At 48.5% G+C, this 71,562-nt stretch overlaps 1 long non-coding RNA gene across 1 annotated transcript; it reads left to right on the plus strand.

Moving 5' to 3' along the window:
* The first annotated feature begins 29,496 nt into the window (after positions 1-29,496).
* Positions 29,497-32,820, plus strand: LOC144369619 (uncharacterized). The gene is made up of 2 exons (XR_013429410.1): positions 29,497-29,604; positions 31,557-32,820. It is a non-coding gene; the product is annotated as an uncharacterized LOC144369619 (long non-coding RNA).
* The last annotated feature ends 38,742 nt before the right edge of the window (positions 32,821-71,562 follow it).

Consider the following 71,562-nt stretch of genomic DNA (forward strand, 5'->3'; position numbering starts at 1 on the left):
AAACAGATGGAAATAAGGGACGGCAATCTGAGAAATGGGCCAGATGCTACTTAAAAAAAAAAAAAAAAGGCAAAGAGAAAGGTCAAGGGTGGGGAGAGGCCACGTGAAAAATAATGGTAGACCAGAGTCAGAGCACACACTGGCCACCAGGCGGCTCCGTGTCTTGAAAGTCTTTCTTGATTCTCACTCTTAGCTTTCTTTGTGTGCAGTGAGGAGCTTGGAGACTCCTTCTCTTCCAACTGTTCCGGCTCCCTCGCCCTGACATGGGAGGGGATGGGAGACAGGAGGGAGAGGTAAGCTTTGGAGGCTTGGTGCTGAGCTGCCGGGGCTGTAGTGGACAGGCCAGGCACCTGGTAAGGGACCTCTCAGACCTGTGGGGGAGGGGCTGGTCACCTGGCTTGGGGCTGAGCTGTCACAACCATTTTTGGACACAGCCAAGAAGAGACCCTCTTTGGAGTCCTTCGGTTTCCCTGCTGGGCTTGTGTTGTGTGTTTGGTGCGTCCTGAAGAAAACAGCTGGCTCTTCTGCCCTCCCCTTCCTGACAGATGTTCTGACATGGCTTCCCCGTTTCTCCTAAAGCGGACCTGGGACAGTGGTGTCAGGGTGAGCCATGGGTCGAAAAGTGGGAGTGAGGGCAGGCAGGGCAGGGCAGGCCCCGTCTGGCCTCCTGGGCAGACTAAGAAGGTCTCAGAGGTCTCAGTACGTATTGATGAGGGCCTCTGCGTGGGTCCTTGAAGGCCTGGTCTGGCCTGTAAGCTGTTGGTGGAGAATTTAGAGGGTGCCCCGCTCATTTCTGGTACACAGGTATCTGACAATTCTGAGGGAGATGTCAGGATACGTCTGGTCTCTTGTGACCTTGTGGCTCTCTGTGGTTGTGTGTCCCCAATTTCCTGGTCCGTGCCTCTCTCTCAGGTTCTGACCAATGGCAGCTCCCTCTGGTCCTGGGAGCCTTGAGTGACACCCAGCTGTGGCTCACGCAGCCTCGTGCTGCTCCTCACCCCTGGCCAGATGCCTGGTGGGTGCTTGCTGGTGCCACCAATAACACTGGGCTGAAGTGGAAGCCCAGAGAATTCTTCTTTTGTTAGGTGTAAGTCCCTTTTCTGAGATATCCCTCTAAAAATAGCGGCCTGGAAGAGTTGCTTAATGTGCAGTGCCCACCCCTAACCCACCTCAGGGCCCAGCCTCTGCAGACCAGAGCCCAGGACAGGACTTGGCTAAGTGGAGTCAGACTGTTCTTTTCCCAGTCTCTTCTCATCTTCCTTTTTAAAGACACTTGCAGTTGGTTATGAGGAAGAGCCAACCAACACTGCTGCTTTGGAGAGTCTTCTTGCCCTAACCCTATGCTGTGGAGCAGACAGGCCTGGGCCTTGACCTCCGGGGCTCCTCTGACCTGGTGATGTCCTTGAAGCGGGGAGTGTCACCAAGGCAGGAAGGAGCCTGTTGCCTTCTGGCTGTGGTTGTCCAGCAGGGGAAAGGCCAAGGGCCTGGTGGATAACTGAAGCTGGGCTCAAGCTCTCTGGAGTCTCCGCCTTAGGAGCAGAGGGAGGTGCAGGATGGGCACACTCAGGTGTGGTGGGGGGTGTCAAGGACTTGGGCCTGGGGTCACCGGTCATAGGAAGGACACCAGCAGCGTCTTTTCACTTGTGGGTCTGGCTGGGGGCTGGGGCTGGAACAGTGTCCACTGGAGGGCACTGCGGCACCACCCTGGCCGCCTCCAGCAGCCCCTATGCCCTAGGAGAGCAGCAGGCCCAGGAGCTGCAGCCGCCTCAGCTCCAAGGATACAGAGACCTGCAGGCTTCTGCCTGCCTAGTGACCATCCCGAGGGCTGGAGACTCCAGCAGTGCGCTCTGACATGTGCTCGCCCCTCCCACACCTTCACACCTTTGTTCACATGGCACACACCACCTGCCTGCTCCCTGTCATTTACATCATAACCCAGGCATCTCTACCCTCCCAGGGTCACACTCACTCACAACCCTTGATGGGACTGTCACCCACTTCACTCAATCACAGGCATGTGTATGCATGCATGCAAGCACCTACATGTGCACACACGCACGTGCATGCCCGCACACACACGAGCACACACATGTGCATGCACATACACACACACACACATGCACACATTTGTGCACATGCATGCACACACACGCTGGCGCTGCACTTGTGCATTGTGCGCTGCAATGCGACCCACCCCAGCCATGTGCCTCCCACATGCGGGCTGCCGGGAGCAGCTGTGTGGCGGGGCTGAGGTAATGTCAAGAAATTTCGTGTTATATTTAAAATGACACCTGTAAAAATAATCTGCAATTTGTAATTTAAATACTGTAATACTCAATTATGTGGGCTGACAGGAAGTGTCCCAGTGGTTTTGGAGAGCAGCATTCTTGTGTGCCACCACCCCTCAGTGTGCAGGGAGCGGTGAGGTGGGGATGAGCCCAGCCTCCCTCTGGGTGGCCCTCGGGCGTGCAGAACTGGGCACCCAGGGGCTCCCATGCCCTGAGCGGGTGCTGACCACATGCCCCTGGGCCACCCCTCTCCCAGCTGCTTCTAGTAACAAAGGCAACCAAACCAGTGTCCACCCCGAGAGGTGGGGAGGCCCTGCTGGGGCCGTCCACAGTCATTAACAGCTCACTGCCCCCCTTTAATAGCCCTCAGAATAGTGGCCCCAAGCCACAGGCCCTCGGCCTCACACAACGTTCCACAGCCTGCCATCCCTTCTCCCGACCCCCGCCTGGGTCTGCAGCCAGTGTCCACCTGTACAAGGCCCCAGCCCAGGCCCCAGCCCCAGGGACCCTCTCGCCACAGCTTTCTTCCTCCGGGCACCCAGCCCTCACCCAGGCACAGACAGCAGGTTCACCCCGATCGCTGCTCTGCCTCAGCCTCATCCTGCCATCCCGGCTCTCCTTATGGTCCTCGTCTCAGGCTCCAGCCTCAGCCTGAGCCTGCTGCCCCCAGCAGCCCACGACTCCGCCTGAGCTGCAGACCCATGGACACCCGGGTCTGCGGGTGTCTGCAATGCTGAGGGCGCCAAAGCCGAGCATCTCACCTCTCTCCCTGACCTGCCCCCTCCCTCTTCTGCTCGGTGCCTGTGAGTGGCTGTGGCCCCGCCTGACCACCCTAGAGAGCAGTCCACGGCTCCTGGCTCCCCAGCTGCTTTGCCCTCCCCATCTCCCCGGCCAGTTGGTACCAAGTCTTGCCCTTTCCCCCTCAGCTGTCTCTCCAGCCTGACTCAGCTGTCCCCGTGAGTCCCAGGCCAGGTCTCCTTCCCTCTGATTCACTTTCTTCCCCACAGAAGTAGAGGGACCCTTCCTGAGCACCGCTGTCCAGTGGAGCCTTCTGTGATGATGGGAACGGCCTGTGTCTGTCCTAGGGGCGCCTTGAAGTGTGGCTGATGCCACCAAGAAACATGTTCCAATTTAATTGTTTTTCATTAATCTAGGTAGACACATGGAGCTAGTCGCTATCACATGGGACATTGAGAACAGAGGCTCACCTCTGTGGCACTTCCTGGTGGCCCTGCCGTGCCCTCCTTCTTGTTCTTCCCAGCCTGCCTTCTGCCATTGGTGCACCAACCCAGCGGGTCTCCCAAACTTCCCTGAGTTGAGTGTTCTTGTTTTGCCACGGTTGGGTTGGGGCTCCTGCTGGTTCCTGGACCTGCAGGCATGTTCCCGAGGCCCTCAGGTCTCTGTGGGCCTCTCCCACCCTGGGCACCTCCCCAGTTTCCCCAGGCTCGTAAGGACTGTTAGAGTCTGTAAACAAGTCAAGATGGCGCCTGGCATTTTGCAGAGGGAGTGGTTTGTGAAGTAACGCCAGCCAGCCATTAAATGTGGAGATTCCTTATTGGTTGACTGCTGTATCTAGTTTATGTTAATTAAGATAAGCTGTGTGGAATGTATATATACCCCTCCTGTCCTACAATAAAAGGCTCCCACTCCTGCTGTATCAATGTACACAAGTTGCTCGTCACCCCCCCCCCCCCCCCCCCAGTTATTTTGCTGCAGCCGGACAGCGGCAAGGACTATGCACTTTAGCACCCGGCAGCACAGCACACTCGTCTGTATCTGCCACTCCCTCTGCCCATTCCGGACATCCACCTCCTTGTGGCAAGAACTGTTCGGCCCATGGTGGTGCTGTGCACCCACCTCGGCATCTCACACATAGTAGGTGCTCAGCCAGTGTCTGCTGAATCTAGGTGGGCCAGACGCTGTGGAAATGGAAATGCTGTGGGGCCGGACGCTGTGGCTCTCTCAGCAACAGTGTGGGGGAAGCCCAGTTGAGATGGGTGCAGAACAGAGGTCTGTTTAGATTCTTGGTTCTCTCCTGAAGGCCCCACTTTGCAAAGAAAGGGTGGGGTCATGCCTTTTGATTGACAGCACACGGCTTCCTTGTCCCTTTCTTTGATTTTCTCCTGCCTTCGCTCTGGCCCTGTGGACAGTCACTGTGCCTGGACAGAGGAGGGATGGGTTATGGGAGCACCTTCCTGTTTGCAGGATGCTTAGACAAGTATGGCCCCTGTGTGCGGCTTTGTCTGGCAACCCCAGGCCTCTGCCTCTCTCCTGCTCCAAGGCTGAGGGCAGCAGGGGGCGGGGGGCCTTCTGCACGGGAGGGCAGGTGTCAGCTCCCGTTGACCGAATGCCCTCTGGGTCCCAGGTAGTTCCCTGGAGGCCTTGCAGGTATTTTACCAATCTTCCCTGCAAACGTCAAAGGTGACAGCGATGCTCCCGCTCTACACCTGTGGCAGCTGGTTCAGAGAAATAGGGTCACTGTCCCAAGTTCATAAGTACGTGAAGAGCAGGAATTCTCATCGGGTTTTAGAGGGCCGCCAGACACGCTCCGTGTTGACCGTGGCTAAGTGTGGGGTGTCTCAGAGCTCACCAGGTCCTTGCAGGTTCACGTCCCTTCCCTACAGAGTTCATGTCACCCCTGTGGAGTGGGCGGGGTAGGGGCTGTGAGTCCCATTTCGCGGATGAGGAATGGAAGCTCAGAACTAGGAGGTTTCTTTAGGTTGCGTTTGGCGTGTCGAGAGGGTGGGGCATCCTGGGTCACCGACACTCAGACTCTGTCCAGGAGAATGAGCGGTGGCTGAGGTCACTGTCCCGTGGGCCGTGGGTGCCCTTCCTGTCCACGGCCTTGGGTCCTTTCTTTTCATAGCGCACTCGGCGGGAGAAATGTTTTTTTAGACCTTGCCTTTGGATTTCTGCATTTTTCTTTCTTCGCACCAGACCCGGCATCTCTAGGGCTATTCTTGGAAGGGTTGCTTGGGAGAATGGGCTTTGTTTGGATTTCTCCTCTCCCTGGAGGGGTAGGTGGGGGAGCTGGGAGCCAGGGGGTCAAGGGCCCCCCCTTGGCTCTTCCCGAGGCCTCTCTAGCTCTGCAGACCAGGCCCAAAGCCCAAGAAGGACAGCGGGTGCCTACCCTGGGTGGGAGGAGAGGTGGTTCTTGCTTGTGGACTTTGGGCGTGAAGTCAGAGTTTGGTTGTTTCTGACCCAGAAGACGGGTTCTGGAAGCTTCTTGTCCAGGCTACAAGAACTGCTAGCGCTGTTCCAGTTGGTTCCTTGTGATCCAGATAGTTATGTACGACCATACGTCAGAGGCTCAGGGCATCAAGAGAGGAGCCCCTGTTGTTTCCATGTGTGTGTGTGTGTGTGTGTGTGTGTGTGTGTGCGCGCGCACACACATCTGTGCATGTGTGCAAAGGATGGTTAGCAAAGCAGCTTCAGTCACGGGGACCCTGAGTGTGTGGGAAATGTTGAAGGGGTGTTTTCCCATTCTTCTTGAGAGGCCGCCTATTCATGGCCATATCCCCAGCCCTTAGCCCAAGTTGGGTAAATAGAAAGCATTTTGTAAATAAGTAGTGAATCCCTTAATTCTTAATTATTCCTTTGTAATCAATTGAGGTAAGATTACATACTGTATAATGCACAGAACTGCACAGTCCAGTGAGTTCTACCAAATGCGTGTGCCCTTGTAGCCAGGACCCCAGTGAGAGTTAAAACATTTTCATAACCCAGGAAAGTTCCCTGTGCCTCTCTCCTCCAATTCCTCCTCCCCCACAGAAAAAAAACGTTATTCTGAATACTGTCCTCACAGATTCGTTTTGCCTGTTTTTGAAATTCAGAAGAAAATTAGAGCAAACAACATGAGCTCCTTTACCTCTGTCTCCTTTAGCTTCACACAGAAATTTATTCCTGCTGTGTATGGCAGCTGTCCCTCCCTTTTCATGGCTATATACTGTTCCGCCAGTGAGTCTACCTCTATTCTTTGTCCATTTTCCCCTTGATGTACTTTTGAGTTGTTCCCAGTTTGGAGCGTTTATGAATAATGTTGGAAGTATTCATATAGAGATCTTCCTGTGGACCACATTTTTCTTTCTTTCAGGTTATTACACAGAAATGAAATTGCTGGCACATACTTAAGATGTTTTCCAAAATAGTTATATCACCTTACACTTCTACCAGCAGAGTTGAGAAATCCAGTTATTCTGCTTCCTTTTTGACATTTGACTCTGATGGTGTTTTCAAGTTGGATCATTCTAGTGGGTGTTTAGATGTAAGTCATCGTGGTTTTTTTCGGGGGTGGGGTACCGGGGATTAAACTTGGGGCATTTGACCACCGAGCCACATCCTCAGCCCTATTTTGTATTTTATTTAGAGACAGGGTCTTACTAGCACCTCACTTTTGCTGAGGCTGGCTTCGAACTTGTGATCCTCCTGCCTCAGCCTCTGAAGCCACTGGGATTACAGGAGTGTGCCACTGTGCCTGGCTCAGGGTGGTTTTAATTTGCATTACCCTGATCACTAATGGCGTTGATCATCTTTTTATACATCTATTGGCAATGGGATTTCTTCTTTGTGAAGTGTTTACCTAAATCTTTTCCCATTTTTGTGGTGTATTTTAAAAATGGATTTGTGGGAATTAAAAAAATATATAGCCTGGATTCCAGTTCTTTGTTGAATAATGTATGTGAATGTCTTCTTTCGGCTTATCTTTTCATTTTTTATGTGAGTTTTAATGAGCAGAAGTCCACTTTATCATTTTTTTCTGATAGTACCTTTTGTGCTCTGTCTAGGAAATTGTTGCCTACCCTCTGGTCTTAAATATATCATACTTTTTTTTTTTTTGCTTAATGGTTTTAGCTTTCTAAGTTTAGGTTTGGAAGAAAAATTCTTGATGGAATTCTTGTGTAAGGCATGAGTTGTGGACCGAGGTTCAGTGTTTGGTGGATCACTCTGCAGGAAGCATTTGCTGATCACCCTCTTGCTATAGGAAGCGGCTGGTCATTCGCCTCTTCTCCGAGGACAGCCCAAGATGGCAGTCCTTAGCAGCCTCCAGTGTAAGACCATTTCCATAGGGATAAGTAAGCAGTACTCATAATGGCGTCCTACTTGCTCAGATGGCAACTTGTTGGAATTTAGGGGGAGGGTCATCTCCTTTGAGGCCAAGGAACATTTCTTAGAGGAGGAGATTCATTCAATGTGTGCGTGTCCCTCTGTACACATATCTCTCTGTACACATATCTATATCTCCATCCACTCTAGGTCTGTCCACGTCTAATCTGCATCCAGACTTGGATCTAAATCGAAGCCTGCTGTACGTCCAGGTCTGTGTTTATGTCTTTCTGTGTCTCCAGGAACCTCTGAGCTTAGGAACAGCTAACAGACTCAGGCTGTCCTGAGCTTGGTGGCACCATGTGAGCATCCCAGGAGGGCGGGGCACAGGACAGTTCTTCCAGCCTCCTGGCAGTCGTGCATACTGTCCCTGTGTAAGCCGCGGCCCCCTGGGGAGCAGCACCCACCTGGCCATCAGAACTCACCCAGGCTAAGCGTACCCTCGCACCGAGGGGAACTGGGCCCATCTCTGCCTTCTATAGTGAGCCACTGGCTCAGGTAGATGCACGACTGGTTCTGGGACCTGACCTCTCTCTCTGCTTACTCCTTCCCGTTCTCTTGGAGCTGGCGAGCTCACAGCCTCTCCTTTCTGAGCTCTTGCAGTGCTTTTCCACGCTGTGACCATTTGTGAGTCCTCCGAGGGACCAGAGGCTGGCAGAGTGTCAGCCCTTGCTGACTTCCCTGATAGATTTGGTCATTATTAGGTCACTGAAGATTTACTTCTGATAACTGATGGGACATTTGAGGACATGGGCTGTGTTTTGGTGACCTAGGTATCCCACACGCAGCTTGAACCATGCTCCGTGAGCAGCAGAGCCTCCAGATGGCTGGAGTTCTCGCTCCGCAGGGCCAACCTGTAGTTCTGAGCCCAGTCAATTGCTCTAACCTAAACTTCTCAGGTTAAGTACCTTCTGCTTTTTGAGGGGCCTGGATGCTTTCTGTACTCTCGTTTTCTTTTAGAGAACTCACCTCCTCCCCCAGGACTCTCGGATGCAGGGGTGTGGAGCCATATTGCAGAAGAACGCTGTGGAGGCTCAGACTGCTTTCGTCCTGACAGAATGCTGGGAGTGTCTGCCTACTCCATAGACCCCACCCCAAACCAGGGAACTATTGTCCAAACATGGCTCTCACATTCCAGGCGCAGGGCCGTGTGGGTACAGGTGGAGGTCCGTGGGTGGGGCAGGTCCTGGAGGGACCCAGGACGGCGTTTGTTGGCCTGCGTCCTCAGGTCATGGCGAAGCCGGCGTCCTCTGGTTTCTCTCGTGGGTTTCCATGGACACACCCCTGAGTTCCCAGTGCTGGTGTCCCCAGGGATCTCTGAGTGTGACTCTCTCACCCCATCATTGGCAGCGAGCGCTGCTGATGGGGCTGGACCCGTGGCTGTGAGAGTCCCCACAACCCGGCGTGCCCTGGAGGGGAGGACCCGTTGAGCATGCTGTTCTTCTCCTTGGAGCCTGAGTGTCCCTTGAAATTAGAGTGTCTCTGTTTATTTTCTCAGACCCTTAGTGATGGGTTCCTGCTGACTTAGAGGGAAGCTATGTGTTCCACGGAGGAGGCCGTGAGCAGCTGTTTTTTTAAACCAAATTTGGGGAAGTCTTCATGGCCCCTGAGTTCTCCTGGGGGCCTGGGCAAAGCTCAGCTCCCATCTGTGGCTACCACTTGGGGGGACTTGGGACAGGAGGGTGAGTCCTGAGGTTCTGGCCCAGCCAACCTGGGAGCCTGGGAGCTGAGAGTGAACTTGGGTCTCCGCCATGGCTCCCTGACCTGCCCCCTGGAAGCCAGAGTGACTCATGCACATGTTGACAGCCAGCTCGGCTCTGTTGGTGTGTCTCTGCTTGGTCGGTCCTTTCTATAATTCAAACCTCACTCATGGATGCCTGGCCCATGTGGCTTCTTCCAGAAAGTTCTCCCTGACTACCTCTGTCCAATTCAACAACCGCCCTGCATTGGGATGCGCTGGATGTTGGTTCTCTGCCTGCATTTGGCCTCAGGTAATTTATCTCCCGTTAGTCTCCCAGATGGCTTCTTCCTTTTCTGAGTTTGCATCATCTCTTCAGTGAAAACGGGGGCTCTTCATCCCTGATTTTCTTGAGCGCTTAGCACCCAGTGGGACTCAAAGGCAATTCAAGGATCACTGCCACCGGAAAGGTTTCTGCCGCCTCTAGGTGGGGCCCAGACACCTGTGGTTTGGGAGAATCTTGCCTCCCTGCTTCGTTTGGATCTGGAATAGCCCCCAGTGACTCATGTGGCAAAGATTCAGTTCCAGCAGGGTCCCACGGGGTGACAGGAAACTTGGAGGTGGGCCATAGTGGGCAGCTTCAGGTCACTGCAGGCATGTGCTTGGAGGGGCTAGGGCGACTCTGCCCCTTTCTCTCTCTCTCTGTGTTGTATCCATGAGGTGATGGTTTTGCCCTGTGCTCCCTTCATGAGGTTCTGCCTTGCCATAGAACCCAAAGCAACAAGGTCAATTGACCATGGTCTGAAATCTTCAAGAATGTGAGCCCAAATAAATCTTTCCTCTTTTTTAATTCCATCATCTCGGGTATTTTGTTATAGTAACGGGATTCTGACTAAACATTCCTTCTCCAGGCCTTGAGCTCCTGAGAGCTAAGACCTTGGCTGGTTTTCGCTGGGCCCCAGGCGCAGTGCCTGACTCAGGGTAAGCTTTGCTTGCTGATGATCTGTGTAGAGCTTTTATAGGATGAAGGTCACAGGGGCTGACTTAGTGAACTCTCTGAGATGACCTAGGCTTCCTTTTTGGAGTTTCTATGTGAGTTAGGAGCCCCCAGTGCAGCCTAGTTGAGAGAGATGGAGGTGGATGGAGGTGGATGGAGGTGGATGGAGTTGGGGGACTCTGGGCTCTGTGGGGATGGAGAAGCACTCCCGTCCTTCCACAGGGCAGTGAGCACCTTGGTCAGGCTGAAGACCTTCTGGTTGGCTCCTGCTCATAGCTGAGTTATGGCCAGAGGGCCTCGCCCCTGCGGTTAACAAGGGACTTCCTAACTTCTAAAGGCCGTTGACCTCTGGCCAGCTCTGGGCTGCTGCCCACCTCTCAGACTGTTCTGAGTTTCCTCCAATGTGCTTCCTATCAGTCACCCCGCAGCTCACCCGAGGGTTTCAAGTGGGGAATGAAGTAAGTCGATACCCGCCGTCGCTCAGGGCCTAGTCAAGCCCAGCAGCCCAGCAGCCCAGCCCTGATCACACAGGCCAGGAGGCTCCCCACCCTGCCATGTGACCAGTCGCATGGCTGACGCGCAGTGGGACCGGAGCTGCTTATGATTCCCAGAAGGGGAGCTCTCAGGTCCAGGGCACGGCTCCGACGGACGATTGTTATTGCAACGTGTGTGCAGGGGATGACATCATGCTATGGAGAGCAGGAATTTTTTTTTTTTTTTGTCAGTCTTTTAACACAAGTTTATGTTTTTCAGACCTTAAAACTGCAGGTCATTCTTTACATTTGCTATTGAGAGCAGATGTGACTGATCCCTATCGGGTTCTGCTGAAAACCGGCAGGGCTGCGGAAGGTCAGATGCAGAGCGCCTTTCAATCTCCATTATTATTTCCTCCACTCAGTGGCCTCGGCAGGGAGCTCGTGCTTGGTAATGGTGGCCTTCTGAAGGTCGCAAGCTTCCTAGTCCCAGTCTCCGACCACTGTGATTCCCACCCTGGAAGTCACCCTGAGGCTCAGCAGCCCGCCCCAGGAGAGAGCCTGGGCTGAAAGCTCAGCACTTTCTGAGTCCTGGCTTCGCTGTCTGTAGGACAGGGGTAGGAACAGGGAGGTCTGTAGGTGGACGTGGAGGGGCTCCGAATGGGAAGAGTGTCTTTGGCCACTGCTGGGTCTTCCTCCAGTGATTTGGGGAAGTGCAGATGCTCACTTTCCCCTGCCCTGATACTGGGGAGGTAGAGCTGGTGAGGGGAATAGGTTTGGTGTCTCCTAAAGGAGAATCACAGGGGTGTCTTCTGGGTTCCCATCCATCACTGGGGTCACGTGGTAACTCTTCAGGGCAGTCGTGTTCACAGGCCACTTTTATAGGAAAATTTTCAGCTCAGACTTGAGAAAACATATGCCACCTTCAAAATCAGAGTCTTTTATGTTTGGAAGTCCTGGGGCCTAGGGTGGGGTTGTCGGGAATGGACCCAGTTAAAGATCCCTGTGTGGTGTGCGTGGTTGTTGTGAACACCAACGTTCTGTGAAAAGGGGTGGGAAAATCCTGAAGATGACCTTGGAGGAGACTTTAACTTCCAAATAGAAAGAGCATATTTACTTCTGAGAGTATAGCTAGACCCATTCTGGGCTGATGTGACAGAGGGAACACTAGCTGTCCCCCTCCCTGATTTGATACTGGGGTATTTGTGGCTTTTGATTTAGGGAGGACATAGGGGGGATCAATTTTCCGGCCATCAGGGCTTTGGTACTACCATGGAGATTCTTTCATGCATTCTTTCATTCACCTACAGATTGACTGATTCATCCATCCATTTATCCACCTACCCATTCTTCTGTCCATCCATCCATCTATCCAATCATCCATCCATCCACCCACATATTCATCCATCTACCATCCATTCATCCACCTATCCATTCACCATTCAACCATCCTCTACTATCCATCCATCCATCCATCCATCCATCCATCCATCCATCCAGCCACATATCCATCCATCTAACCATGCATTGATCCCTTTCTTTAGCAAATACTTATGGAACATCTTTCCATGTCTTCCTCTCATTGGAAATATAAAGAATAAGACAGTCCCTGCCCTTGAGCTCAGAGCAGACCTATTAAAGATTGTAACTGGTTGTGGTTTAGGCAAAAAGGGTGACAGGAATAGAATGACACTTCACGATTAGCTCCAGAGGGAAAGTGGAATGCCAAGGAATGCAGGCAGAGTGGGGAAAGAATTGTGACCCAAAGGGGACACTTGAAAGAGGTGCCCACAGGAGGCTGTGACTTTCCAGCACCAAAATATTGACTTTGGGAACCTGAGGCCTTTTCTGCTTTACTTCCTGTGACATCCACTGCATACAGACTGGACCATTGTGTGTCCCTCCAGAAGGACCAGGAGTTGAGGGGTGTGTGTGTGTGTGTGTGTGTGTGTGTGTGTGTGTGTGTGTGTGTGTGTAACAGCAGACAGGAAAGCTTGAGGTTCCAAAGCATCACTTTAGAATTTGGGCACTTGGGAAAGGAAATTTTATATTACTTAAAGGAAATTTTATATTACTTTGGTCGCATATTTTTTTAAAAATAAATTTTTTTTTAAACAAAATCACGCTTTCACTTGGAAGCATCTGTTGGTTGATACACGTGTTCTCATGCAGCGACTTTTCAGGAAGATTTGCTGACTGGTGAGAACAGGAGTGTCATCCACGGCTGCAGGAATCTCAGCCCTGGGGGATGAATGGAAGTCCCAGAGCATGACAGAGCTGGGTCAGATTCAGGAGGAATGGCAACGTGTTCACCTTTCTCCAACTCTGCAGTCCCCACCTGGAAAGCCGGAATGGTGAGAGCTACCTCTGTCTGAGGCCGCAGCTGCTTGGCCTCCTCACAGCCCATGCCAAGGGCGGTTGTTCCAACACCTTGATGGCCGTGATGCAGTGACTCAGGTGCCACAGCTGTCAAATGATCTGTGGAATCTTTTCCTTGCGTTGTGGGGACGGGATGAACTCCCGGGCAGGGGAAGAGCTCTGAGGAGTCACGAGGGCCGCCAGTCGGGCTTGGCCTGGCGGGCACCATGGGAGTGACTGGGAGTTGCAGCTGTGGGCAGAAAGTGGGCTCTTCCCTGGCCAAGGGGACCGTCTCAGAGGGTGCAGGTTGGCTTCCCTTTCAAGAGGAGCCGGCCACAGTCAGCACGAGGCTGTGAGCCCAGGAGGGCCCCACGTAGCCCTCCCTCAGGCCTCTGGGAACCTGGCTGCAGTGTTGATAAAGGCATCCTCTTCTGTCTCGGACGCAAAGTGCCAGGTTACGGTTGGCCCCAGCGCCGCAGCCTTGGAGCCACTTAATCCTCCGAGTCCATACTTTTTACTGGCACTGCGGGAGCCGTCCTGGGTTTCTGTGTTGAGCCACAAGATCTCAGGATTTGCATCCTCTGGTATTCCAGAGAAGAATTCTCCTCTCCTTTGATGTTTCGTGGACATCTTGAGACACTTAGGGGCGCACTCTCAGGGAAGGCCGGGCCGGGCTGTGCGGCTCTCATTATGCTGTTAAAGCAGACCCCGGGAAGGGAGGCGGAGTCTCTGGAGCAGAGAGCTGCTGGCTGGGGGAGCCTGGTGCAGGAGGCCATCCTCGCTGACTTCTTGAACCAAGAGCTGTATTTTATTGCACTTTGGGCAGGAGTCGGAGGCTTTGCTGCCCGTGTCATTGTCTCACAGTTGGAGGTCAACATGGATTATTTTTCCTGACATTTGGAAAATCATACCTTAAAGGAATATAGTTTAGACTTAAAAAAATAATAAAGAATGAAACCCCACTGTCTTTTCATTACCTTGAAATCCACTTAAAAAGCCCCACTCTTACTGGGGGATGGTTGGAGCAGTCGCCCCAAATGGCCCGGCTTCTCCTGGTCTCTGCTCGTCCGCCCAGCCAGCAAAGCCCGGCAGAGGTGATTTTCCCAGGGGCTGGTTCCAGCGCATTGTTCTGGTCACTGCCTCCAAAAGAAAGTGTAATTAGCCAAATTTGTCAGACCCTCCCTTCCTACCAGGGGGGAAGCCTCCTTCCAACCAGTGGGCTTTCTGTGGCCCTGAACATACTGAGTGCTTCTCTGTACTCATGTCTGTTGATGCTCATCCCCATCTCCTCTGCCACTACTCCCCCAAGGTCATCCAGCTCACCTCCTGAAGCCGGAATGAGCCTCTACCCTTTTACAAAGCCTTTTCTGCTCCTCTCAGACCCCAGCGCTTCTCTTCTTCATTCTCCTTTCTCATTTTCCCTCTGACCTTAGAGAGGCAAACAGTTAAGGGAAGTCACACGGACCTGTGTTTGAAGCTTCTTTGTGTGTGAGCTAGCTGTGTGACCTCAGGCAATTTGCTTAACCCCTCTGATTCTCAGTTTCCCCACCCATACAATGGGGATATACATACCTACCTTGAAAAACTGCTGCGTGGGGTCACAGGATCATTGAGATGAACACTTTTAGCCCAACCTCTGGCCCTTCACAGGTACACCGAGAAGAGTAGTTTTATTTCTGCCTGTGGCACTTAATACATTCCAATGATTCTACTAATTTGAGGACTCACCACCCTTCAGTACATAAGCGTGAAGCAATTGGAAGGTGGAAACCCGTCTTGTGTATATCCCATGGTGACTTCCATGGGACAGGATCAAGGGACACTCAGTAGTCCCTGAGCAGAAGGAGGACAGGGTAGAAAGAAGGCCCCTGGGTTTTGTAGGAGGTGCCTGGGAGCCTGGTGCTCACAGCTGTCCTCACGAAGGCCAGGCGTGTGCCTTCAGGGCCAGACGAGTGTCCAAGAGCAGATTGAACTGCTCTGCCCCCCTGTCCCTTGGCACAGAGGGACCTCAGACTCCCCCCAGGACTCCGAGTAGGAAAGAGACTGGCTCTAGAGCATGCCTCGCCCTGGGGACTCAGGACACACGCCGTGGCCACCTTTTAGCCAGTGGGTCCCCCAGGCTTTCCTCTGTCCCAGCAAAGCTCACAGAGTACCCCAGGATTCCCAGAGGGACGTTGGCTACTCTGCAGGGGAGGAGCCAGGAGGAGCACTCCCGAGACGAGGGAGAGGGAAGCTGCCGGCAAGAGGGCAGAGGCCCCTTTCGGTACCCAGGGTGGGTGAGGCTGGGTGTGGGCAGAGGCACTGGGACAGCCATTCACCCTGACCACCTGGGTGGCTCTCAGCAGCTGTCACACTGGCTGGAGGGCCCTGTTTGATCCTACCTACTGGCAGCCTTCCAGAACCTTCCCACTGAGGAGCCTCTCCTCCCGCATCCTCTGAGCCCCTCTCACCCTAGTTTGATGCCCTCCGGGGACAGCCCGATTCTAGACTCCAGGCAGAGGGCCCTTCCCGGTCTCCTGCTGTGTCATCCTCCCACTAATGGCAGTTATGGAGAACTGACTGTGTCCTGGGTACTGGCCTCAGTATTTTACATAGATTTTCTTGTTTAACCTTTACGGGAAATGCCAGAGGCACGTGGTGTTTTTAACCCTGTTCCATAACTGAAAGCCAAGGCTGTGCCATTTGCCTCAGGTCCTTCCTTTCTGCTATGGATGGAAGTTGGCCGTAACCCAGTCCAGCTCTCTCTGGGACTGTGCTGCTAACCTCTTCTAGCTTGTCCCTGCCTGGCCCAGAGGCACTCCACAATCGGCAGTTATTTTACTGTCATTGTCATTGTAATGATCTTGTTGTTGATAGTGATCACATGCTACTAGGGCTATCACTGCTACTACTGCTGCTACTACTCCTATAGCAAGGGCTGTTACTACAGCACTAGAGCTACAATGACTGTGCTACAACAATAGAATACAGCTACAACAGCTGTACTATCATTACAGCATTACAGCTACAACCGCACCTCTATCACTACAGCACTAGAGCTACACCTGGACTGTATTAGCGCAGTCCGACAGCTACAGGTGCTGTAACAACTACCCCACCATGACAACTACTATTATAAAAATGACTGCAGCTCTAACTACTACTGTAATGACTACTGTAAGCATGACTATAGCTGCTAAAACACTACTGTAACTATGTAGAGGACAACTACTATCACTACTAATTACAACATTACTACTACAGTTACAAAATTACAAAAATTACTACTACAAATACAACTGTCACTGCAACTATAACAACAACTGCTACAACTACTGCCACTTACCTGTCATGGTCCAGGACCTTTTGTAGGTTGAAGGTCAGAGTTACGCAGTCCTTCTGCCCACATAGCGTGGTTGTGAGCGTGGGCTCTGGAGCAGGATTGCTCTCCACATCCTGGCTTGGTTGGCTTCTAGCGGGGCAGCCCTGGGCAGGCCACTTAATCTTTCCATGCCTTGGTTTCCTCACTTGTAAATGATGGTAGTAGTGGTCTGCCTGCCTCAGAGGATGCTGGGAGGAGTCCATGAGTTAATGTGCAGACGTGACGGCACCCAGCAGACCGTGTGGGGAGACCTTCAGGTCTACTCCCTTCTTCCCTCCCTGCCCCCACACTTTGGCCTCAGCTGGCTCTCTTATGGCTCTCTTAAGTTCCGGCTGGGAAATAAGGCTCAGAGTGGCTTGCTGATGTGATGAAGGTTGGTTTGGAAACCTGAACACAGAACTGTGAGGACAAGAGCCTTTCAGAAATCTCCATTGGGAAGCGAGTGTGCACTCTGGGCAGGCGGCACTGAGACTGGCTCCGCTGGAGAATCTGGAGTCATTTCTGGGAGACTCTGGGGTGAGGGGGGCTGGATGGGTCCTCAGGGAGCATCTGAGGGAGCCATTTTCTGATCCTTCTGCCTGGGAAGGAGAGGTGCCACTCGGAAGAGTTGGGACGGTAAAGGGGAAGTGGACAGGAATCCCGACTTACCACTGGGCAGGGGTGAACCAGAGGGAGACCAAGAGGTGTTTTCCAGAGCATTCATTGAGTGGATGATAGAGCAGGGCAGGCACAGATCTGGCAAAAGGCACCCCAAAATGCAAGCTGCATGGTGAGGTTGCATAAGGACCTTGTTGTCCCTGGTACCCTGGGGAGAGACACACTCACCAATCTGAACCCTGAGCTCACAGCATGTGTTTTAGCTGAAACTTGTGTTGCTGTGGAAGGGTCGAGGGCTTTGACATCAGACATCAGACAGGCCTGGGCTCTGAATGGTGGCTCCTCCGTCCCGTGTGATCATGCAGTCAGTCAGGGGCCCTTCCTCAGATCCTCAGCATCTTCATCTGTAAAGTGGGTAGAAAACCCCATACTTTATAGGGTGTTTCTGAGATTTAAATTGCATGATTTTTGTAAAGGGCATTAAACGCAGTAGACAATAAATAGAGATATTTTTATCCTGAAACCTGCTTCTCAAGGTGTGGTCCCCAAGCTGTTAGGATCAGCATCATGTGGGAACTTGTTAAGCATGAAACTACTTGGGCACCATCAACCGAATCCACTGATGTTGATTTTACTGAACGTAGAATTTGGGGTGGGCCCTGGCAGCCTGTGCTCTCCCAGGTTCTCTGCTGTCTGCTCAGGGCTGAGCAGCACTGATCTAACACAGGCCCAGGATCCGGCCTGGGAACGTGTGGAGGCTGCTCAGCACAGTTGGGAACACAGTAGGTGCTGAATATCTGACAGCTCCCTCGTCCCTCCTACCTGGGCAAGCCACGGCCCAATGGCTTCCCCGAAGAGGTGAATGCTACCGCAGACCTCCTGGAGGTGAAAGGGCCTTGTTCCCCTGGAGGATAGACACATTATAACGGCTTCATTTGATTAAAAGGGGATGTTGGTCATTAGTTATGACCCAAAATTCTTCTCTCCCCAGCAATCACTCAAAGTGTTCCCAGATGCGCAAGGGGCTGTTGGTTACCTGCGGATACAACCTCCCTTTATAACAAGGATGCCCATGCTAATGAAGACTTGGAGACACAGGTGGCGGGCCTCCCCGCCCCCTCTAGCCTGGCCTGGGTTTGATGGAGTGAATGGTTGAAGGGAAACATATGCATTCCAGATTGGACCCGAGGAGCTGGGCTTGGAGAGGTGGCCTGCTTCCAGCGGCTGCCAGGGGGTGGTGGGGGAACTCTGCAAGTATTTGTTGTTCCCCTGGGGCTAATTATGGATTTTTAGAGGCAAGTAGCCGCCCCAATTTCGGTTAGCACAGTTGTTCGTTACTGCATAATTAAGAGGAAGGGGGAGCGGCTGTGGTGGGGAGCAAGGCGGAGGGAAGGCCAAATGCAAATAGCTTGAATGTTTTTGTCTTAGGAACCTGGGCAACAGTGGCCGGGGTCAAATGTTCAGCTCTTGGAAACAAAGCGGGCAGGTTCGGAGCCACCTGGACAGCTGGAAGGGGGGAGTCAGGGACGGAGGGGAAGGCATCAGAGGGCTCAGGTGTGGTTCACCTCCTGGTAAGGTAAGGTGGACGGGAAGGCAGGATGCTGAGTTGAGCTCTCCCTGAAGCTGATGCGGCAGCAGCCTCAGCAGAGGGAGCCCTGGGGGAAGGGGGACAGGTGCTGAAGGGGGCATGAGAAGTGGACGGGGTGAGCAAGGAAGCTGTTAATCTTGTGAGCTTTTCTAGCTGAGGCCGGGAAGGTTCCAGAACAATCATTTGAATGTGAAGCCGTGGGCTGAGTCAGGAGCCCTGGTTTGTCACTGACTGGCTGTGTGCCCTGGAAGGCATCCTGCCATTCCGAGCCTGGCAGCCTCATCTGTAGAGCCTCAGAAGGTCACGAGTGGATGTTCCTAAGGACCCTTTAGGAAAGTCTGGCTCTTGGTCTGGAGCACTGCTGTAGAGGAAATAGAACGGGTGTCTGCGTTCTCTCTGATCCCGATGCTTTCCTTTCCCTTGGCTCCATAGGTGGGGAGTAAATCTGAAATGGAAGACATGGGAGGAGGCCGTGGCTGTAGCCATGGTAGCCCCGTTAGACACTTCCAACTTTGAACCAAAGCTCCGTCCGAGCAGCTTCCTTCCTGCTCAGACTTTCTTGCTCCTCTTCTGTGGTCTGTTCAAGGGGCAAGCTGAGCCCCTGGGAAGGCTGAGGAGGAAGAACACCGATTAGTTCTGGTTGCTGCTGCAGCAGGTCACTACCAACAACGGTTGAAGATGTCAGAAATTTGTTAACTTCGGGTTCTGGGGGCCAAGGTCAGGTGGCTACCTGCCCTTCTAGAGCTTTGAGGAGAATCTGTCTTCCTCCTTTTCTAGCTTCCTTTCCAGCTCTTCCCCCATCTCCAAGCCAGCAAGGTCTAGACACGCTTGTCTCATGCTGCATCTCTCTGCCCCGGACTCTCCTGCCTCCTTGGTCCATGTTCAGGGTCCTGGTGGTGACATGTGGCCACTCTGATAATTTAGGACACACTCCTTATTTTCAGGGCAGCTGGTTAGCCACCTCAGTTCCATTTGCAGCCCCATATCCCTGGCTGTATCATGCCATGCAGGCGCAGGTCCTAGGCGTAAGGAAGTGGGCATCTTTGGCAAGTCATTATTCTGCTGACTGCACATGCCAAGCCCTGGCTGCTGCCAGCCCAAAGGACTGTAGCTTCATTCCCAAAAGTTGATTCCTGGGCAGCCTTCTGAGACCCCTGTTTTCAGGGTTGGGGTTACTCTTTTCTCCCTGACTTGGACCAGGTGCCCTTGTGGGGATGGCTAATCCTGGAGGAAGGGCTGTCTTTACACTGTTGAACACCTCAGGGGCTGTGGACTCCTGCACAGTGAACTTCTCCAGGCTGAACAGGGATCATTCAGTAAGCCATTACCTTTTAGTGGAGGAGGGGGCTTAGGGGAAGAGGTGAGCCACGTTTGTTCATTCCACCAGGAGCCTTAACTGTCTCTCTGCTGTGGAGTCAAAATGTCAGCAACTCCAAAAAAAGGGGTTATGATGTGCTTTCTGGGGGTTTTCCTCCCACCATGAGAGGTGTGAGGGAGCCTCTTGGTGCTCGGCTTCCTGCTCAGGTCTGGGTGCTACCTCCTAGCCCGGTGCCTCAGGGACAGGAGCGGTGGAGCCTCTGGTGACACTAAAGGGCTGGGACACTTTTCCACTGCCTTTAGATGTTGCTTTTGGGGAAACTGTGCAACTTCCTGGCTGTGAATCTATACTAGATTAACCTGAGCATTTCTTTTAAATAACTCTTCAGCAGGTTGTGTTGCAGTGGGGAAGAAGTGTTCCTTTTAGGAGAAGAAATGGCCTGAAGTTCCACCCTCAGCCCCTCAACCTGCCCAGTTTCTCTCTGTCCCTTGTCTATTGACAGGTTATCATGGCAATAGCAAAGGCACCGAAAAAGTTAACTATTTTCACCGAACAAAGCAGAACAATTTGGACTTTGGGGTTTAGCGTTTCTTAAAACTGTGCTGTCTGTCTCTCTTGGGTCTTGACCCTTCCTGAGCATTGTGTCTTCGGGTTTCCTGCTCAGAGAACAGAAAGCCTTAAAAGCAAAGTCACCCCTCAGCTCCATCTAGAAAAGCTGTGATCCATGAGGGAGAGCCACTGTCCCGGGGATGGGAGTTGGAGGACTGTGCAGTTCAACCGCTGCTCACGCGGGGCCTGGTGGGGAGGGCTGTGCAGATCACATGTTGCCGTCATCGACTTGTTTTTAAAACCCCAATCCAGGCCCTTCAGTGTTCAACATTTCCAGTCGAACGTTCGGAATGTCCCAGAGATTAGGAGGGAGGCCTGGAGAAGAGTTTTTTCCAAGAATTTAATTATGAGTGCGTGTGACACTCAGGACTTTTATTGGGCACCCAGCCAAGCATGAGACCGGGAGGGAAGGCTCCCTGCCAGCCCCAGGCTCTCCCCTGCTGCACATGCAGGGTGAAGATGAGGGTGGGCCTGCGCACACTCCGCAGCTGAAATGCTGGTCTGAGGGGAAAGAGCAGAAACGCTTCATCTCCTATGTGCCAGGACGCCGCTTGTTCATTTGGTCACCTCTTTATTTGCCAAGTGCATGTTTATTAATCCTGCTGTGGTCTGGATGTGTCCTTTTCAAATTTACATGCTGAAATCTTCACCCCCAAGCTGATGGTACTAGTGGGGTGGGGCCTTTGGCAGGTGATCACATCATGAGGGTGGAGCCCTCCTGAACAGGATTAGTGGCCTCCTAAGAAGGGACCTGAGAGATCCTTGATTCTTTACACCACATGAGGTTACAGGAAAAATGGCTGTCTATGAAGAAGCAGCCCTTACCAGAGGGGCACCTCCATTTAGGATTTCCAGCCTCCAGAATGCTGGGAAGTATTTGTTTTAATAACTCTTCCAGGCTACGGTATTTTGTTATAGCAGCTCCAACAGACCCAGACTAATCTGTCTACTCACCAGGCACTGTTTAGGACCTAAAGAGAGAGAAGTAAGAAAGCGACAAAGCTTCCTGTACTCCATGGATCCTGCATGTTACTTGGGAGACAAGTAGGATAATAAGCCAGGGGTATAGTTTATCAGTATTGACAGGGACTGTGTGAAAAATGGAACAAGGTGGTGGTGGGGAGTGTTGGGCATAGGCATCGGGATTAATTTTGGGTAGGATGGCCAGAGACAGCCCAACTGAGAAGAGGATATTTGTGTCAAGGCCCAAAGAGAGGGCAAGAGGGAGCCATGGTGAGCTTCAAGGAGAGAACACTCCAGGAAGAGAAGAGCAGGTGCAGAGGTCTCAGGATAGACCTTGCCTGCGTGTTCAAAGAATTGCAAAGATGTGGCTGTAGCTAGAGAGGTGGGAGAAGGAGGGGATCAGAGAGGGGAGGAGGCAGCGTGGGGACAGATGATCCAGAGTGAGGCAGGGGTGTGAGCTTTGTGTGAAGGAACTGAGGAGCTCTGTTTTGATCTGCCTTAGGTTTTTCAAGTGTTCCTTTGATGGAAGCAGGGAGTCTAGCCAGCAGCTGTGGTAATTGAGGATGGTGGCCCACACTGGGGAGGTCAGCCGGGGTGGTGCAGAGCCATGAGATTCTGGATACAATCTGAAAGTTGAAGTGATAAGCCATTTGCTATTGGGTTTGATGTGGGATGTGGGGGAGAAAGGAGTCAAAGAACTCCAGCACTTTTGGCATGTATATTAGCCAGGGCTCTCTAGAGAAAGAACCCATGGCGTGTGTGTGTGTGTGTGTGTGTGTGTCTAGAGAGCGATATGTTAAGAAATTGGCTCATAGGATTGCAGAGCTGACAAGTCCAATATCTATAGGGTGGGCCACAGGATGAGAGACCCAGGGAAGAGCCAGTGTTGAAGTCCAAGTCTAAAGGCCATCTGTTGGCAAAATTCCCTCTTCTGTGGGGGAAGTCAGTCTTTTGCTCTACTCAGGTCGTCAACTGATGGAATGTGGCCCACTTGCTTATGAAAGACAAGCTATTTTATTCAAAGTCTGATGATTTAAATGTCAATCTGATAAAAAAAAAATATTCCCAGAAACATCCAGAATAATGTTTGAGCAAATATCTAGGCACCGGTGGCCCAGCCAAAGTTGACACACAGTTTATCGTCACAGTTTGGCAACAAGGGGAACGGCACTGCTGTTGCTGAGCTGGCTTGGGAGACAAGCTGGGCCGACTGGGTGACTGGGAGCTTGGTCTGGGAACCCTTAAGTCTGAGATGGCTACTGGACAGCCAGGTTGGAACGCAGGTAGGAACTGAAGAAGAACAGGCAGGGAAGAGATATTTGGAAGTCAGCACCTCCCAGAGATGGCATTTAGCACTATAAAATGGATAAGGTCACCAAGGAAGAAAGCAGGGGAGGAGACGCTCCTGTGGACCACTGAATGGGCACCTGAGGTTGACGTCCACCTGCTGGTGAGGGAGAATGGGGCTGTCTGGGCCTGTGGGCTACCACACTGGGCTGTTCTAGGGAGCTAGCCCTGGAAGAGCTGAGGTCATGCTGTGTGGGGTGGGGACCTCTAAGAACATGAACTTGGGCCTGGTGTGTTTCAGGCCTCAGCTTTGCTGGTCTGGCAGTTCTCGGTGTCATGTGAAAATTCACTCACTCAACACCCTCTTTCTGAGTCCTAACTCTGTCTTGTTTGGTGTCTCCCAGAAACACACACACACACACACACACACACACACACACACACACACACACACACACCCCACTGTGTAGTGAGGCACATTCAGAAATGTGAGTGGAACAGTGTGGCGAATGCATTGGGAGGAAGGAAGGGAGTGCCGAGGGAGGACAGCTTGCTTGGCAGAAGAGGACAGTTCCGCTGAGAGCCAGCTCCTTCCTTGCAGCAGAAGTTTTCCGCAGGCTGCCGTTGTCTTGCATCCGCTGCACGTTGTTGCCTTGTTTCCCAAGTGCTCGTCCACCAGGCACCCTGACCCTTCGGCTTGCTCATTACTTGGCCCTTGACTCACGGGTTCCTATCTGTCCTACCTGGAGGGCCCTGCCTCATCCTCAGGCCACTTCCCTTGTCAGATTTCCATCATCCCATTGCAAGAGTTGCCATCTCCCTTTCTCTTTGCACAGGGATTATTCTGCAATGAAATCCAGGGTCATTGGTGGGCAAAAGGCTTAACTTGGATATGGCCCTAGCCTGGAACAACACCCTTGGAGGCAATTTGGAAAGTTCTTTCCGACTTCAAGAACCTTACAAACTGTACTTCACTGTAGGTAAAGCTTGGGGTGGAGGCAAGGCCCTGGGTAGCAAAGGCTTCAGATTCCTACGGCAGGCACCACCCTCCCTATTAATCAGGTAGTGCCTGCCATAGGAATGTCTCTTTAGAAACAGCCCCTTGCTAACTCTGCAAACCTGGCAAAGATGGGAGCTTTGTCACCACGTTCCAGAGTTCTCCCCATGGCGGGGCTCCAGCACCACACAACCCAGGCATTCACCCCTGAGTGCCTATGCCCTCCCTCCTGGCCTGGACTGTAATCTTGCTCACATTTTAAGGGTAATTTCATCCAGATGGCCCTGATTCGTGCATCCCAAGTGTGCTTGATGGAGACTCAGGTGCCAAGATTTCCCCTCCAACTGGTTCCAAGAAGACCCCATGTGGATGCCAAGCCAGAGGCCCCTCTGCATTTTCTGGGTTAGATGCTTCCTGCATCTAACAGAGCATTCAGTGGCCTCTTTGGGGGGAAATTAAGAACTCTACGAAGGCTGCGGCTGGTAAGTTCCTGGTCACAGAACTAGACTTGGGTGCTGTGCACGAGACCATGGGTCAGAGGGCTGGCTGAGCATGGCATGCGGCATTGAGACCATAGGGTGGGAAAGCATGCTGGCCTGCGTCTTACTGAGCCTTATTTTTGGTGTGGTGTTTGTTCTTTAGGTCCTGCCTGCTGTATTTTAGCACATGGTCCCTTCTGCTGGACCCCTGGGGCAGAGGATATGCATAGAGATAGATACTGTGAGAGGGACCCTGGAAGGGATAAGGGGAGACCCAGCACTGAGGGGCCCACCCAGACTCCAGGAGCTTACCTATTGCTCGAGGCCCTTGATGACGATGGGCCCTTGTTGTGCATGGAGAAGCCCTTGTATCCCAATTCACTCATCAGCTCCAGGGAAGCTCACTTATGACCATGAGCTTGGGGACGCTTTCCTGGACTCACACCTGGAGGTTCTGGTCTGCACTTTCGTTGGCTATGTTGGGCAGGGAGCCTGCTCACACCCACTCACTCCTCCAGAAAGCTGGGTCCCCAAGAAATCCCAGAGCTTAGGGATTAGCCCTAAGTGCTCAGATGACTGTGCCTTCCTGGTCATGTCATGTGAAATGACTGACACAAGGCCATGTTGGCAGGTGGCAGGTGGCAGGTCTTAGATATGTTAGTCATCTTTACATTGCTGGGACCAAAATATATGACAAGAACAATTTAGAGGAGGAATAATTTATTTTTGGCTCATGGTTTCAGAGATTTTGTTCATGGTCGGGCAATTCCATCTTTCTGGGCCCAAGGCGAAGGGCATGGGGAGAGGGGAGGCTGCTATGTTTATGGGGGCCAGGAAGCAGAGAGAGTGTGGAAGAAGCTGGGGGGAGTGGAGATGGACCCTTCCAGGACATGCTCCTAGCAAGCCCGCTCCTCCAGCCAATCCCCACCTGCCTATAGTTACCGCACAGTTAGTCCATTCCATCTAGGAGGGACTGATTAGGCTACTGCTCTCATTATCATTGCACCCCTGAATCTTCCTGCATTAACACAGGAGCTTTGATGGGCATCTCATATCTGAACCTTAACATCAGATGACAGGATGGGACTCAGAAATACTCAAAGGTCTATAAGTAAAAGTTACCAGGACCATTGTGAGGTATGGTCCCTCAGAATCATTGATGAGCATTCTTTTCAAAAGCTGCCATTTGGATACGAATTTGGTGTGAGTCTGAGAGTATCTCCCTAAATATTGGAGTGGGATGATGGAGGGAAAAGCATTATTTTTGTGAATTGAAAATAATTTAAATTATAATTTATGCAGGTCTCCATAGTACTGAAAATGTTGGGTTTTTGTTATTGGATATTGTTTGGTAGCTTGTTTGCACATATTTAAAAATAGCACATTATGTCATTTCTGAGTCCATGGTGTAGAGTTTGAATTCTGATCTAACTTTGGAGGAATACTGATATATTTTGGAAAAATATATGCACACAAACAAAGGATATGCCCATTAGCATGATTCAATCTGCTCAGTACAGATCCTCATTCTTTTCCCTGACTCCAACCCTTAAATGCTACTCACTCATCTCCTTCAAGTTGTGATTACTTAGTTTTAAAACATAAAAGTAGGGGCTTGGGCTGTAGCTCAGTGGCAGAATGCTTGCCTAGCATGTGTGAGAAATTGGGTTTAATCTTTAGCACCACATAAAAATAAAAAAATAAAATAAAGGCATTCTGTCCATCTATAACTACAAAAAACTTAAAAGTAAGAGCTGAGGTTCTTCATATAGCAACTTTAGGCTTGCATATTAATTCTGAGGAGTTTTCTGCTAGATATCCATCATACAGCAACCCTCCCCCATCCTTGGCTTTGCTTTTTATGGTTTCAGTTACATGTGGTCGATTAAATGGAACATTCCAGAAAAACAAAATAAACTTTTCTAAATTTTAAATTGCATGTACTTCTGAGTAGGATGATGAGGTCTCATTCTGTCCTACTCCATTCTGCCCAGATTGTGAATTATCCATTTGTCCAGTGTATCCATGTTGTATATACTCCCTTCCCGTTAGTTACTTAGCAGCAGTCTGGGTTATCAGATTTACAATCACAGTTTCATGGTACTTGTGTTCAAGTAACTCTTACTTAATAATGGTCACAAAATACATGAGTAGCGATGCTGGAAATTTGATATAGTCTATTGTTGTGATTGTTCTATTTTATTACTAGTTATTGTTAATCTCTAACTGCACATGATTTATAAATCAAACTATAAATTTAGGTATGTACATGTAAGAGAAAACCCTATAAGATTTTTTCCTGTTCATGGATTTAGTCATCCTCTAAGGGGCTTGAAATGTATGCCTTGCAGATAAGGGGGACCATTGCAATGTATTGTCATGGCCTGGAGTGGACATGCATTGAGGGAGACAATTTAGGGATCCAAGAAGGCAGGCACAGAACACCTGTCTTGTTCTTTATTGTATCCCAAATAACCTGCCTTACTGGGACTTAAATCCTGGGGGGTGTAAGTGCAGAGTCACTGTCCTTCCAGGATGAAGCTTCAGTTTATCCTTAGATTTGTCATGGGAGGTGTTCCTTCTTGTTTGGACTCTGGGCCTTATTTGCCATCCCCTCCTTGGGGGCAGGTTCTGGACTTCGGTTTGAGATGCCTGTGATGCATTCACAGGCAGATGCCAAGTGGGCAGTTTGGTCTCTGGGAAGGGGAGATTTAAAATTGGCCTATCTGTGTTGGCTGATATGTGGCTTCTAAAGTCCCACGGGGCTATTTGAAATCACTTAGGGGGAGCATCCAGGGAAAGAGAATATTGGGGTGGGTGGCTGAGCTTAGAAAATGATGATATATAAAAATCAGAGGGAAACAGAGGAACCAACTAAGGTTCTTAGGGAGTATTTGCCAGGAAGGAAGAAAAGCAGGAGAGGGTGGTACTGAGGATGTCCAAAAAAAAGGGGGGGGGCTCTATTAGTGTGCCTGTGCACACTAATAAGCCAAGCCAGGGAAACTGAGTGGTTTGAACAACTGTTATTTCTCACAATCTGGCAACAAAAAGTCCAAGGTTAAGGTCCTGGTGACGGGGTTGGTGCCTTCTGAGGGCTGGGAGGGAGTCTGTGCCAGGCTCTCCTCTACCTTCTGGTGTTTCCTGCCATCTCTGGTCTGGTTTTGGTGGTATCACCCTCCTTGGGCCTTCAGGCTCACCTGGCATCCTCGCTGTGTGCAGGCTTCTGTGACTGAATTTCCCCCTTTTGTAAGGATACCAGTCGTACTGCACTAGGGGCCCGCCCCGCTCCACTGTGGCCTCATCTTGATTCATTTCATCTGCAGAAGAGCAGAATTATGGGGAGGAAGAGGCCAGAAAGCTCGCCGCCCCGCTGTGGCACAGTTCTTCCCTCTCTTCTCTGCCCTTTCCACTGTGATCCTTGCCTCTCTCAAGCCGTAACAGATTTTAAGTCACTTAAACACCAACAAGAATTTACTTGCTGAAGAAGTGCAGCATAGCCGTACTTGATGTATAATTCCAAGGTCCTGGAGGCTGGCAGTATGGAAATAATGTCATTAGGTGCCAAATTGGGGCAGTATTATTGGGGCTTGGGCCCAGTATTGTTATATTTCAAAGAGCTGTGCTACTAACTATGGCGTTTCATGTGGGAGTATGGGACTGATGGGAGGAAGAATTAGGGTCTCTGAGAAATTCTTAAAATCCTGCCACCCTGCTTTCTCTCAGGGCTGGCTGAGCTGGACCTCTATTCATTGTCCACAAAATGCCAGAAACTCTTCCTTGGACAGAGGTTCCCAGAGGCCCCCTTTGCTCCCTCTCCCCCATTCTAAACCCTTTCAGTCCCCACCTTGAGACCAGCTTATCTAGCTGGCCTCACTGGGCAGGCAGCCCCTTGATGAAGCAGGACTCCAGAGTAATAAACCAGGGCAGCGTTCTGGGACCCATAAAGCTCACTTTCTACCTTTCTCCTGGTGACATCACGGGAGGTGAGGGCTCCAGAGGTCCTTTAATAAGCCTATGGGTAATGGACCAGCCAGACACAAGCCACCTGTGGAAATGAACGGACGGTTGACGGTTGATTTGTAGATGAACACTCTCTCTACATAATGGTGTGTGTGTGTGTGTGTGTGTGTGTGTGTGTGTGTGTGTGTGTGTGCCACATGGAGCTCCACCAGGCTAGAGAGCTTGGAGAGCAGTTGCAGCTCCTATCCCCTTAGTTCCTGGCTGCTGGGGTGAAATCTTTGTACCCCCTTTCCCAGTGGCTGGAGAAACCAGCAGGGGATTAGGGCAGAGCCAGGAGAGAAGAAGGTCCTCAGACCTTGGGAGTGGGTGATTGAAGAGTCCTTAGGAAAGACCCCGTCCTTCCTCCTGGGTCTTCCTGAGCCAGGGCAGCTATTGGGGTTTCTGGGAAGAAATGAAGCCTGCGGAGCTTCTGGAACTCAGAGAAGGCCAGTCTCCCCTCCTGCCTCACCAGGAAGTTGCCCTGGGGTAAGGCAGATTGACATTTCTTTGAACCAAAGGAGCAGGGAGAACAGGAGTCTTGCTCAATACCTACTCCATGGTGAGCTGAGCTCTGAGACCTGTGGGAGAGGGATGTGCACCAGGTGAGAGAGGATCCTGCATCTGCCATGTGGTGACTGTTCCCAGGCTGGTGGCAGTTACTGCCACTGCAATCCCAAGTCCCAGCTTAAGGTGTTGGCTTTGATAAGGAAGCTTTTAAATAGGGGCGAGGGAGTCTGGCAATAAGAATTTGGTCCCCCACAAATGGCCAAGAGTCCCCAAGGAAGCTCCCTTATTCTGCCCTTAAGGAAGCTAGACCCTTGTCCTGTCCACAGGCCCGCCTGCTTTACACTATCTTAGAGAAGCGGAAAAGCCATAAGGTACTCTTAAAACTTTTAAAAACCAGTTGGAGTCAATGAAAAGTTTTTCCAAATGTGGTGGGGAAGCTGTCTGTGTTGGCGAATGAATGTTTACGTCTTGTGGTGTGAACAAGAGATGTGATCGCAGATGCCCAAACCACTTCCTTGGCTAGTGGTACTATGTTTCTGCCAACTAGGGCACTGGGTATAATCCTTTGACCCTATTTTGTTTGACCTAGAATCCACTCCTTCCCCCCTCAAGGCTCCCCCACAGCCTGAAGTTTCCTTTGTTTTCCTCTTGGGAGGATCCGGTCCAGCCCACTGGCTTGCTGGAGTTCATGTGGCACATGGACATGAATGGGCCACGGCCTAGGGGCTGAGGGTAGGTTCTGTTTCCTGGATCCCCACTCTGGGCCTGGCACACAGTGGGTGTTCATAACACTTGCTCTGCAGGGAAGACACAAAGCCTCCCTCTGGCCTCAGTTTGATTTCTCAAGGGGCCCTTGCAATAAATTCAGCAATGACTACTTGTCCCACAGACACCTCCCAGGATGTGTGGTGATGCAGGAGCTGAAGGAGCCACAGAGCCACGTGGAGAGCCCAGGACCACTGGACGCTAAATGAGAGAATATCAGAACAACGCTTGTCCCTGGTGAGTGCTGCAAGAGAATGCAGAGAGGTAAACCTGGGCTGAGACGGATGGGGTTTCCCTGTGAGTTCCATTTCTGACCAGCTGTGGATGTGGCAGTCTGCTTGACCTTTCTGATATTTGTTATGTCAAGTGAGACTAATTGTCACTGCCCTTGGCACCCCGGAAGTTGGATGCAGAGCTTCAACAGCTAATGAGCACTGCACTGGATGCTGTATGTGATGAGGGGGCCTAGAAATCATCTCTTCTTGATTCTTGTTGATACAAATATCTGAGGACCCACTGAAATGTGGGCCTCACCCTTGGGGATTTCTGGGCGCCAGTGTCGTGTTCTTCCACCACCTCTTTTCTTTTCACTCCCTTTTCTTCCAATAGCTAGAAATGATTATTCGCTAATGCTTCCCAAGCCTTCCCAGGGAGGGACGGAGGGTGGACCTGTTGGGGGACGGCAGGGTGCTCAGAACATACTGCTTTCATTGGGAGACCAAGTTGGGAGGAAAAAGATGGTGGATGGATGGAATATTGGTCCCTCACATGCTGCCAGTGGGCAGTGATACCGGTGTTATGACCCTGTCAGATGGTTTTGATTCCAACAATTACTTGTCAGAGCAGTGGGACATGATGGGATAAATCAGAACCAGCCAGAATCTGAACACTTTTCTTTCACCCAACAGTGGAGTTGGCTCTTCCATGGTCTCTTCTGTAAGGTTTATGTTGACTATTCACAGGGGCAGTGCAAGTGAAGCCCCTTCTCATTTTGTCTCTCCAGATGTGGACGGGTCTTCTCTGGGGGCAGAGTGCAGTGGGACAGCTTGGGTGGAGGGGTGGAGTGGAGGCACAGTTCACACTCTGGCTGCCCAGTGCACGACCTCCTTCCTCAGCTTCAGAACGGAAGCCTTTTGGGAAGTGGTGAATTTTGCAATTTCCTTCCTCTCTTCTCCTCCTCTGGAACAGTTTCCTAGATGGATCCACAAGCTCACATTTCCAGATATTTTTAAGAAGGGCATAAGAGATATCAGTGGCCTTAAAACCCAGCATCAGAGGGGTGTAGGCCATGATTGTTTCTACAGAACTTGTGGGGCCATGACTTTTAAGTAGAGCAAGGTTTGGTTCGTGCTTGTTGACTGTGAGACACTGGAAATGACTCACTTCTGAGTTTTTTGAGTGCAAAGTTATTCTTGAAAGCCACTTTCTCAGGAGGTAGGGCCTCCATGACACACAGAGTTGCACATTCAATGAAGACACTAACAGAGCTCCTTCTCCCAGTTCAATCCTAGGGCCAGAGAGGAATGGGTCTTGGTTCCAACAGGAGTTTATCCTCTACCAAGAGAGATTAACTAACAAGAGGTCTTTTTGGAAGCAGTTTGTCAGGAGGGAGGCAGGCCCAGGAATGTAGTAGGGCAGAGGAAATATACTTCTTTGGTAGAAGTTGGTCTTGGAAATGCTCCTGGGAGAAGTTGAGAAAGGGGTCATAAATGAAGGAAGAACTGGCATTAACAGGAAAGGCAGAGGCAAGGGACAGTGTTGGGGTAGCTAACCATCCAGGTTGTGCTGGGGACGGAGAGGTTTCCCAGGGTGTGGGACTTTCAGCACTAAAACTGAGACGGTTCTGTGCAAATAAAACTGGTTGGTCACCCAAGCTAGTGGAAGGGCCATGACTTTAAGAGTCAGAATGACTTCAGTTTGAATCCTAACACTGCTATTTACTGTGTGACCCTTCATATATTAACCACCCTGCACCCTAATATCTAACAGAGCATGAAGATCTATATGTCACTTTCACAAGATTCTGCCTAGTCCATCAGTATCAATCAGAGGTTGTTGTTAATTTAGATGGAAAAGTAGAGTTTTCAAATGCTAGGCAGAATATATTTGGAGCTGAGAATAAAGAGGTTTGATGCACATAGAAGCAGGGACCTATCATGAAGACTTGAAATATTTTTTTTTCCCCTTAGGACAATGGTTAATCCCTGAATTAACCAGAGTCGTGGGACATATTGGATAAATCAGAACCAGCCAGAATCTGAACACTTTTCTTTCATTCAACAATGGAGTTGCAATGGAAAGCAAGACAGCCTGATTCATGCCTCAGAGTGGTTGTTTTGAAATTGAGAGGGAAGATTTGAACCTACAGACCTGGAAGGGACAGGAGTGGGTAAGGATGATGTCGTGCAGTGTTTGAAAACTGGGACTTATATTCTGAGAGGAAACAGGAAAGAGAGTTGAAGATTCTGTAGGAGAACATCAGTCAGCTCAGGGTCAGGCTGGGAGCCCTGAAGGCCAAGAGGGCCTGGAACTCCTCTTCTGAGGCTGGATGCTACTGGTGGATTGTAACTTCATGCTGAGCTGGGCTGGAAGGTTAGATGCGTTCCAAACAGATCTGACACCTGGGGCGTTGTGTGCACAGGTGACCTCATGGGCTCCTTGGGATGTGCTTTGGGTCCTCTGGCTAATGAGCCTTCCTCTTGCCTCCATTTTCTCCCTTGGCTTCATCATGCACACAGGCTTCTCGCCAGCGTGTTGACATCTTGTCATCTCCATGGTGACACGGAACAATGGTATCTTAAACACATGACTTCACCAAGTAATTATGCAAAAGAGTGTGCTGGGAGGGGAGCTTTGGGGGCTGGATGAGTCTGGTTGGGTTGGGAAACCCTCTGAATCAGATGCCTGTGAAACAGGCCCTGGCCCAGGGCCATGATAGACTAGTCCTGCAGTTGAAGTCACTTGGATCAACCACCGAGGGTGGTGACAGCCTCCTTAGCTCCATGGTATTGGAAAGAACTTTCTGTAGATAGTAATGACTGGAAGGAGTTACAAAGAGAATGAAATGAATTGGCTGACTTCATGAATAAGTTTTTTTGTATGTAAATCATTCAAATACAAGAAAATTTTGAGAAACTATTTGCAATAAGTAAGATGTATAGAGTTATCCTTAATATGTAAGAAAAAAAATAAATTATACTAACAAAAGAAAAGAACCCTAATAGAAAATGTGACAGAGGACATAATAAGAAAATTCGTAATGAAAAAATTCATTCATTCATCCTTTTAGTGAGAACACTGAGCAATTGTTCTGTAGCAGGTACTGTTCTGGGTGCTGAAGATACAGCAGTAAATAACCAACCATCCTTGCCCTCATGGAGTTTCAATGTTTTCTGCTGTTTTTCTACATTTTCTTTTAATTAGTCTTTGACATTAAATTAATTCCATTCCCAATATAGTCTTTATTTGGGATCATTTTCACTCAGAGTTGAACTGAAAAAATCCATTTCCCGCCTAAAGCATAAACCGCTTGCTCTGTTGATGAATGAATCCTTCCTTTCCTCACTGATGTATGATGTCACCTCTCTCAAATTAGTGCATTCTCATGTTTGGGTCTACATGTTCTGCCTGAACAAATTGTCTAACAACTCTTCTTTCTTTTCCACGCAATAAGGAGGGTTTGTACCGTTTCTGATGCCACAGGCTTCACGTGGTGGGACAAAGATGGTGTTGGTTGTGTTTTCACGGGAGTCAGTTTCATGTGTTCAGTTTCTACTTCAATGAACAGTTTATGATTCTTGAACTGCCCCAGAGCAAGCAGAGTTTGTTTCCCAGTTTCCAAAGGCGATTTCAAATGTTCCTGCATTTTGTGTTCTCCCATGTTCCTCAAGCCTGTCTCTTCTCTCCTCACAAGTGAACAGGGCTGCATTTTTCCATTAGGATTATTTTAGGTTTATTATTATTTTTTACTATTAATTTAAATAGAATTTATTTCTAGTTGTATTTTCCTAGGAGCTATTTCTGGTGTACTGCTAACTGGTAGATATGTATATTTTTAGAGTATAGTTGACCACCTTACTAAACCGTTAATAGTTCTGAGAGTTTAATAGTTTTTCTCTTGGGAAATTTTTTTATAGCCTCTGATATCTTCTGTAAATAATGGCACTTTATCTTTGGCTTTTAAAAAGAATTATATTCATTTTCAAGTTATTGATCAGAAAGAGTAAATATATAATAATAATTACGACCAAAGTCTTACCAAATTGTCTTGTTTTTAATGTTAATGGGCATGCACCTGTGTCACCTTGGACAGGATGTTGATCACAAGTTTCACATTCCTGTCTTCTGGTTTGCTTTTTCCTTTTTTTTAATTCTCAAAAGAATCGTATTAAAAAAATTTTCAGAATCTATTAAGAAGATATTTTTTTTTTCTGTGACATAACAGATGTGCACTATTGCATGCCTCCATAACTTGAGTCACTGCATTCCAGGGATAAGTACAATATTAGTCATACTTTATTTTTTTTAATATCTCCTAGATATGATTTATTGCTTTTTTTTTATTTGAGATTTTTTTCATCTATACCATAACCAAGATCAATCTCTCTCTCTCTGTTACATAAATACTGTGAAATATTTTGCATACATTTGTTGTGTATTAGCTTTGCAAGGTTTTATCATCAAATTTTGTTAGCCTTACAGAAGAATTAGGGAGCTTACTATCTTTTTCACTGCTTTAGAGCCATCTGAAAGAACTCATCCATAAAACTGTCTGAGCTCAGAGCCTTTTGCAGAGATAATGCTTCCATAATTTTTAAATTTTATTTCATGGTTAATGGACCTGTTCAGATAATAGTGCAAAAGCCTTCCTGAGTCAATCTTCATAACTTTTCTCTTCCTAGAAGATTCCCTGTTTTACCAACATGTTTATAGTAATAAACACAGCTGTTTCTCTTGCGTACGTTGACCATGAAATGGACTTTGAATGAGTTTATCCTGATTGTCCTTGGAGTCACAAAGGCAGACTAGAAATTTCAAAAGACAGCCATGAATCACCAAAAGGAACAGTAGGAAAAGCCACACAGAAAATTCAAGAAGTCATGGAGCCTGCAGCACATCCTCCAACTTCATAACATCTCATCCTAAAGGGCTGGAAGTTTTTAGTCACTGAAGCCTTTAACTTTATGGTTCTAGGCAGACTCGAACCAGAAGATTCTGTTTTAACATTGGAATTCCTTCTTAGACATCTGACACTCTTGTGGCCAAGGCCACATATGCCAGAGGTACTCTGAGCCCTTCCTTGGGCTGCCTTTCTTCCTTTTGGGTGACACTTTCCCTGAAGGTAAGAACAATTCTTCATGCCCCGGGAGACTTCCCACAACTTCCCAGTCAATCTATTAGTAGTCATTTACCACATAATGTACATAGTAACAGAAATGCTGTTACTATAACACAATAAAGGAGAATGATCATGTATTTATAAAACCAACTGTCCACTTCTAAGAAAACAAATTTTGATTGAGAACTGGACAAATATTTCAATCCATTGTAAAAATTTATGCACAAAGGAAGCAAGTGTTTCTGGTTGCCAAGACAAACTAGTACCGTTCAGAAGACAATTTCAGTTTATGACTAAAACCCATCCCTCTAAATGGATCTTCATCATTTGGGTACCAGTTGATACCTCCTCAACATGGAGAGATGGAAAATGACGTTTGGAGATAGACAAGTTACAAAATGCTGGTTCAAATGGATGTTTTGCTTGGGAACTGGCAAAGAAAAAGGTGAGTTATGGGCCCAGGGATCTGATCCCTGAAGAGCAGCCCTGATTCCTGGGAACCCACAGAATACAGTCACGAAGGCCAGGTGCAGGGCTGTGGATGTCCATTAGGAGTCCACTCTCGGTGTCTGGTCTTCCAGAAGGTGAGCTGGAGGTGTTTCTTCCCTTATTCATTCATAAATCCTGCTCCTAAACATTCGGGGATAGTAGGAGATGGACAAGAATTTCAAATCATGTTCAGACTCCCAAGGTTCTGCTAAAGGGCTACCCATGGCCAGGGAGCTTGACTTCAAAAACAGCTTGATCTTGTCAGGCTAGAAACTCCTTGTGGCAAGAAGGACTGCGTCTTCTCTTTTTACCTTCTCTCTCCTGGACTACTGCTTGTCAATGTTCATGTGGGCTAAGTCTCAAGTAGCCTAGATTTGGGAAACAAACCCAATGACTTGGAGAAAACTTGAAATGAATCTGACCATGGGGCTGCCCATGGTCTCTGGAGGAACTCTCTCCATGGTCCACCTGTCCTTCAACAGCTAGCTCAAATTTAAGCATGTCCAGGAAGCTGCCTTTGATTAGCTGCTCCAAAGGACTCTTCTCTTCCCTTAGGCTTCTGGAGCATTGACTTCATGAAGGATCAACAAACATACCAGTACACACCAAGATGATAATGAACAATTGAAATCAAGATGTATCACTTATGAAGTCAGCCTGGCTTCAGTAAGAAGCCTTTTCACATTCCCTCCAATGGCTTTAGATTATAGGTTTCTGGTGTAGATCAAGGAAGCCTCATTCTATACTCTCAGAGGTTCCTGTGGGCATATCTGGGGTGTGCTGAGACAGTCACCTCTGGGCCGAGCTGGGCCATCAGGGCCTGTGTGTCTGCCATTTAGAGTCAAGTGCAGGGTAAAATTCTGTGGGGAACCATCTTTGTGTCTGCTCAGCTTGGGCAGTTCATTGCTACCAAACGCGTTTCCCTTGGTTTTATGTTCCCAGTGTTTTATGATCAAAATAGACCTGGGCAAAAACTCAGTCATTGTCTCCTCCCATGGGGCCTCAGTTTCCCATCTGAAACAGGGAAACTGCCTACTAGAGTCGATGGCTTTGAAGACCCCTTCCTGTCCCCAGCCTTGCTTGTCCCACCCAAGTAGTAAGTGAGGCTCACACCAACACTGTTAGGGTGACATGGTACCAACTGCAGGGAGGGAGGGGAAAAGTGCGTGGCGTGGCCTTGGCCTGGCATTTGGCTGTTCCCAGAAGACCAGAGCCACCTGGCGCTGGATGTGGAAATGAGAGGCCCAGTTGCTGAAGAACAGACCTGCTCTCCCTTCTCGGGGCAGCCAGCCGAGCCAGACCATGAGAGGTGGTAGGGCTGCTTTGGGGGGAAGTTGGTTCTACTCTCCAGAGCGTGGGATAATTTATGACCAAGTCTTTAAGGTTGTCTGACCCCATTTAGATCACTGGGAGAAGAGGCCTGTATTTCTTCATTGGCTTCTCTTAGGTGTGAAAGTTTAAGTCATCCCCCCATAGGCCCTCATGTTACCCCAGTCTTTTCTAGCATTCCCCCAAATATTTAAATAGATATGTGCATTTCCTGCCTTCAGTATTTCATTCTTTAATGATTGTTTTCTGGTTTGTGCTTCCATTACCCAAGCTTGAGGGTCACTGAGATCCACCTGTTTTCCAAGCTCCACCTCTTTTCCAATTTCCCAGTCTCCCTCCTCACCTGCAGCACCATGGGCCCCCATCTTCCTTCTAGAAACTATGATTTCTCTGCCAGTCAGGAAAGCTAGGATGGGCTGCAGTCACAAACTAACTATCTGGGTGGCTCACGCAGCAGAGGTTGATGGCTCACTCCAGTGAGAGTTGACTCTGCTCCGTGTCCTCCTCGCCCCTGGGCCCACAGAGCAGCCATACTGTAACATTTAAGGTCACTGTAGCAGAGGAAAAGCAAGCTCTCCGTAGCCTCACATAAGCTTAGATGCCAGGCTGAGAATGGCTCACAGCTTTTGCTCACAAGTCATTGGCTACTGTCAGACACATGTTTCCATTACCTGTTGAGGGAGTAAAGAATTCCAGTCCCGCCCTGCCCTGGAAGGGGATCCAGGGCCATGTGAGGAACAGCACTCATGACTTCCCTTACTCAGTGCTACCCTGGCTCTTCCTGCTCTCCAGATACCCCTTCTTTGCCCCCTTTTCTAGCTGCTCTGCTTTTTCTCAAGTTTGCAAAATGCATTCTTTATGTGTTCCAATATGCCCATAAGGAGGTATATTCCAATATGCTCTGGAAATATTTTTCTCTTTTATCCCTGCAATCCTTCCCCTACATCTTACTTGGCAAACATCTCCCATATTCTTCCTCGCCAATCTTGTTCTTGATTTCTGGTCTTCTGTAGTTTACATTGTTTCTCAAAGTTCACCTGTTGGAAAATTAATCCCCACCTCAACAGTGTTGAGAAGCAGGTCCTTAAAGAGGTGATTAGGTCAAGAGCGAACAGCCCTCATAAATGGATTTATGCTGTTATTGGACAGTGGATTAGTTGTCTTGGGAATGGGTTCCTGAAAACAGAACAAAAGCAAAACAAACAAACAAACATAAAGGATGAGTTTGGGGTCTCTTCCTTCTCTCACAGTCTCTTCTACCATGTTATGATTGCAACAAGGAGGTCCTTAACGATGCAAGATGCTTGACCTTGAACTTCCCAGACTCCATAGAAATAGATTTCTGATCTTTATAGATTACCCAGTCTCAGATAGATTGTTACAATGGCACAAAAAAGATGAGGATGTGGTCTAAACTTGATCTGGGTAAAGTCAGGCCTTTCCTCCTTCCCATCCAAAGTTGGTCCCTTCCAGAGTCTCTGCTGTCTCAGTCCACTGAGCTGCCAGAGGCACAGACTAGGATCCCTTTGGTGCAGCTGTGTTCCCACCATCCCTCTTCTATCCTGGCAATTCTTTGGCTTTTCTCTCTCTCTGCTGGTGGCTGCGGTTTTGGTGCTCCTGACCATCAGTGTTCTCAGTTGCTCACCGCTGATGTGGACCCCAGTGAATTGGGCAATGGGGAGGTGGTGCTGGATCTCCAGGGTAAAGAGATACACCCTTGGAGCACTAACCTCTTGGTCTCTCGCCTTGTTGTGTTATCTCATTCTTTGGCATAGAAGGTCCCATGTCAGTATTTCCAGTCCCGACTTCAGTCCTTTATTTTAGATCTCTATTCTGCGTCCACTGGAAGTCTGAGCCAAAGGGTGACCCTGATAAGGCCCCTTCCCTTTCTCCAACCCTTTTGTTTCTTGTAGCTAAAAACTGAGCGGCAACTCAGATGGCCTCTGGATCTCTTCAGTTCTTCCTTGCTCTCATAGCAGAGCACTGAATTGTCTCTATAATCCAATAGTTGACCAGCTCTATCACCTTAGAAGAAGGGCGGAGGTCCAGAGAGCACCAGTGAGTTTGCTATCATCAGTGGCTCCTCTCAGCACCTTCCTCTGGACCTTTTCCCCTGGGAGTGTCCCCGCACTCTGTCTTGCCAATGGCACTGAAGACATTTGTGTGTGAAGGAGTGTGAGGGGTGTCAAAAGATGGCAGCCAGCTTGGTGTCTGCTGACCGAGTGTGGTCACTTGTCACTGCTGGTTTAGGTCAGTCACCACTGAGCCCTGCCAAATAAAAAACTTGGATGGCAGTAAATAGAGCCATTTAAGCCGAGCATGCTGAGCCCAGGGAGTGGGGGAGGCATGGGAGGAGAGAGGATCCAAGGAGCTTCTGGCTGGTCTGGGGCCTTGGTAATGTGCTCTGTGTCTTTTGGGGAAAGCCTGATTCAGTTACGCCTGAGCAGCTGGGGAGATTTGCTGCAGATGCCTCCTGCAGCCTGATGCCCTGGCTGTGGGGTACTGGCTGCCTGTGGTCTGATTGGCCCTGGGCCTCTGGGCCAGATGGCCACAGGGCCCCACTGTGCGGGAGGTGAGAACTCCACGTCCAGGCCTGGCTTGCCCCTGACTCACGGGTGCCAGCTTTTGATTGGGAGATCCCAGGAGCTTGGATCTGTAATCTGAGTTTCCAGGCCTGGGATGCATTCAGTTCTTCCGGGTCCTCCTGCCAGAGGGGCACAAGCAGGCCTGGGGAAGAGGCAGAGCAGCTTGCAGAGGGGACTGGAGAGAGCCTCTGCGTCTTGTCCTTCTGGGTAGGGGCTGCATCTTGGGTCCCCTGGCTGATGATGGGGACTGAAGGCAGGAGGAAGGCTACTGGGAACAGAAGGCCTATCTACCTTGAATCTGCAGGGCAAACACTTGGGGTTTAGAGAAGGGACCTGTGTTCAGCCCAACTCACGAGGGGGGGGGTCCTGCTTTGTGGTCTTAGGTGGCAATTGTTCCATCTGATAGGAGCAGTTTGTTCCTCTCCAACCTTCTGTCCAGCAGTCTCCCCTTGCTTACTCTATCCCTGCCACAGGGTCCCCTTGCATTCCTCACAAGTACCAGGCACATTGAACCGCAGGCCCTTTGTTCTGCCATTCTTTTGCCTGGAACACTTTTGCCTACTTGGTGCATTTCAATTTTTTCTTCTGGAGTTTGCTCAAACCTTACCTTATCAATGGGGCCTGCCCCTTTTACCCTGTTTATTTCTGGAAACTGCCCTGCCCTCCAGCCCACCCAGTTTCCCCTTCCCCTTTTGCTTGTCTTCTTTTAGCACTTATTATTGTGTAATGCACTATAAACATCATAGTATTTACTTTGCTTGTTTTTAATGTCTTTCCCCCTCCATGGGGATCTAAGCTCCCTGAGGATGAAGATCTTTGTTCCATCCACTCTTAGAAGCAGTAACGAATGCTCCAACAATAGGTGAGCATGTCAAAGGGATCATGGTGGCAGCCCAGTCTACCCCACAGGGCTTTGGGAAAGTCTGCTGCTGCCAGATTGAAGTAAGCTTTCAAAATGATGAAGATCCTGTGTTCAATTTCACTCTTCAAGGCTGGAGACTCACGAAGGGGGTGATGTTAGAGAGGCTCGGGTGCCTAGGAGGTCCCTCTGGAGTACACATGACGGGCCTTGTCTTTGACATCAACCTGCGCCATAGCTGGTTAAGTTGGCAGCTCAAATGGTGATACCTGCCAGCCTTGGTCACTATTGTGAGCTGAGCCACAGGTGTTTTGTTAATGGTGATGCTAATGAATTGAAGTGTACAACTGCTTTCCTAGGTGGTATGCAAAGGGGTGGAGTTATAGCTACATCCTGGAGGTGGTATGGCGACGGAGAATCCCAGCTCTGCTGCAGCCTGCAGCCCATGGGGGTCTCCCTGCAAATGAAGGACATGTTCAGGACTGAAAGGAGGTTGGAAAATGCCATCCTCCTCTCCTAGGACCTGTCTTATAGGTGTGTTGTTGTGAGTTCAAAATGCAGAATAGGAGAGCGGTGGAGCTTGGTGGGCATCAAATGGATGTCTCTCAGTTGGTCGCTTTAGATAGCAGCCTCTGACAGACTAATCTTCTCCTGCCACAGGCTGCACCTCTGACCTTCCACATTCCCCTTATGTTGGGCTTAAAGATCTTTCCTCTCTCACACCTCTGTTATCTGAAGGCCTGTGTTCTACCCAAGTCTATAAAGCCTGTAGTCCAACTAAGCTGTGAACACAGGCTGCTGCTCAGGATGGCTCGTTGCTCTCAAACACAATCCCAGCTATCTTGGGGAAGAGGCCCTACAGGCCAAGACGGATCTAATCTTTAGAATCAGGAGGGATTTCACAGTGACTAAAGGACTGTTTCCTCTGACATATCAATACGAGAAACTTCCAAGTAAGAGAGGAGTTCCTGGGTATGTCCTGGGAGTATAGTGGATCAGGCCGGGGCTGTCTGGAGTGGTCTGCACCGAGTGAGCAGCTCTCTTGTGAAAGCATCCTGGGACTTCCCTCTGTATCCACACCTTGTGGGTTCGTTCACTATGGGGGTCTGCTCGAGTCAGGGGTGGGGATGCTGGGGCAAGACTGAGTCTGAGTAGACAGTCGCTGTGTGAACCATGGTTATTTTCCAGTTGTTTCCCAGGTTCAAAAAGGGCGGAGGATTCAGCTTTCCCTCCACATGCGAACGCCCCAGGACAAGAGGCTGGACCTACATCCTGGGGCGATTTTTCTTCTTCTCGAAGGGTGGTGAGAGCCCATGAACCGTAGATGAAAGCAAAGAGCTTAGAGAGAAAAGGGGAATTGCATTAAGATACTTTCAGATGCAAGTGATAAAAATCCAACCAAAATATCCTAAGCAAAGCAAGGGATTTATTGTTGGACTAAAGTCCTGGGGAGGAGGCCTGGCTGAAATGACATCACTGGGGCTTCATTTACTCAAGCCCTTGGCTCTGCTGCCTCCCGTGCCATCTGTCCTCAGGCTGGAGAAAAGGCTGCTGATGCCCTGGACAAGCAGCTTCTCGCTTGGCACCAACCACGGATCCAAAGAAACTTCTATGGCTCAGCTTATGCAGAAAAGACACAGGGCTGGTGCTTTACGGGTCTTTCGCCATCACCTGACCTATCTCCTCACCTGGGCCTGGGAGGGCGTGGCAGTGAGAACAGCCATGGTCATGGGCTATGGAAAGTCGCAACAATTCCTTTCCTGCAGGATACCTCCTGTTCCATGGGCTTTTTTTTTTTTTTTTGTACCAGGGATTGAATTCAGGGGCACTTGACGACTGAGCCACATCCCCAGTCCTATTTTGTATTTTATTTAGAGACAGGGTCTCACTGAGTTGCTTAGTGCCTCTCCATTGCTGAGGCTGGCTTTGAACTCCTGATCCTCCTGTGTGAGCCTCCATGGACTTTTTAAGCAATAGTGTATGTAGCTTTTATCTATTGCTTGTCCTGCCATGGCAAGTTGGATGTGAAGGGGACAATGATGGTGTCACTCTTTATATTGAAATCTTTACATTGAGGCACCTTGGAAGAAGAACTACAACTGTGGGAGCCCCAGTCTGGGATTGATTTAGATGAAAAGATCCCAGAATCTGCCTCCGCTGACCTGCGTGGGAGCCCAGGCCCAGAGTAGGCCCAGGCCTGCCTCCCCATCCCCCACCTGCATGCCCAGGCCTAACCCACTTCCGTCTTGGGTCACTTCAGCCATTGCCATAGCCTTACCCACGCAGTAGCCTCTACCTTGTAACAACAGACAGGGCCTGGAAGCAGCTGCATCTAGAGCAGGCATCCCAAAGCCAGTGTAAGGCCCACCCTTTCAGCCCCATCTCTGAAAGATGTGCATCCATCTTGGGGGCACTTCCACTGCTATCTTGCGTTATCTCCACTATTGCTTTAGTTGCAGTAGCATCCTTCGTGGGACACCGGTAGGGACATCAATGTGAGGAACAGATAATCTGCATGGGGTACTACAAGAATATAGGGTAGAGACTGTAATTCCTCAGATCCTCACTGCAAGAAAGGAAGACACGTCTATAGACAACATGAAAAAACAAGGGAGGAAAGTGCCCCAGACAAACCAGGATTCTACAATGACAGAACCCATGGACAGCACAGTTGATGAAATGTCAGAGGAGGAGTTCGGAATGTTCATAATTAAAATGATCTGTGAATTAAAGAATGACCTAATGAGCAAATACAGGCAAAAATTGATCACTCCAACAGAGAAATAAGACTGCAAATACAGGCAACCATTGATGACACCAATAAAGAGGGAACAAATACAGGTAGCAAACGATTACTTCAAGAAAGAGAGATTCTGAGAAAAACAAACAACAAACAAACAAAAAAAAACAATCATAAATCCTTGAAATGAAGGAAACAATAAACCAAATAAAAAAACTCAATAGTAAGTGTTACCAACAGACTAGATCACTTGGTAGACAGAACGTCAAATAATAAAAACAAAGTTTACAGTCTGGAAAATAAGATTGGCCACCCAGTGAAGATGGTAAGAAACTATGACCAGAACATCCAAGAATTATGGATGTTCTCCACTGTTGCCACCAATTGTTCTCTACTACTGCCGCCTGAGCCTACGCAGGTCCGTGGAGGTGGATCTTGGGATCTTTTCATCTAAATCAATCCCAGATTGGGGCTCCCACAGTTGTAGTTCTTCTTCCAAGGTGCATTAAATTTGGTCCAAAGACCAAATTTAAGAGTTATTGAACACAGAGTTTCAAACCAAAGGAATATACAATCTCTTCAATGAGATAATATCAGAAAATTTCGCAAACATGAAGAATGAATTGGAAAAATCAAATAGAAGAGGCTTACAGAACACCAAATGTACAAAATTACAACAGGTATACACCAAGGCACATATAATGAAAATGCCTAGCATACAGAGTAGGGATAGAATCTTAAAGGCCATGTGAGAGAGGAATCAGATCACTTATGGGGGAGACCACTTAGTAGCTCAGCATGTTTTTCAACCCAGACCCTGGTGACCCACCCCACTGGTTCCAGCTTTGAGAAAACTCAATGACCAAGCATGGTAAGACTGGTGTCTTCCAGTTTTCAAAAGTTTCTTTTAGTTACTATATTCTTCCCTGTGCATATTTATAAAACTGTATAATCAAATAAAATGAATTTTTAGAGGACTGGTGTACTATCTGGTGACGCTGACATGGAAGATCAGAAGGGGACCCACTGTGGCTGGGGCTTGGCTTGGCATTGTGCAGATGGATGACAGGGGACTCTCTGTAGCATGTGAGAGCCAGGCCAGGCTGGCTTTGAGAGGGGTTGCATAGTCACGCAGGGCTCCTTGCTCTCCAGCCCTTGTGCTTAGGGGCTTATGTTTTGTACATACTGACTTGAAATTCTTATTTTTGCATTTGTGTTTCAGAGGTCAAGTTCAGTGGGACAATGTAGCTCATGCTTGGAGCCAGGCTCACGAGGGCTTCTTGCATACCTCCAGTCCTGGTATGTTCTGATACAGAGGTTGAAATATCCCTGGGAGATTGCACCTCTGCTGTGGGTTGGGGTTGATGGGTTCATGGAAAGCGTAGATGTCTGGCTTGACTTCCTAGCTCCTCAGTGGGGGACAAAGTAGGAGAGCCTGGTGGTTGGCTGAAGGAGGGTTCCAGAGGCTGGTGAGTTGCATGCACATGAGTCACTGACTGGGGCCTCTGGATACAGATGAAGGTTTGTCCTTGTCTTACAAGTATCCCTGTGCTGGAGGGAGCACGGAAATAACAAATTAAAAAGAAACCATCATAAGGATACAGGGTAATAGTTCTGATACTCCTTTACATGCATCCTGGAGTTGAATAATGAAGTAAATGGGAGATTGTAGGAGTTGGGTTTTTTACTATTAGAGTGGAAAAGCAAGGAAAAAGGCTAGAATGACCCATGCTGCCATATCTTAGGGCTTCTGGCAATCCTGGTATCAAAGCCCAACTCAAGTGCACCTTCTGGATGAAGAAGAATCGTGCAAGTTCAGCTAAGCAGTTGGGACTGGATGGTATCATGGCTTTCGAACAGGGTGAGGACATGGTCATATGTGATGTTGGAGAACCTGCGATAGTTTCAGCAGAGAGGGCTTATTTGGAGGAGGAATGGGCAGGAGAGTACCGGAGCTTTCTGGGCTGGTGGGAGTGGGTGAGACTGACTCAGGGTCATGTATTTTCACCTTCCACTTGAGAGTGTATATGTGGGTACCTGGAGGCAGAGCATGGTTGGGGGTGGTGGTGGGAGCTGTCCATTCTGGCAGGGGGGAACATTTATCACTGACACCATGGAAAGCAGGCCGATAAGAAACCCACTGACAGCCGGTCTCACTGTGGTGTCTAAATGGTCTCCAGACACTCTGTGTCCTCCAGAGCTGTTTGGTGCAGATGGAAAGTTGCTGAAGTGTTTGGCCTGCCCTGGTCCAGGCTACCCTCCACTCCTGGGCCTTCTCTCCCCCTGACCAGCCCTGTGGAAGTGGTGGTGGATGTGCCTCCAGCCAGGCCAGGCCAGGCCAGCCTGAGTCGGACTCCACCATGGTGGGTTGGGAGATGGGACTAGAGACACCAAGCATGGGACGGAAGGGACACGAGTTCAGAGGACATTCTCAGAGCAGCACCTGGTGGGTGTGAGCTCCAGCATTTGTTGAGCTCCTGGGGTTGAGAGCGTTTCCAGAGCCTGGTCCTCCCACACCCGCTCCTCTAGGCCCTTCGGGGCCTCTCTGTGCCCCTTCACACCTGTCTGCCCACCCAGTTCCTGAGCATGCTGCACCTGTCAGCTGTCCCAACACACCTAGAATCCCCACAAATCCTGCCCGTTGACCAAGGACCAGACCCAGGCCTTTCTTCAGGAGCCTCACCTAGCCCCAGGCCATAAGGCTCTCTGAGTCCCCAAAGTGCCACCGGCTCTCTTTGTGGGGTTTAGACTCTTACAGAGTTAAAATTGGGAACTTCCCTGAGAGGGACAGGGTGGCACAACCTCCCATCTCTCTCATCTTCTCTCCTGGGGCTCTGGGCTCTGGGTGGGTGGCTGCATAAGTTCACAAGCACGCCCGATGGCACTCATTTGTGCTCCTGGGGACCTCGTGTGGGCAGAGGTGGTGGTGGGGCTGGGGTCAGAGTCCTGAGGTACTTGACTGCTGGAGAACTCGGGCTTTGTGGCTTTCCTCCCTCTTGGGCTTACGTGAATTACGTCCCTCTTTCTCCCTCCTCATTCTCTTCTGCTTCTCTCTCTCCTGAGGTGACTGCTCTTAAACCTGCCAGGCAGGAGACTCCAAAGCTGCTCGGTTATCTTCCTCCTCTCTGTAAGCCAGAGTGACATTTTGATTCATTGGTAAGTCACTTCCTGTCACTCTCAGGAATTGGGATCTTCTGAGCTTTCCCAAAAATCTCTGGAATAAATGCCTGGATGTAGGACTTATTGAGGAAATGATTTTGACTAGGATGGAGAGAACTTCTCTGCCTTCATTCATTAGTGGTTTGAGCTTCTAGCCCATGCCAGGCCTTAGGAATACAGTGGTAAAAAAGACCCAATTTCTACCCTCAGGTTTCTATATTCTAGTAGGGCAGACTGGCAAATGTATTTGTTCATTTTTTGTTGCTATAACAAAGTACCTGAGACTGGATACTTTATGAATAAGTTTTTTGTTTTTTTCCCACAATGTTGGAGGCCAAAAGTCCAAGATTGGGCAGCACCATCTGGTTGGTCTTTGGTGAGGGCCCTCTTGGCTGTATTACAACATGGCAGAGAAAAAGAGAAGCAGCCATATACCAAAGGGGCCAAGCACATGGGATGACCTCCTCTTATAACAACTCACTTTCTTAAGAACTCACTTGCTCTGTGATACCAGCATTAGTCTCTCCCAAGGGAAGTTCCCCAAATGGTCAATCACCTTCCACTAGACCCCACCTCTTAAAAATTCCACCACCTTGACGCCATCACACTGAGTGCCAAGCCTTGAGCACATGAACCTCTGGCAGACAAAACACATTCAGACGGAAGCAGCAAGGAAATAGATAATTTCAAAACAAGGACACAGAGCTGTCTCAGTGACTAGAGGAGCTCAGCAGAATTGCCTCTGACCAGCCTTGGTGTGGAAGAAGATGCCTCCTTTTAGAAGTTATCCCTGAGACCTTTAATGAAGCTTCTCAGACTAGAAGGTGCCACCAAGCCCCGGGCTCTCAGCTCTGGAGAAGACACTGGAGCAGAGGAGGGCCCCAGGCTCGAAGGGAACCAAAGTAACAGAGTGGTTTGCCTCAAGGGCTCAGTACTGCTCCCAGCACCAGGGCCCAGGTCAGAATGGAGCAGTAGCCAGGTGGCCGAGGACGGAGCCTGTGTGCCACCGGCCAGGGACACTTCCTGCCCTTCCCCCTCGCTCCCTTCCTCCCTCCCCTCCCTCCTTTCTCTCAGGACAGGGCTGGGCTTATGTGGGGGTCTAAGTGTCTCCAGTGGCAGGGCCAGGAGCCATCAGCCTGGCCTTTGTCATTCGCTCCCTGGCAGTGTCATGAGGGTAGGACCGCTTATCCCACCTCCGCTGGGGCGGATGGGATGGTGCTGTGCTGACAGTCCTGCCTCTCTCCACTCCCCCCTGGATCTAAGAAAGTGGGAATAAACACAGCAAACCCTGAGTCCATCCCTGAGGGGCCTCCGACTTGACCTGCCAAGGCCATTCCTGGGCTCCCTCTGCTGCTCTCGTAAGCCAGACTGCTCTGTTTGTGCAAAACAAGGTTGAGCTCATTGGAGAGCTGGTGTGGATACCCTGGCCTTGGCTCTGCGGAATGTTCTGGAGTCACGGTGCCAGACCCTCCGTGTGCTGTGGAGTCTCCGTTGATGTTCAAGAGCTGTGCGCGTGCTCAGGGTTAGAAGGATCTTTGGGCAGATCCCAGTCCCGCTCCCTTCAGTGAATATCCCCAACAATGGCACCTCCTGGAATCAGGGCCTGGAATCTCTTGAGGTGGGGGCACTTTCAAATCACCCCCGTCAGCAGTTTGGACCACCTCCTCCCCAGGTGTGCCTGTGTGGTGGTGGTGGTGAGGGGATAACAAATGTGGGCTAAGTATGTCGAGTGGGATGCATGACTGCAAGCCACAGCCCCCGGTTCCCTGCTTCCAGCCCTGCATGGATGCCTTGGGTTATGTGCCTTTCTGCCAGGTGGGTGCATCTGTTTCCATGGTTAGACAGCTTGACGGTTAGAGGGGGACTTGCTTCCCTGAACTTGTCCCATTGTGTTTAGCTGGAGGGAAAAACACGGACTGTGGATCAGACACACCTGGGTTTTAATTTCACTTCTGCTGTTTATTAGAAACACAACCTTGTCAAGCTCTCCACCCACCATCCATAAGCCCCATTTTTCTCTTTGGCAGTTTTTCAGAGTTATTGTGGGGATTACAAGAAATCGTAAGTGGAAAGGGCTTATCCTGGAGTGGCTTGAACTCCAGAGACCCAGCTGGCTTCCTCCTCCTGGAGGTGGTACTTCAAGTGCATGTTCACATTTGCTCTGCTGACTTCTCACATGGGGAAGCTCAGTACCCCTGCTCCCCATTTTTAAAAAATGGGCCTCATGCATGCTAGACAAGAGCTTCACCACTGAGCCAAACCCGTTTTCAGTCTCTTCTTATTACATACATGAAGCAGCAGAGCAAGTGTGTATTAGTTGTCCAGAGCTGCCATAATTAAGTGCCACAGACTTGGTGGTTTCAACAATAGAAACTGGTTGTCTTACATTTCTAGAGACCAGGATCCCGAGAGCCAGTTGCTGGCAGGCTTGGTTTCTCCCGAGGCCTCCCTGCTTGGATCACAGACAGCTGTCTTCTCCCCGCGTCCTCACAAGGTCTTTCCTTGGTGTGTCTGTGAACAAATCTCCTCGTATAAGCACACCAGTCGTATTGGATTAGGGCCCACCCTAGTGACCTCAGATCAACTTAGTCAACTCTTTAAAGACCCTGACTCCAAAGGCAGCCACGTTCTGAGATACTGGGAGCAGACTTCAGCATATGAAATTTGGAAGACACAACTCAGCCTGTAACAAGGTGCGAGAGGGAAACACAGATGTGTAAAGTAGTTTGGTTGAAGTGATAAGCTGGACAGGATTTGTTTTTGCTTGCTCTTTGTTGAGTTGCCCGGTGGTCTTATCCCAAGGCCCAGCTGCATGGATGCTGCCCTCTCTGGGACAGGCAGCTGTGGCGATCAGCGGTGGGTGGGCAAGTCAGCCTGTCTGCTGAGTGGCCGTGGAGTGCACGTCCATTGCTGACACCTTGAAATATTTTATAGGACAATTCCTACTTGTCAGCAGCTGCATTTCTTAATCAGAGGCTCATTCATTTCTCTAAAGGCTTCTGACACTTTTGACTAGCTCCAGCGGGTTTGGTGTGGGCATGGACAGCCATACGCTCTTGGATCCAAGTGCGCTCACACCCTGGGAGCATGCCAGAATTCCTGACTTCTTCCATTATTCTTAGCCTTGAAATGGTGGGAGCAGGCATTTCAAAACCAGACTTGGGTTTTGCAAACATAGTTTGGCCTTCCTGCCTACCTATTTTTATTTCCTTTATATTTGCAAAGAGAAAATTCCCAGACATGAGCCTGGGAAGCAGGCTGCTCCCAGGTCAGCCCAAGCTCCAGTTTCCCACTTTGTGTCACTGCCTCGAAGACAAAGAGTCACTTCAGCTCTCTGACTGAAGATTCCCCACTGATGAGCTGGATGGTCCCCCCCCAGCCAATGCAGGGTCAGGTGGTGGCCTTGCAGCCGCTTCTGTGTTCTTGTAATTGTGGTGCTTTTCAGTAGAGGAGCAGAGTCCCTGGTATAGCTGCCCAGGTGAATGTCGTGTCCTGTTGTTGTGATTGGAGTTATGCTTCCCGGGTACCTGTGCATCCTACCTGGCCCTGCAGGCAACAGGCTGGTGACCGTCAACTTCACCCAGAGTCTACATTAGGAAAGTGAGCAGTGTTTGGCTCTAGGTGGTACTTGCTTTTCTTTTCTACCAGGTTATGTGCCCATTAGTTTAGGCCACCAGGATGTAAATATGGCTCTTTTCCCTTCAGTCACATACCACAGGGGGCATGAACCCAGAGGAAGATTCCTTGCTGTCACATATCTTTCTTGAATGCAAAGCATGTACCCCTACCTACCCTTAGTGGTACCTAGCTGATGCTCTCCCTGGGTGAGGATGGAGGGTCATTTATCTTTTTCACTGTAAATGGATATCTTTGGTAGAAGTGGATGTTTGAATGAAGACTGACCCCATGGGGACATTCCTGTGACCCTCATCCATCAGTGAGAGTGCTTGGGTGTGAGTGAGAATGAAATAACCTAAATCATTGTTTCACTGTTTTACACACATTGATTGGAACATTATTTTCTTTTCTCTCCTTCTCTGCTTTTCTCAGGGTTCAGGCGGTGAAGTTAACTTTTTAAAAATCTCTTTTAGCCCTTTGCAATGGTGGTACATTTGAGATGTCATTGTACATTTATTTAGTCCATAAATACTAATTTTTAGGAAAAAGAATCACTCAGTTTCTACCTTCCCTTCCCTTCCACCAAATTCAGTGGACTGAGCACCTTGTCTGTTTTAATGCAATCAGTAGAGGCCAATAGCAAGCTTTGTACCTGGGAGAGCCTGAGGGTTGACGGTCAGGCCTGAGACCATCTAAGACTTTTCAGATATGGTCAGTAGGATCATGAGTTCCCCTGAACCTATGGCAGGCAGAGATCAGGTGAAGAATCTCAAGTCACTATATCATGGAGGAACTTGGGGTGGCATAGAAGGAGACTTCTGTACTGAGACTTCTGTACTCTTGCAACCTCCTTTGTGTGGCCCTGGTAGGCAAAGCTTGAATCAATAGGTGGGCATAATGGTGCTGCCAATTTCAGCTTGCCGTAAGGCCTGACTTCCTGTGGAGAGCTGTCCATCACAGTTCGGGAGCTGGACCATCTGAGCCCTTGGATGAATGTGCATGTGACCTGAGTACTGGTCATACCTCTTTGCCTCTGAGCTTCCTCCTGAGATTTGTGTTCATTCAGGAACATGGTAGCCGTGGACACTTGCTCTCTTCCTTTGCTGTATCCTAGATCTCTGGTCCCCATTGGGGGAGACACTATCTGAGACAAAGCTATAGAAAGGCAAAATTTTGAGGTAGGACTAGTTTGTATTTAGTGTCCTCTGATGCATTCAGTGATCTCCCCTCCTTGCCAAGTTCCAGCCCGGGCCTCTCTGGTCACTACCCTCACCTGCAGCATGTAGGTCAGAGCCTTGGTCTCTAACATTCTTGACAATAGCTAATGCAGCAAAGCCATTTGCCACCCTCTGGCCTCCAGAGATGGGCAGGCTGGGGAGGTAGGTGAGAGTGGGACACTGCAGTGAGATGGTGCCTGCATGGTTAGCTGGTCCAGCTTCTGGAGGAAGCAGGTTGCTCTGCTCCAAGCCCAGATCAAGACTTTCTCTCTTCTCGAGTAACACTTCCAAAATCTGAGGGTAGAGGAAGCTTCCCTCCTTCTACTCACATGCAACTTGGAGTCATCTCACTATTTTAGGGACTTTCCTACAAGTGAGTAATTACCAACTGGGGAGCCAAACATTCTTTCTCAGCCTCTCCTCCCAGTTTGGTCTTATTCCCACTGCTTTCTTCTCTACCCTGTTTTCCTCCCTCCTTCCCCTGCTGTCATTCTCCAGACAGAGTGAGTGGTTTTGTGGGGCAAGGACAGGGCTACACCCAGTGATGGTGTTCCCTGCAGTTTGGGCCTCTTGTCCTTTAAGAGCATGCAATGAAGTTGAAGACCGGAAAGGTTATGAACTAAGCATGAGAGCAGTGAGTGGGACCATGCACACCAGAAAGAACTCCAAGATGTGATGAGGAAAAGCCTGAATTAATAGGAAGATTCATTCCAGTGGCCTAAGGACCCCACAATCCCTGTTTACTGGGCCCCTTCATATCTCATGGAGTTCTCTCCTTGAGAATGTCACAGGCTAGTGGGTCAGGGACTGGGTCAGAAGTACAAACAGAGAAGGAGTAAAATGTTTGCATGGTCCCTTCTATTTCCCTAACAGTCTCTTGTCTACTTTCAACTTTCAGGGCATTTTTTTTAAAAAGCATTTATATTTGAGAGAAAGCATGTGAGTGTGATGCTCGTCTTTCATTTCTGGCTTATTTCACTTAACACAAACAACCTCCAGTTCCATCCATTTTCCTGAAAAAATGACATGATCTCATCTGTCTTTAAGGCTGAAAAATACTCCATTGTGTACAGATTCCACATTTTCTTTGCGCATTTGACTCTGGATGGGCACTTTGGCTGGTTCCGTGCCTGCCTACTGTGAGTACTGCTTCCATGAACATGGTATGCAGGTCTCTCCAGAGCAGGCTGACTTCATTTCCTTTGGGTATATACCCAGGAGTGGCTGGTTTGGATGGTAGTTCTATTTTTAGTATTTTGAGAAAACTCCATACTGTTTTCCATAGGGTCAGAATGCCCAGTTTTCATGAAGGGTTTTTCAGAATCAAATAAACCTGAGTCTTTCATATTATAAACAAGGAATATCTGAGGCCCCGAAAAGGGAGGGGGAGATGTCATAAAGCCATCATGCCAGAAAGTAAAGAAGAAGAAATAAGCACCTAGTTCTCCTGACTTGTGGTCTAATGGAACACCAGGATCTCGGCCTTAACATGCAACACTCCAGATTGCCACACCTGCCGTGTGCTACTCTTGATGGTTATTAGTTTTGGCAGCACTACATCGACATGAATGAGTTCTGCATGAATTTTGAAATTATTCTAGAGTATATATTTTGCACATTATTCATAACATATTTATATAGCTTGTTTTAAAGCCAAGAGAAACCTAGAGCAATAGCTTCTACTTTTTTGGCTGTGACCCTACATTTTACGTTGTGTCTCATTATACACAGATGTATGTATATATGTACATTATATGCAACTGAAACATATGCTTTCTGAAACGTTACTTATTCTTACTATGTGTGATACACTTTGATATTTTCTATTCTCGGCTACTCTACTCTATTTTTGTTAAAACTATGCTGGTTGTGAACCATCTAAATTGATTTCACGACAAATTAATGGTTCACGACCCACAGTTTGAGACACCATGACCTAAACAATGTCTTAATCAGACATGGTTTAAGAAAAAAGTCATTACAGAGGAGATGTAAAGTTGCCAATTATCTTTGGTCACAAATGTTAAAATAGTAACTCTGAGTTTCATAACATCAAAAAAGGAATTGCATACATGTAAAAAATAAAATGGCACAGGCTTGGATTTGCTCCAGACCACAGCAGATCTGGGATGCTCCTGGGAATGTGTGAGGCTGAGTTTCATCCTCTGCCTGGATTTTAACTAACTGGATATAGCTGCAGATGTAGAGTAGAGTGGTTGCTAGGGCCCCCGGGCAGCAGGCCTGGCCCCTGCCTCTCCCCAAATCAGAGTCTGCATCTAGTCAAATCTCTAGGAAGTGACCAAGCTCTGTACCTTGGGCACTTGTTCAATGAAGACCTGACAGTCTCTGTTTTCCTGTGAACACCATCTTAGGCATCTGCTGCTCCAGTCCTCTAAAACCTTGTGCTAACTCAGCTATTGCCACTCCCTTAGGTTTGCACCAGGCCTTCCAGCAGCCCCTCTTCTTCATCACTTTTTCTCTGAAGAGGCATGGAATGGTGGCTCCCACTGGCCCTTGGCTATTCTTTCTCTTCAATGGCTCCTTCCAACTGACATGCTGAACTTCTAGATCACAGATGCCAAGTTTTCTTTTACTCCTTTTGGGATCCACACTCCAAACATCCATGTTTGCATGCACTCATTCATGCAGAAGTGCTTGGCATTAGAAGAGTCTCACTTAAGGCTAATATTTAATCCAAGATCTGATTCATGAGAAGGAGCTAGTTAAGTAGAGACTTTGCAGAGCAGGTTCTCACGTTAAGAAGGAAGAATTATCTGTACAAAGCCCTGAAATGGAAACAAGCATAACATGTTTGAAGAAGGAGGAAGACAAACTAGCTACAGCAAAATGGCCATGGTTAGAATGGTTAGAGAAGTGGGTTATAATCAAAATCGTAAACAACCAGTATGGATGTTGACCAATCAAAACAGATATGACCAGGTAGGGGCCACATCAGGCAGGATCTTGTGGCTTATTTGGTCTTGTGGGTTATACTGAGACATTTTGAGTTTACTGCCATTGCAATGGGAATTCTTTGGAAAGCTTTAAAAAGGAAGAGTGGCAAAATAAGATTTAATATTTGAAAAGACCACTTTAATAAACAATGAGTTACATGCACTATGCACCTAGAAAATGACTGAATTTCCAAACACTAACAATATCAAATTGTTGGCAAGAGTGTGGAGCAACAGGAACTCTCGTTTTCTGCTGGTGAAACGGCAAGATGGTATAGGCACTTTGGAAGACAATTTGATAATTTCTCACAAAGCTAAACATAATTCTACCATATGATCTAACAGTTATACTCCTTGGTATTTATCAAATCATATTGAAACTTATTCCACACCAAAGACTGTACATAAATATTTATGGCAGCTTTATTTATAATTTCCCCAATTTGAAAACAACTAAGATGCCCTTCAGTCAATGAAAGAATAAATAAAATGTGGTATATCTGAACAATGGATTATTATTCAGTGCTAAAAAACGTGCTATTGAGCTGTGAGAAGACATAGGGAGAGCAAAAATGCTTATTCTAAAGTGAAGGGGGTCATTCTGGAGAGGTTACATTCTATACCATTCCTACTACATGACATTCTGGCAAAGGTGAAACCATAGAGACAGTAAATGATCATGGATTGGAGAAAGGAGGGATGACTAGCCAGAGCATAGAGGACTTTTAGTACACCGAAACTATTCTGTAGGTTATAATGGTGGGTCTTTATCATTATACATTAGTCATAAAATAATATACAACATCAAGAATGAACCCTATGTAAACCCTAATGTAAAACCCTAACAAGAGCCATTTGGGGTGGGTAGTAATGATGTAAGCCCAGCTGGGGTGTGTTGAAGAGACATTGGTAGATAAGGAAAGTATCATAGGAAGAGGGTCCTGAGAAGTTGAGGAGACATATTCTGGAGCAAAAAGCATTATTTTATATAATTATAATGCACACACACACACACACACACACCACACACACACACACACACACACACACACACACACACAAATCTCTCCTGCATTTGCCATGCAGGACACAATTCAGGGCTTCCCAGATTCAGAGCATTGAATTTGTAATGCCTTCTTTCTCAAATAAAAGCTGTTTCTTTTTTGGGGAAAAAGAGACTGGTTTGCTTTATTTGGAGCATAAACAATGTATTTCCCCCCATATCCTTATGGCAATCGAGTCACAGGAGGTACTCCTTGAGAGTGAGGAAGGATGTTTAGTGAAGAGAAGGTCTGAATCCTTGTCTTGGGGACTTGTGTAGTGAATCAACGAGATAAGGAAATAGGATTACTGAAAATGCAAAGATTTCTGTCTACAAATTGAAAGCAAGTCTGGCCATTCTGATTATGTGGTTTTGTCAGCAGCTAAAGTTGCTTGGATATGGGCTCAGTAAGCTGACGGCTCAGTTTGTCCAGCCTCAGGTCTTTCCAGGCCAGTGTGGTGAACACAGAAAAGGGGCACAGGTGAACGTGTGTAAGGACATGGATATAGTGCCAGCCAAGAAACTTAAGATGGATGGATCAGGAAGATGGTGAGAATGTGTGTGTGTGTGTGTGTGTGTGTGTGTGTGTGTGTGTGTCTGTGTGTGTGTTTGGGAACAAAAGGGGAATGGGTCAATGCAGTGAGCCTTTCAATGAGGTCAGTGTTGCTGGAGTGGTCCCCTAGATCAGGTGGTCAGAGTGCTTGACATTTCAGAGGGAACGCAGTATCGATTAAAGTTACTGGTTGAAAAGATGGAGTGTAGCAGTGGAAGGTGGTGGCTGAGGTGGGTTGGAGGAAAAGAACATTGGATTTGATGGAATCAAGAAATGGAGTGACCAGGATGTTGAGGGTGGGCTATCTACATGAATGTTAAAGCTACCAAGAACGACAGGGACGGTTGTGGAGAGGAAGCCCGAGAGCCATATGCTGAAGTCATCAATGAATGTGGCAGGGTGGGGGTGGGGTGCAGGGAGGACTATAAATGACAACAAGGCAAACAGTGGATGTTAAAGTCTGATGACTTGCACTTCAAAGAAGCAAGGGATTTGAAGAAGAAAGCATGGAGGTCACCTGCCTCTCTTCCAGATCCCTGGAGGAGGAAAAACCCAGTTGATTGGAATCCAGAGCAAGTGATGCTTTGGGGAGAAGTCGGGACATGATGGGGGAAGAAAGGTCCCCTAAAGAGGTGATGGCTGAAAGTGTGAACGTGATAGTGGCTTAGATAAACAGGACAGGGAAGGGCTCTGTATGCAGACGGGGTAAAGATTGTTCAGAAACAAGAGAAACAGATCATAATTCAGAAAGTGTAAGGAACCCTTTCAGACATGGATTTGGGGTGGATATAGAGAAAGCAGGAGAGGAAGGAAGCAAACATAGAGATCGTGGGGTGTCATGTTCAGGAGCCAGGACCTGGGGAGACATCGGAGGGTTTTAGGTAGGGGAACGACACTATGTCTCTAAACATCACCTGGGCTTCAGTGCAGGGGACGAGGGGGTGAGGCAGGCACTGGTGGCATGGCCACTGGTTGAGGCTGTTGGGATAGCCCGTGAAGACGACTGGTTAGACTCCTTTCTCCCAGTGGGTAAATTCTCCAAGACTAAGAATTCCCACAGGTATTTAAAGGGTGAAATAACATGAATTTCCTGCAAAGAAGTGTGCTAACTCATATTCAGGGAAGGGGCTAGGAGTCCACTTTCAAGGAAAAAGAAAAAAAAAAAAAGAGGAGAGGATGATAGTGATTTTCCTTCTCATTCTTTCTCCCGAACAGAACCTGGTGTTAACAAGAGTCCCACAAGCACAGAAGAGCCACAGATTCGAGGTTGGGGAGAGAAGGGGGAGAGTCACAGAAGGGGTGGCATACTTCTGGGTACAGGTGTGAGAAGGGACTCAGTTCTACCACTGGGGGTGTTTCCATGTATGTCAGCATTGTCTCCTGCAGAAGTGTGGCAGGTCTGCCTGTCGTCCTGGGCCGCCGCCTCCCCTCCACCAGCCCAGGTGCTGTTTCTGAGTCATCATGTTGTTCCCCTATCCAAACCCTCCGATGTCTCCCCAAGTCCTATTGTTTGCTTGTGGTATATAAATGTCTTGGTTTATTTGCCCTTGATAGTAACTTTCCACAGACCTTTTCCTCCACATAGCCCCATTCCTGGAGCTATCTTAGTTAGGAAGCTGTTTGACTTATCTGTTGCGTTGGGGTTTTAAATTAAAAAAATAAAATAAAAAAGGAAAGTGCTGGGGTCTCATCTTCTTCACTGTCAATCAGAGCAGCTTTACTGGATTTTGAAAGCTCTGGATCTGGAATTCAAAATTGAGTGTCACTTCCCAAGTTCTTTAAGACTCTTCATATTTTATCAACCAAGTTCAGCTCCAGAAATCATCCTCTGGGCATAATTTCTAGAGATTCTTCTCTCCACAACCCCCAGGCATGGAGGATCACTCCCTTGTCCAGGATGGATGTCATGTGGAGGGATTGTGGAGAGAATACATTTTATCCAGGAGAGTGGGGCGAGATTTCTGAAGGCCTTGGAGCTGGGTGATGGGGGTTGAATCCTAATGATGCGGTTGACTGTAGAGTCACATAAAGACCATGGAAGCTACCTGAATAGAGCCCACTCGGTTGGCTGGCACCTACTCTGGGACAGTCCCCACCAGAAGCAATGACCTTTGTGTAAGAGCCTGGGCGGCCTGCCATGATGCCATCTTCTTTGGGGATTCAGGACGGGCTGGCTGTGAGTTGGGAAAGTGTCCTCAGGTCATTATGGGTGTTAATGTGGCCTCAGAGACTGAAACTACATGTAATCCAGCTACGACCCTTGCTGGAGCCAAAGGCTGTAGCATTTTCTCCAGGCCCTCCATCCGTAATAGCTGCTGCTTACGAGCAACAGAGTGAATTTGCCTCATTTCAGATTCTCCAACTACACGGCCCAGTCCTACAGATTCAGAGCTCGCCCTGAGCTTTGGCATGGAGGCTGCTTTGCTAATGGCAAGAGTCCTTCCTGGTCTTCCCTGAAGTGACTCCTGCTCCTGGAGATGGTCTCTGAGCCGAGACCTGGCCAACTCCCGAGTTGTTTCCGGAAGCTAAGATGACATTTTAATGTATACCTTTCCTTACCCTGGCCAACACCCCACCACACCAAGCCACATGTTACCACACCAATTAATACATCCTGTCTTCACAAGATATGCATGTGCACATGCACACTGCACACACACACACACACACACACACACACACACACACACGGCATAATCTTCCCTGTCTTACAGACTCACACGAAGTGCAGGTGTACCACATACCCTTCCACAGCACATACCTGTTTTTTTTCCTATATGTCATAGCCCCTGCACCATAGCCCCTGTGACCTGCTGTCATCTACCCATGTAGTCCCTGTCTCACTCACTGCACAATGCACACACCACTGCCTAGGGACACAGACATGACATACCATGGCCTCCTGCTTTTGACAGGAGGCCCACAGCCACCCACTCCTGGCTACTCTTGATCAGCCTTGTGCTAGAGGAAGGGCAGCCGAAACTGACCCTGCCAAAATTGCTGGGAGGTTGATGATGTGTCTGAAAAGGGAAAAGAAAAAGAAAGGGGAGGGGATGGAGAGAGAGAGAGAGAGAAAGAGAGAGAGAGGGAGAGAGAGATGATTTAGAAAATATTTCCAGGATTCAAAAACAAATGTATGATATTTGATCTGCTCATGATCCATTTGCAGCACTCATGTTGCTAAATACTGCTTGATGGGGAAAACATTTGGCAAGAACTGTAAATTTTATTTAGAGGTTTTTTGGGGAAAAAAATACCCTGCTCAATAATAAGTGAGCTGGTGTGGCCAAGAGAGATAAAAGGGACTGTGTTGTGGAAGATTTTAGTGGAAATCAGAAACCAAGGCCCTGAGCATATCATCAGTTAGTGAGCACCCTTTCACTTACAGGAAGAACTAACCAACTTTGTTTCCTAGAGCGGGCTCAGCTCTCCCCACACTCCCCTGTAGGTGGCGTCTTCCTGCTGACTGCCCCAGCACCAGGCAACCATCATCAGAAGCATTGTGGAGGGAGTCATAGGGTATGGGAGGTCTTTTCTGTCCCTCCAAACACTGATGGTTTTGTTTGGTGCTGGGAACGAACCCAGGACTTTGCACATACAAAGCACACGATCTACCACTGAGTTGTGTCTCCATCCCTTAAGTAGTTTTTAAAGTTCAACTCCCATCTCCCAAGATGGCTTCCTTGACGTTTTTTTTTATTATTATTATTATTTTTTTTATTGCAATTCCTGTCAGCCTCTGCATCATGGATCCCAGAACTTAACTATTCTCCCAGTAGTATTCTTTAAGTATCATTCTATACCTGGAAGGGTGCTAGGGATAGAGGAGAGAGTAGTAACCAAGGCAGATGTGTGACTTGTTACTGTGCGAGATAGAGGTATTAAATGACAATACATTACAGCCGTGAAATGCCACAGAGGAGAAATGAAGGATGTGTGTGTGTTGGTGTAGTCTGTGTAGTAACTCTCAAGGAATAGGAACGGTCATGGGAAAGACAAATACTGTTCTTCTTTACAAAGAAGAAAGGGAAGCAGGAGAAGAGCTTGGATTCTGCATCTGTGAAAAAGGCCCCACCTCAGTAATTTGTGCATTTTCCGATTCACAGATATGAGCTCTTAGTAGAAGCTCAGTTCTATCTCTGAGTCCTTGGAAGCTTCTGAAGCAGCTGTGCAGGCCCAGGCCTTGCTAAGGGCAAGTGCAATTGTCAATTAGTATTTACCAAACACTAGCCAACTAGTGCCAGGATGTCAGGGGTTGTTCCAATGCTGTGCCAACATGAAGCAAGGTAGCAGGACTTACTGCATCTTCTAGATGCTGAAAGACCAGCTGCTCACTGCTGGATCTGAACTTTACCATTCAGGTCACCAGATAGAGAGGTTCCTAGACCTTTTCTCCAAGGAAGTCCTTGGAGATGATAATTGCATGGCTGAGAAGCGGTGAGGGGAGACCCAAGGCTATCCTGTTTGGATGGTGGTCCTCTTTCCACTCCAAAAAGGAGCTGTATTAAGGATGAGTGAGTTCATAATGATGCTAAATGCAGTCAGGAGGAAAGCAGGGTCACAGAGTCAACACCACGTCTTCTATCCTATGATTCATCCACTCTCTGATAATCAACTCTTGTCACCTGACTTCTGGTGCCCATTGATTTTGGAGTATGTGTGTAAATTGGGGTAAATGTCTGCAAAGCTTTAGAATCCTAGAATCATGGACTTTTAGGGCTGGAAGTATCCTCCTTGAGCATGAATTCCACACTTGTATTTGAAGACCAGAGAAGAGAAGAAACTTACCCAACAAGCTAATGGTAGAGATGGGTCCCAGGGCAGGGCCTCCCGGGACAGGGCCTGCTGATTTTACCTAATTACCCAAATGGATCTCAATCTGAAATGAGTCTCTGGCCACGGCTCCAAGAGCATTCCGGAACCAAGTCGTAAATCCCCGAGCCCTGCAGCCACTCTGCTCTGACATTTGTTGTGTTTTACTGCCAAAAGCTGCTGCTCTGAGATGCCATCTCCGGAGGGAGAAATTCTTGAAAGAGACATCCCTTTCCCCCCTTCCCAAATTAGGAGTTAATTAGTGACAAAATGTGCACGGAGGGGGTACCCTGACCAGCCTTCTGTGGGGTTCCCAAAGTGGAAAAATGTCTCTTTCTGAAGGCGCCTAATTGTGCCGCATCTCTGTTTGGAGAAGGGAGTCTCTACGTCTGGTCCAGGCACCCTCAGGGACGGGTCTGTTAACTCGCTGTCACCTTCTTTTGAGATACCATCATTTTGTAACTCTGAGCAATAAAACACGTAATTGTGGGCCTTTTGAAGCACAACCGTGTGCTCTGGCCAGTTTGTTTACCCTGGAAGGCCTCAAGTGAGACCGGGTGGCTGGCCCTGTCACCGGGTCATGCATCTGTGGAAGGACCTCTTTTGTAGCACCCTTTCTCGTTTTGAGCTTGTGGGTGACCCCCTGCCTCCTTCCCCACTTTGTTTTTGCTTTCAGAGTTCCACACTTCAGAAATAACTTTTCACCCAAATGTCTAACTGCTGGGCTTGGGGCGGCTCTCCTGGGAGTTTGAGGGGGGCTGGTTCTGGCTGTTGGAACGCAAACTTCCCAGAAAAGCTGTGGGGGCCCCAGTCCATCCTGGGTTCCTCCCCAGCTGTCCACCAGGCCAGCACCTCTGGCCTGGAGCTCTGTGTGTCGCTGGGGCTGGGGGTGGGGTGGGGTGGCGAGTCCAGGGGGGTCATGCTGGGCTCAGGAACAGCTTTCGTATTACTCAGAATTTAAATGAAGGTCTCCAAAGACAAAACTAATGAAGATTTACTAAAGCTGCCATTGTCTGATAATTCAATACCAGCTCATTATTAGAACCACATTTATTGAGGTTTAATCACTATGAAGCAGGCCACTCTGGCATAGCTGTCAAACCGCACACAATGTGTTCTTAATAATTAATCAGTACAGTATCTTGTCGTTCTAGCGTTCGTCTTGGGCTTGGGTGTGTTTTTTAAAGAGACACTGTCAATGCACTTTTGGAACTGGATCCTCTTTTGTTTTTCATAACTCCTCAGATCCTTCAAGCGAGGGGAAAGGAAAAAACAGATTCCTCCACAAATTCCATCCCTGCATCCTCATGATGAGCCACTTATGGAATGCGATTGAAGCCTTACTGATCTGGTGCTTAGCAGCTGACATTTTGTTTTTCAAAGGAAGGACAAAACTCAGCCTTTCCCCTCACCCCCAGGTTTAGGGTTTGTTTTCCTTTCATAGAGTCTGAAGGCACCCTGGGGTGGTGGGTAAGCACGGGCTGTGAGCCTAGGATCTCACATCCAGACTCCCAGGCAGAGGTTTCTTGAGCAAGCTACTCTCTACCCACTGTTGGCTCCCTATAGAGAGCTGTGGACTTTGAAGGGGCCTCTAGGGCCAAGACTGGATCTGGGCTGACTTTGCTGCACAGCTTGGGGAAGGCCAAGAAAGAGCAAGATCCATCTCCCCTGGAACCCCACTCTCACCCTGGCTGCCATACGGAGGGGTTGTGGGGGGCAGACGAAACCACCTACAGGATGTCCCCTTTCACTGTTAGTGTCTTCCCTAAGGCCGTAGCTGGGGGGCTGTTGGCATCTTTACCACTGACGTTGCCATGGGTTCGTGTAGTGTGCAGGTCCAGGCGGAGTGGGCTGGAGTTGAAATCTTGGCTCCAATGCCAGCTGGCTGTTTGCTCTTAGGGAAGCCATTTGTTCTTTGTTAAGTCTTAGGTTCCCCACCTACAGAACGGGGACCATAAGTACCTACCTCGCCTGTGCGTGTGCAAAGCTGATGAGATGATTCATGCAAAAGTTTCAGCCTGCTGTGGGGAGCGTGGGGCTCTAAAGAGGTGTTGGTGGGTGTCACTGTCAATGGCTGAGCCCCCTCCTTTAATTTGGCCTTAGAGTTTGTGGCATGCATATCTGAGGTTCCAGTCCCCGAGTGACCTTGCCATGGTCAGGGCAGCCCTGAGTGCAGCAGGATCCCTCATGCTATGTCATCCCCTGCCCTTATCTGCTCTGACCTAAGGCAGTGGCTCTCATTCAGTGGTTATTTTGTCCCCCAGGGACATTTGGCAATATAGAGAGACATTTTTGGTTACCACATTTGGGGGTAGACTTGTGGGCATCTAGTGGGTAGAGGCCAGAGATGCTGTTGAACAACCCACAATGCACAGGAGAGCCTCCATGCAAAGGGTGAGCCAGCCGCAGACGTTGTGCTGTGCCTGAGAAGCTCTGTTCCGGTGGGGTCAGACTCCTCCCTGCCGGAAGGCTGTGCATAAAGGGGCCTTAACCTACACTGGCAGGGTGATATTCTCAGGAGTGATCAAGGAAAGCTAAGTAACTCACAAGCTAGGAGACCCCGGTGCAGTAGAACAAGATGAGAAGTTTTGTTTTGTGTCTGTTAATTTCATGGCTTTCTGTTACCTCCCGGGATCCATCAAAACAATAAGGATACTCCTCTCCTCCACTCCCAGATGTGTACTCTGTGCCAGGGGTGGAGTTTCTGGCCAGATGTCAGGACCTGTCTGTTTTTCTATTAAGGTTTCCCCATGGGACCCGACTGACCCCTTGGCAGCCCCAAACTGGTTCTTGGGCTCTTCATCAGGCCCAAATCTGGTTTTTTTTTTTTTTTTTTTTTTTTTTTGGTAATTCCTAAACTCTCTCACCAACTCCATTGACCTTTTATAGGCACCCGGATTCTTGCTCTGGGTTCTGACGTTGATAAAGTGGTGCGTGTCCGTTGACTGCTCTCACAGAGGACACCATGTCTAATGACAGGAAGGGCTAACTCTTCTTGGTACATCCTGTGGGTGTCAATGGGAGCCATGTCACCTGTGTCCAGGATTTTCTTTTCCCACTGTGTCCACTGTCTCCTGACCCAACCAGGTTAATTGGAGAACTTATTTCCTATGGTAGAAGTTTCACTCAGGGTAAAATTTGGTCTAAAGGACAGATAATCCTGCCACCTCAGAGAGAGAGAGATTTTCAGATTGTCACATTAGACCCAAGATCTAGTGCCTAGTCACTTCCAGAGGGAAAATCCAAAGTGCATGTTCTGGGGCTCTGCTTACACAGGGAGGATCCCCTGAAGGCAGAAAGATGAGGCTGAAGGGATGATGTAACCTGGGCTAACAGAGAAGCTTCAGTGTCATGTTCCTATGGGAACTTTGTAGCCACAAACTTGGGTTGTAACTCAATGAAAATATTACTTTCCCCCTGCCCATCCCTCTGTGGCCTGGATTTAGGTGAGAAAGGGACCATTGGGTTCCCATCCTCAACCTAGCCCTACAACCTGCCTTCCTTCCATGAGCCAGAGAGCATCACCAAATCCACCCCATGTGTCAGGCCCTTTAGGACCACATCCTTCTGCTCCTATGACCCTCATGAGATCCATGCAGGGCAATGGTTAAATGTTCTCTACAGATGAGGAGAGAGGCTCAGAGAAGCTAAATGCTTTTCCCAAGTCTTCTTGGGTAGTGAGGAACAGAGCTGAGACCCAAAGCCAAGCAGAGTCAAGTTCCACTAACCCAGGGCAGCTCTAGCTGGTACTGTCTGTCCTAGGAAGTACATTTTGGAGGATTCCACTCAGACCCTACTTGACCTTGTGTCTTCCTATAGGACAAGGAGCCTGCCCTGTCATGGAATCTGCCTCTACTTATGCTTTGGGTTCCTAAGATGCAAGAATTCCTGGTCCTAATGCCCTGAACCTGTCTCCAGAGCTGGTGTTGGCCCCTCTTTGGCCGGGGCAGACCTGGCTCTTGAGTTGTATACCCTTAGACCCTACGGAGGGTTAGGGGTGGCTCTTCTGGGGTTCAAGTGGAGTCTGGTGACTGTGGGGGACTGAGACAGGGTAGGAAGAGAAGGCGGGAAGGACTAGAGGCCTGGAGTGGGTTTTCTGTCACTGGGGTGTACCAGGTGCTGGGGGGTGGCAGTGAATTCTATGTTGCACTGCTTCATTCAGATGCTTAAAAACCTTCACTTGTCAAAATGGGAGGGATATGTACTCACTTGACAGTTGACTTGATTTCAGAACTCCTAATGTGAACACTGTGGCAAGTGGGCTTCCTTTTGAATTCAGGCCTTGGACCTTAAAACTTTCAGTGCTGGAGGCTTCGTGGTCCTCGAGCTGTGTGTGGTCTAAGTCTGCACCATCAGTCCTCACCAACCCTCTCTCAGTCTTACCGTCCTCACCTGGGCTGTCACCACAGTGGCCTCTGGCTCCTCTTCCTGCCACCGGCCACCTGCTTGGAGAGGAACATGTGCAACCCCCCTTGCCTGTAGCTCTCAGGAGCTTTTCCGACTTGATGACATGTGGGGAAGTGCTTCATGATGTTCTCATGAGAAACACTTTCACATGAAGCTTTCTCCAAGTTCCAAATCCCCAACCAGAGCCCCCAGGCAACCGTCCTTCCAACTCTGTCCTCCATGATGGAAATGTGTGCTTCTAGAACTCTGAGCCTCTGGTCCTGGGAATGCCCTTTGCCTGCCCCTTGGGACATTGCTGACAGTGTACCTGGAGGTAGAGTGATCAACAGCCTGGTTTGGCTGGGACTAAGGGGATTCCTGGGAGGCAGGATATTTGCAGTGTGACACCAGGCAAATCCCACGCAAGGCTAAGGACCTGTGGTCTCCCTTCCTCCTGGGAGCCAGGCTTAAATGCAGGCAGCTTTACCTGGAGTTGGTCCTCTGCTGCCAGAAGCTCTCCAGCCTCCTGAAGAAGGGATTCTGATTCCCACTTAGCCATGGTCTTGGTTGTTTGCCCACCTGGTGAGCAGAGGCCATGCAACCTGTCGCTCTCAGGCCCACCTACCTTTGCACTTTTGTCCCTTGCTTCTGTACACCTCACTTCCCTGGACTCACCCCACGCCTTCCCAGCTCCACTCTCTCCCCGGAGACTCTCCTTTACCAAGAACACCCTCCTCTTCAGACACACTCCCGTTCAACTTCTCCAAGCTCATCTGGGTGTGACCCGCTCCACCCTCACCCCTGGCATCAATAATTCTCTTTTTGCACTTGGTACAAATTTAACCATTGTTGATGAAGGAGCTCAGGACTGTGCTAGGTACACACTTCTGTTATAAAGGCTCCGTACGTTATTTTAACTATTTAATAGCCCTCTTTTCTTGCTAGACCAGTGGCTTCTTTCCCCCCCCCCCCCCAAGAGCCATGGAGCCCTTGAGATCTTGGCGAAAGTTTCAGGGCCTCTGTCTACAAAAATCACACGAATATACAATTTTCCATGTCAATGTAGGGAATTCAGAGATTCCCAGGAGTCCACAGGCTCAGGATATGAAATGCTGTATCACATAGCAAGTTGTCAGAAATTCCGTCTGACTTATCATCATGTCCCCAATACCTAGGAAATCACTTTGCATTGAATAGAGGCTGGGAGTATGTGTGGAATAAAGGAATGATTTTCCCCAGGTAGCTCTACTGTGCCTGAGGATGCTAACGTCAGGGCATTAGAGATGAAAATATAAATGACACGGAGCAAAAGCTGGAAGGCATTAGAGAGCCTATAAATGACACCAAGACAAAGCTGGAAGGTGTGGAGGGGTGTGGTGAGTCCTGCCTGGTGTGGGCAGGAAGACAAGGCCACAGTGGGCTGCCAGGCATACGCTGTGAAACCTGATTGTAGAAACAATCAAGACTGGGATGCAGGCTTATTGTTGTAGTCAAAAGGATAGGAAAGCTTTGGGAACCTAACGAAAACCGTATGTAGCCACGTATTGTTTTTCTCAGAAAAAAAAAAGATCCTAATTAGGTCAATTCCATAGTGTTCCTATGGTACTGGATGCAGAGTGAAGGAAAGCAGGCTTCCCGGTGTACCGACAGCTCCCCTTTCTGGGAAGGATGAAGAGGAGGGTGAGACCACCTTGGGAAAGACCCCACATGCTAACATGGAGTAGCTTTGCCACAAGCGCTGAGACCTGGGGGGAGCCACATTCAAGGCAGACTTATTGATTAGAAGCATTTGAATCCCCAAACCTTAACCCAGTGATGAGTTCCCAGAGCCCATATCAAACAGGGCTGTGCTTTTGCATCTCGTGTGCTCTAAAATCCAGGGGGCTATTTTCCCTCTTGCTCTGGGGCTCCTTCCTTGGCTTGGATCTGAGCTCCTCGCATGCAACCCAGCACTGGGGGCCTTCAGCAGCAGGCGTCCTGGAAGCCTGGACCTAGGTAAGCAGTGCTGTTCTGAAAGGCAACAATTATGTTCCCCCAAACACACAGAAGCATCAGAATTCACAGCATGTGCTTTACAAGGGCAATAAAGTTTTATATGCAGCTCAGTGAAATACCGAATACAGCCAATTATCCACCAAAATAAACTGATGGGAGAGAGAATGGCTATATTTGGCTCAGACTTAATTATTTTGCATTTGAACTTCTCAATTCCGTGCAGTAAAATTTCATTCTGCCCTTATTTCCTGGTTAGGTTACCTAATCTCGACTCGGGTAACTGAGCCCTGGAGTGGAGGAGGCTGTCCAATGTCAGGGTAAGAAAATGTGAAAGGTTTGACATCAATTACAACATTACACACAACATAAAATTTAACAACTCGAATCAGGCTTTCATTGCTCTTTAAAGAGGCCGTATGGCTTTTCAAGATCTAAAAATTAATCAGTTTCTAAGAATCATACCTTTTCAAAGATCTGACTCTTTGTTGAGGGGTAAGAAGTCATCTCTGTTTTTGTCTCTGTATCTCTCTTTCATTTAAACATGCAATTTAACTAGTTTGTGTTTTTCTAGGGAAGTTATTTTCCTTTAATGAAAGAGGGAAAGATACAGACTTCGATCAGATTGTCTTCCTAAGGTGGTAAAATTCTGGGGAGGACAAAGTAAAAATGCAAAGATTTCACACTGCCCCATCAATAAGGGCTCCCTGGGAGGCAGCCAGTGGCCTTGCTGGGGGAAGGCTTTGGCAGCCTCTCTTTTGTGACCTGAGTCGGAATCTGCATGGCAGCCTTCACTCCATCTTTCCTGGATCGGCTCATAAAACACCACGTGTAATTGAGCAGTTTCAGCCCATAGCTGGCCGACATGCAACTAGAACAAGGGTAAATGACCTCGCTCCTTTAATAAGTTTGGTCTTCAAGGGTCAGCCCTGAGGTCAAAGACAGGGAGGCAGGACAGACAGCAGCAGCCGGGGTTCTGGCAGATGGGGTGGGGGGAGCTGAGCCCCGGGGAAGGTTTGTTGGCTGCTTTCTGCTTCTTTCAAGGTGGACAGTGTCTGAAGAGAGAGGGAGAAGAGATCAAATATGGGTGTATGTTCCTCTTTGCGTTTGTATCCTCATCGTGCCTTGGAGTGTGGGCACAGGGAGTGAATGAACAGCCGTGTTGATAAGAGTGTCCTCAGACTCTGTCATCACACAGCATTGCCCTGGATCCTGTCATGAAAGGGAATACATCAGAAAACTTCCTCTATCACTAGTCAAAGGCCGACTGCTCCTTGGGGAAAGAGGGCGTGTGGTGTCAGTGTGTCTTGGGGACTTGAGCGACTACAGCAGGATCTCCTTGAGGATCCATCTGAATGGGCCTTATTCCTGGAACTTCCCTCTAAGCTCTGCCCACTTTAGAATGTTCTGGAAATCCCAGGAAGTGCTTTGACTTTCCAAACAATGTGTGCTCTTAGAAAGATCTGAGGATAAAAGCCGGGCAATGTGATAATTTGTCATATGTTGTCACTTGGAGCTGAAATCCTGGTGGAATCAGGCCTTGATTTCTTGAGGTTCAAAATCAGCAGCCTTCAGTAAAGATCAGTGACGGGGGTTTCTCCAAACTTAATTCTTACAAGAGAAAGGCCAACACAACAGAGTACGCTGGTACCAGGGTAGCACTGGTGTACCTTCCAGCGGATGGCTGGCAGGCGGCTTAGAGGCGGGCCAGTCTTGTCTGTGGGTCATTGAAGATAATGAGTCCCTTATACCTGATCAACAGTGAGAACCACCATGACCCACAACAGGGCTAATCATTTTGAAGAATGTGCAATGTGTCATGGAGGAGTGAAGCAAAAAGAGTTTTAGGCTTAAAATCACAAGTAGCCAGAAGATGAATTTAATCCTCGTTATAAATGCACACACACATTCAGCCCACACACATGCACACATTTCAAATGTGCACACACTACACATTTTTAATACATTTTAGAGCAGTTTTAGGTTCATAGCAAAATTGAAAAGAAAGTACAAAAAGTTCCAATATACTCCCACACCCCCATGCAGGGCCTCCCTCACCCCAACACTGGTTCTTGACAGGTACATTCACTATAGTTCATGAACCTACTTTGACACATTCTGATCACCCCAAGTCCACAGTTTACATGAGTGTTCACTCTCCGTGTAAAATATTCCACGGGTTTTGACAGTGTGTGGGATGCTCTGTATTCACCCTTTGAGTTTGGGTTTTACTTAAGATGTCTTCTACAAGGGCAATTTTGTCAACATCACCCTCCTTAGTTAAAAAAAAAAAACAAACAGAAAGAAATTCTGCTACTTAAGATATTTTACTAATCTAATATGCGAATTTATTGATACGATACTCCTCATTGGAAAGACAGCAGAGGCTTTAGGCTTTAAGAAAGCATTTAATCCACAGTCAGGAGAGTTGGAGGCAACAAAACTCTTTTTATTGCCACTCTTATCTCAAATCCCCTCCACTTTTTACGAGAAAGGTCATTAACCTTGTAGCTACTGCATTATCTCTTTTCCTGGACCATTTGGAAAACAACATTAGTTTTTCACAGTTCTTTACATTTCAAAAGTTTTTTTTTTTTTTAAATAAAGGCTTAATCGATGCTTTTACATAAAAAGCAAAGGACTAGGTTTCCCATCATAAAACGTTATGTTGTTTACACAAAAACTGCAGCTAACCTCGTAAAAGGCTAGTGATTTCCCAGTGGGTTCCTGGAGGGCCACTTGGCTCTGGTGGGCGCCACACTGATTCCCAGTGGAGGTAACACTGATTTCCTACAGAAAACCTCTCCGCTGTGGCCGTTACTAATCGGGCTTTTCAAGTGGGGCCCACCACTTGAAAATTCAAGGCCTGAGACAGACACCTCTGATCAACTAGAAAAACAATCGGAGGTGGAAGAATTCCCCAAATGGCAGTTCTTATAGGTCCCTCTTGTCCTCATCTCCACACTCCAGAGAGCAGAGCTTCCACATTCTCTGGCTGTCCCCTGCTAGTTTCTTGGGGACACTTTTGGGGACAACTCTTATGGGTAGGAGAGATATGGGGTCTTTTGCGAAGAACTGCTCACTGGTATCACTTGTTCCTGGAAATCACGTGTTCTTTCAAAACCTTCCATTAGGTGTCAGCGGCTCTTAAAATATTCATAGTAAGTTTTTTTTGTTGTTGTCTTGCTAGAGCTGAATAAAGCAATCAAACCAAGAGTTTTCAAAATTTTCAAAGCATTGACTGTTTTCTAATGTCCGATTTTCCTGGAGAAAATCAAGATAATATATAAAAAATCTTAAAGACTGAATTATGGCACCCTCCAGGAAATGTTAAGTGTAAAGGAAAGGAATGCTGAGTCTAGATTCCCCAAGAAGAGTTCAAAGTCTAGTTTGGCATAGAGAACAGAAACACAGACATGGATAAAGTAAGGTAATGCTTGAAAGAATGGCACAGCTAATAAAGGTTGAGAGTAAACAAGTTTGTCAGAGGTGCCTTTCTGGGTGACCTGGGACTTTATATTCACCTTGAAAAATAAGATTTGACTGGACAGAAGAAAGAGGAGAGACCCAGAAAGACCAGATAGATCCAACAGGAGAGAAATTGAGCTTAAATACAAAGAGATAAGCCAGGTCAAACTGGGAAGGGTCTTGAAAGGCAATCTAAGAATTTGGGAGGAGATATTTACTAAATTCTAGTCTCCTAATTCTCTCTCTTTCTCTCTCTCTCTCTTTCACCTGTGCTAGTTGCTAAATCATTCCGAGATGAGAAGATAGAGGTTCCATCTATTCTGTTGAGCACCCAACTGTGCTCCTGGGGCTTGGGATAAATACTTGATGAAAGGGAGAGTGGATGGCTGTACATCTCCGAAGACCTTGCCAGTATATCCAGCTGGTTTACAAGGTTCTATTAAAAACGCAAAATTCAAAAACAAAAGAATCACAAGCAAAATCCAAAAACAAAGTGAAAATCCATATTGCTCCATAGTATTATGGGCCATTGCAGTGGTGGAGTGGGAATGGAGAGAGCTTTAGAGGATGAACCTAGAAGTCAAGGATCATGAAGTCTTTGGGCTCTATGTTTTGACTTTACTTGAATCTTTGGGATCTTTGCCTTATACTGGAAGAAATCAGCGTAGACTAGCAGTCCTCTATTGTTTGAGAGCAACAGCAACACATAGATGCTAGGGCCTCACCCAGAGTTTGTGCATTGGAAAGCTTGGAGTAGAATACAGAATTTGCATTTCTAAAAAGGGCTCAGATGGCGTTGATGCTGCTGGTCTTGGGACCACACTTTGAGAGCCACTGGAGACAGAAGGCAGCGGTGCACCTGATGCTGGTCTAACTGTGTAAAGGAGCTTCTGCTCAGAGGAGTAAGTTAGCTGCCCAAGATCCCAGGAAACTTTAGGCTCTTACTCTGTTGCCCTTGATAGGGAGAATTCTGACCCAATGAGCAGAGCATCTCTTTTATATAAAGCTCAGTCTTTATTAGAAAATGAAATTTGAACTTGGATAACCATGAAGCATACATATGGGAAATAAGTTTTTATATTTTAAAGCATTTTTTTTTTACTGTTATATAAGACAGGATGGGATTCTTCATTATTTGAAGTCTTGGGTCCTTGAACACAAACCTGGTTCTCCTCTATTCAGGTTTTCACTTTAAACCAAAAGGCTCCATGATTCTTCCAAAGCATAGAAAGATGAGAGATTCTAACCAGATGACCTCTTTGACTTTCAAATATACTGAGAAGCTATTAGAATTCTGTGAAGGTGAGTCTGAAGGCTGAAGGGCGTTAGACGTTGCAGAAGTACAGAGGTAATTCCCAAAATGGTGAAAAGAAAGATTTCATTATTTTGTTGCTCCCCCACCAACTGGGTAAGAAAAAACTTGGTGGGGTGAGTTAGTTATTTTGCAGTACGTGCTTGGGCTGGAAACTTTCATTTTCTTTGCCAAGCTGCCTAAAAATAGTCTTTCTTCAGGCGAGGGCCATCTCCACATGAGCAATGCTCATTTGAAGCACACACATATTTCGCGGATGTAATTGCCTAGTGACCTGAGGATTTCAATTGCAATGAGACAAAGAATGTGGAATGATGCTTCTTGCCGTGTTGGGAGCTTGTT

The sequence above is a fragment of the Ictidomys tridecemlineatus genome, chromosome 12, assembly GCF_052094955.1.
Source record: "Ictidomys tridecemlineatus isolate mIctTri1 chromosome 12, mIctTri1.hap1, whole genome shotgun sequence".
NCBI lineage: Eukaryota > Metazoa > Chordata > Mammalia > Rodentia > Sciuridae > Ictidomys > Ictidomys tridecemlineatus.